The following is a 71,769-nucleotide window of genomic DNA, read 5'->3' as shown; positions in this document are numbered from 1 at the left end:
GGTGGTACTGTTGTAGCATGCCAGCCTTACGTCATCCGTTAAATTCCGATGTTAACGTGGACGGAGTCACGTTATCGTTCTTTCCCCTTCCGTGCTACCACATGTCTTTTTGCCAGGATGCGGTTTAGTAAGTTGGTAACCTCTTTCCGTGTACACACCAAACAGAGGGGCCGGGATGATGGTTCCATGGCCCTGGATTAAAGCCAGTCATCCGGTCAGGGGGCATGGGTGTTTCTGGTTGGGACCGAGAGGGGGGGCACCCCCTTAGAGCGCGCGTATAGAAATTTGATCCCATGCTACGCGAGGTTGTAGCCTCCCCGTCTCAAGGTTTTTCTTGAACGTTGCCGAGGGTGATCCCTGGCTTCGGAATGTTGAATGGGTGTGTACTGGTTAGATGTGTTTCTTCCAAAACACCGTAAACAGAACTAGTCCCCGTGACTACTGAAATCCGTTGGCTGTGGTTAAAGTACAAACTCTGCAGAGTCAAATCCTTCCAAGCCATCGTATCCATGATCAAGTAGAGTGATTTGTATATCCATATCTATCCTCGTGGAAATTTATCCCCGGTGAACAAGCTCAAGTGGCAAACCCAGTTTAATTGTTATTCCTGTAGATATACTAACCCTGTTATTTATCTCTTGACGGATTATTCTCTTGACATGATTTAAATTCATGAGCTACTAAGTTATGTATATAAGCCCTTTATGTGATGTCGCTCAGACGTCCGACTGAGGCATGTTGGTTATTTGCTTTTGATATAAGCCCTTTCTGCGATGTCGCTCAGACGTCCGACTGTGGCACGCACTATATTTTTTTTATTATAAGCCCTTTATGTGGTGTCGCCCAGACGCCCGACTGCGGCACTGTTATTCTTGCATTTTCCTCTCGAGGATTCATTCAGACCCTCGTTTGGCTCCGGCATTATTATTCTTGCAGTTTCCTCTCGAGGAGTCATTCAGACCCTCGTTTGGCACCCAGTATTTATTTTGGGATTTCGGGAGGACTACCGCCCGACTTCTCTTTTATTCCCCATGCATTATTGTCTCTATGTCTGAACGCACTTGTTAATCTGTTCATATGCTTCATGTTTACATTTGTTATATCTTATGTCCGAACTGTCTTGCGAGTACTTTCATAGTACTCACCTGGCTTGTTGATTTGGCCAGATGTTGACGAAGGCGATCTCTTGAATGAAGAGTTTGATAGTGCGTCCGACGCCTAGAGGAGTCCCAGTCAGTCCTGTGCGATCCCGGATATTGGTCACTTGTATTATATACGCTTCCGCCACCCGCAATAAGTCTCCTCGAGCCTCACTCCGACGCTCGAAGAGCTGTAGTTTTCAGGAGTCATATCACCCACCTCACGGTGATATTTCCACCACCGTTGTTATCGTGAGTTAGTAGTTATGCCACCCTTTCCGCCGTTATGTTTTATCGGCGTTCATGTAATAAATTGTTGAGCAGTCCCCGCTCAACCTTGTATTATATTCAGTACTCCTGGTATTTTTCTTCTGTGACCAAGATATTGTCTACCAGTGAGAAGGAATTCTTCTTTACTGGTCCGTAAAAGGGATTGGTCTCTCAATAAATATTTTATTGAAAAACCGGTCGTGACAAGCTTGGTATCAGAGCCAGGCTGACTGTAGGAAGCCACTAGGTGCGATCGCTAATCGGTTATTAGCGTCTTTTGTGCTTTTTCAGCATTTTGCAATTGTAGCTATTTTCTGTTGGTCATCATAAATTTATGACATGACTACTCAGAATTTTTGCCTACTTTTATAGATGGCTGGCAGCAACGGTGAGACTCGAGTGTTCACGAACGTGCCCGAGGGGTTTGTCAAACTCCTCGTCTCCATCACCAAGCTCGCGATCGGGCCAGCGACTCGTCCGGAGTTCACGCTTTATCAGCACAAGCTCAGCGACGACGTGTCTATGCACCAAGCCGTGGTGCAATTCAAGGGAGGACGTTCTGCAGCTCGCCACTTCCGTTTTGTGGGAAGGGCCATGCCTACAGAGAGGCATGCCATGCAGATGGCTGCCCGTGAGGCGATAGCTCGTCTTCGGGACATCCTTCCTATGATGAAGACTCGTCGCTACCGCTACCTCCCATGCCATGTGCCATATACCAGTCACTATGCATTCGCCTGCCATCGGGGAGAGCGAGATGAAGCCATCGAGATGGTTGTGGAGTATCTCAAGGCTCTGGAGGAGTCTTTCGACAACCTCGTGGACGATCTTGTGGCAGCCCGCATGGACTTAGTCCGGGGCGGTCCTGCCTGCAGGAAGGAGCTTCTCCACACGGCACCGCCTCTGACATTCGTCTCGTCTTCAGCCTCTTATGCACCGGCCGTTTTGGCCACTGCTCGCCATCTGCCTACCACTGAGGAGTTCGACCGAGTCATCGCTCCTACTCCAGTCAGAGCTGCACCGCCTGCCACACCCGCACTACCACCTGTCGCCCCCGCACCATCACCGCAGCGCGGTGTTACGCGCCAGGAGCCAGCTAGAGAGGAGGTGGAGGTCGATTCTCCTGCACCGTTGAGTCTTGCCCTCGGCAAAGGGAAGGACATCGTCACCATCTCCGACTGAGAGCGCCGAGTAGGTGCGCGTTATGTCTGCTTGTATGATGTGTTTTATCTGTACGCTAGTTTGTATTAGTGTGTTCGCTGCTTTACGAAGGAGTGTGCTAGTCTAAATAACATGTCAGGATTGTGTACGCACATCCTGAGTGCTGTATCGTGTATTTGCCTTTCGCGTGTAAGATATATGCTAAGCGGTCCTTCCCCGTGCAAAATCATTTGTGTTTTCTTGAAAAATCTTGAGGTCTTTTAAATTTTTGCCTTTGCAAGATTTTCCCTGTGCCACACAGTTCTTCTCATGGGTTTTGCAAAATAATACCCCAGACTGGAAAATGTCTCGTCCGTGGACTCGCTCCATGCCCAATCAGCCAGAAGAAGTTTTTGGGACACAGACTAGCAACAACTTCACTCAGGGACAATCCAGTCAACAAGACAGCGAAGCAGCTTTGTCTCAAGTATGTCGTCTCTTCGAACAAAGCCAGCAACAGCACCAAGAGATGATGAATCACGTCATCAATATGGGAAACCACCATGAACCCTATCAACCACATTCCAAGTTATCTGAGTTACAGAAGACTCGCCCTTCAACTTTTGCTCACACTGATAGGCCACTGGAAGCCGATGACTGGCTTCGTGATATCGAGAGGAAGCTGATTATTGCTCAGTGCTCAGATAATGAGAAGGTGCTTTATGCACCACACTACCTTACTGGAGCAGCTGCAGCATGGTGGGAGAACTTCTTACACATGCATCCCAGTGAACACAACATCACCTGGGAGGAATTCAAGGAAGGCTTCCGTGGGGCACACATCCCCGGGAGCATCATAAAAATCAAGAAGAAAGAATTTGACGATCTCAAGCAAAGAGGCATGTCAGTGACAGAATACAACGGTCAGTTTACCCAGCTATCTCGTTATGCCTACGACGAGCACATGACGGAGAACAAGAAGATGGAAAAATTCCTGGACGGCCTGGCACCGGCACTAAAATGCCAACTGGTTGTACACACTTTCCCGGATTTTAAAACTCTGGTTGACAAGGCCATTTCCTTGGAGAATGAGCGCCGTAGTCTGGAAGATCTCCGTAAGAGAAAGAGGGACAGGACGACTCTTGCTCGCAACAACCGAAGCAAGACTGAGGTTCCAAGGACAGAAGCAAGGATATCCACGACAACAGATCCAAGGCCCGTCAGACAGTTTCATGCCAGGGACAAGGAGTTCACGTACCGTCCAGGGGTCATCTGCTATGCTTGTGGTGAAGAAGGGCACTATGCTAAACAATGCCCAAAGCCGAGGAACTCGGCCCCCAAGCCAAACAATGGTGGGAATAATCCAGCCCCCAAGGGCAACAATTTCAATCCCAACAACAACCACAGGAAGGGTCACCTGAACCATGTGACCAGGGAAGAAGCGCAGAATGCCCCAGACATCGTGCTCGGTACGTTTCCTGTCAACACAGTACCTGCCACGGTTTTGTTTGATTCTGGAGCTTCCCATTCGTTCATTTCGAAGAATTTTGTTTTGCAACATGGTTTTCCGATACTCCCCTTGGAAAAATCTATGATCATCAAGTCCCCCGGAAATAAGCAAATCGCTCAGAGTTACTGCCAAGGAGTAATCATTGAGTTCGAAGGACTACAGTTCCAAGCAAATCTCATCGTGTTGGAAAATAAAGGACTGGATGTCATTTTAGGGATGGACTGGTTAACCACCAACAAAGGATTCATTGACTGTTTCAATCGGACCGTGATTCTCACTCACCATCATGGCAAGACAATAAAGGTTACAGCTCAAGAAAGGCCACGGTCACGGCAACCAAAACTGAACAAAGTGGACCTTTCAGAACTGAGAAAAGTTCCAGTGGTATGCGAGTTTCCTGACGTATTTCCTGAAGAACTGCCAGGCATGCCACCAGACCGAGAGATAGAATTCAGCATCGAACTAGCACCTGGCACCGCTCCCATCTATAAGAAGCCTTATAGGATGGCACCCTCAGAATTGGTGGAGTTGAAGAAGCGGATAAAGGAATTATTGGACAAAGGATTTATTCGAGCCAGCTCCTCACCATGGGGATCGCCAGTGTTGTTCGCCAAGAAAAAGGATGGGACACTGAGACTGTGTATAGACTATCGAGCTCTCAATATGGTCACCATCAAAAACAAATATCCGATGCCACGGATAAATGATTTGTGTGACCAGCTCGCACAAGCCAAGGTGTTCTCAAAAATTGATTTGAGATCGGGATATCATCAATTGAAAGTACGGACAGAAGATATCCCTAAAACAGCATTCACCTCCAGATACGGATTATATGAATTCACAGTGATGCCTTTTGGTCTAACAAACGCCCCCGCATATTTCGTCCACCTCATGAACAAAGTGTTCATGAAATTCATGGACAAATTTGTTGTGGTGTTCATCGATGATATTCTGGTATATTCAAGGACACCAGAAGAGCATGCTGAGCATCTCAGAATTGTTTTGGGAGAATTAAGGAAACATCAGTTGTACGCCAAATTTAGCAAGTGTGAATTTTGGCTAAGGCAAGTTGGTTTCCTTGGCCACATATTAAACCAAGAAGGCGTGGCCGTAGACCCAGAAAAAGTCAAAGCCATACTTGACTGGAAGCCACCCGCCAACGTGACAGATGTGCGGAGTTTCCTGGGGATGGCCGGATATTACAGAAGATTTATTGAAGGATTCTCCACTGTGGCAAAACCAATAACTCAGTTGCTCAAGAAAGACAAGAAATTTGTATGGACAGAAGCATGCGAGAGAAGCTTCCAAGAACTTAAGAAGAAGCTAACAACCGCACCAATATTAACCGTGCCAGACATACACAAGAGTTTTGAAGTATATTGTGACGCGTCCCGAAAAGGCCTCGGATGTGTACTAATGCAGGATGGCAAAGTTGTCGCGTATGCCTCCAGGCAGCTGCGAAAACATGAGGAAAATTACCCAACACACGACTTGGAGCTAGCAGCAGTCATACATGCACTCATGGAGTGGAGGCACTTTCTGTTGGGAAATCGCTGTGAAATATATACGGACCATAAGAGCCTCAAATATATTTTCACACAGCCAGAGCTAAATTTACGCCAACGACGCTGGTTGGAATTGGTCAAGGACTATGATGTCGGCATTCACTACCATCCAGGGAAAGCAAATGTAGTGGCTGATGCCCTTAGTCGAAACCCCAGCCCGGACAACGACGGTCCGCAAAACTTGAGGCCTGAGTTTCAGCAAGAGTTCGCTAGGCTCAACATGGTGTTAGTCTCTAAGGGCACCGTATCAAATCTGGAGATACAACCCACCCTAGTGGAACAAATTAAGAAGGCTCAACAGGGACATCCCAGCATCAAAGGTATAAAGAAGAAAATGAACCTTGGTAAGGCTTCAGAGTTCGTCACAGACAGTGAAGGAATATTATGGTACGGAGACAGACTTTGCGTACCTAACATTGAGGAACTCAAGCAGCAAATCCTAACCGAAAGCCACACCGCTCCGTACTCGATCCATCCTGGAGGAACCAAAATGTACAAAGACATTCAGGAAAGATTTTGGTGGCACGGTATGAAAAGGGATATAGCCGCATTTATTGCTTGTTGCGATTCATGTCAGCGCATCAAGGCCGAGCATCAAAAGCCAGCAGGGCTACTCCAGCCAAACAGGATACCGGAGTGGAAATGGGATGAAATAGGAATGGACTTCATCGTCGGACTACCCCGATCACAACGCGGAAATGACGCCATATGGGTCATCACAGACCGACTAACCAAGGTTGCTCATTTCATTCCCGTAAAGACTACCTACTCCACACAAAGACTGGCCAAACTTTATCTCTCCCGTATAGTTTGTTTGCATGGAGTCCCAAAGACTATAATATCCGACCGAGGCACACAATTTGTCTCCAAATTTTGGGATCACCTGCAACAAGCTCTGGGCACGCAGCTAGCTTTCAGTACAGCGTACCACCCTCAGACTGATGGACAAACGGAACGTGTGAACCAAATCCTAGAGGATATGCTAAGAGCCTATGTGCTCACCTATGGATCCAGTTGGGAAGAGAGTTTGCCGTATGCCGAGTTTGCTTACAACAACAGTTACCAAGCCAGCTTGCAAATGGCACCCTTTGAAGCATTGTACGGACGGAGATGCCGTACCCCACTGAATTGGTCAGAAACAGGGGACAGCCGTATCTTCGGCCCAGACATGCTTAAAGAGGCCGAGGAGAAAGTTAAACAGATCAGGGACAGACTCAAGACAGCACAGAGCCGACAAAAGAGCTACTATGATCAGAAGCATCGTGAGGTCAGCTTTGAACCCGGTGATTCCGTATACCTACGAGTGTCTCCTATGAGGGGCCTGCAACAATTCAAAATTAAGGGGAAGCTAGCCCCGAGATTTATCTGACCATTTTGTGTAGAGGCACGAAGAGGCACAGTGGCCTACAAACTAGACTTACCCAAGGAGCTGTCAGACGTCCATGACGTGTTTCATGTCTCACAATTGAGAAAATGTGTAAGTAACCCGGAGAAGCATGTATCTCATGAAAGCATCGATATACAAACAGACCTCACCTACAAAGAGAGGCCAGTAAAGATACTGGAAGAGTCTGAACGGAGGACCCGTCAGAAAACGACCAAATTTTTCAGAGTTCAGTGGAGCAACCACACTGAGGATGAAGCCACATGGGAAAGGGAAGATTTTCTTCAGGCAGAATATCCATATCTATTCGAGGATCAGCTGAAATCTCGAGGACGAGATTTTTCCTAAGGGGGTAGGTGTTGTGACACCCAAAATTTCATTTGGTTTTTTTCAAATTTTTTACTTGACTTGAGGGAGGTGATTTAAATTTTTTCTTCAATAGAACCCTCCCTTTCAAAACATTTTTTTTATGGCAAGAGTTTTATTTGGATTCACCCAAGACTTGTTTTTGGTCTTGGAGGTTCTTGCTTTTTATTTGGACTCACACCAAAATACTTTTCAACTTGGGAAAAATGCCTTTTGGAAATTTCTTTGAAAATGCCCTATAGCTTTTGGAATGATCTTTACCACTTTCAACAATTCTATCTTACCATGGCCTTAGTGCAAATCCACTCCCTTAAACCTCTCCTCATCTTTGGATCATGATTTGTATCAAATCCAGCAAGTTGAACCTCCCCATATGATTATTTTTCCATTTAAATCTTATCAAAACAATTTCTGTTTTCTATTCTAGCCCTTGGAGATTTACAAAGGAGCTACCATTTCTGTCTTGATTTTTGCCCCCAAACCTTTTTCCCTTCCTAGTCCTTTGAACCCTCAACCAAGATCCATCAAGATCCACTGGTCTTCAGTTCAAAATTTTCAAACTATCCTTGCTGCAAGTTTGGAACAGATTTGCCAAATTTGATGAAATTCATTCAAATCCTTCTCCAAAAATTCTGGGAAAAATCAGGCAGCCTCTGGGTGCATTGAGAGGTCACCTCACCAAGTCCCAGGTCCAGAAATTTTTTTCTTGACACCAAATCATTTCGTCGAACACCTACTGGACACTGTTGCTGTCATTGTTCAGTTAAGTTCAGAGAACAGTTTCAGTGCACTGTCGTTTTCTTCAGTGTTCGTTGTCCATCTCGCCAGTGTCGCTGTGTCGCCTTGCTCCCCGTCCCCTCCCCCTTGTTCCTGCACCGCACGAGCGCCTGGATGCTTGCGGGCGTCGGCGACGTGCTGGAGGAGGTGCGCCGCCCCGTGACCGACGCCAGCGGCGGCTTTGCGGCCGCCAGCGAGAGGCGCGGCGTAGACGGCGCCACCCAGCGCCGCCCAACCAACCGGAGACCGCCGCGTGGTCTTCCACTCCCCAGAACGCGCTGCCACTCTCGTCGTGAACCGCTGGGCGCGGAGCGCGCTCTCTGCCGCCGTTGTGCCCGTGCGGCCACCCCACCGTGGACCGACGCCATTACGCCAAGACCGACCAAGATTAGCAGGGGAACAGCACCAGTACACCTCACTGATGCCACCTGGCCATCTAAACCCCTCGCCAAGCCACTGCCTCGCCGTAATTGCTCGCCGGAGATTCTCCGTTCACGGCCACCCCCTCGAGCCACCTATAAATAGAGGCCCCGAGCTCCACCTAGTACCCACACCACCTCTACACTCCACCAAGACCCTGCCTAGCCACTGGAAGAGCCCCGAGCAAATCTCCTTCCTCGACTCCAGCCGCCGTGACCCACCACGGGATCCAGCTCGATTCGCTCCCGTGCGTGCACCCCTGCCTCCCATCTCTTGCCAGTAGCTCTCTAGTACATCCCTCCTTCTGACCCGCGCCTCAATTCGACATTTGCAGCACCCCACCGGAGTTCCCCATCATCGCCCGAGCCACCGTCCGCCGGAGAAAGTGTCGCCGTCGACGTGGTGCTCCCCGACGCCCAAGTCCACCACCCACCGACGCGGAAGGACACGCTGAAGCTCTTGGTACACTCCGATCTCCCTGACTCGCCGTGGTTCGACGCCGGCGACCTCCGCAGCCTTCGGGCGCCGGCGAGGTTTTCAAACCTGACATGTGGGACCCCCTGTCAGCCTCTCTTCTGTTTCCCCTCTCGAACCGTTTTCTATTGGCGCCTTCGGGCGGAGTACGTTTTCTCTGTGGGCTTGCGCATTTCTATTCGAAGCGTTTTCTGTTTTCTCAGTTAAGTCCCTGGAACTTTTCTGTTTCATTACAAATGAGTCCCTGGACAGAAACCCTTTATAACTTTTTAATAAAAAGTGATTTTTGAGTGATTCTTTTTCTGACAATCTTATAATTTTGTCTAGTTTTTTATGGGATTTATTTGGAAATTTTTTGGAACAATTTTTATGCACGTGTTGGTTTTCACGTTAGCGCCCGTTTTCGTTATGCCGTAGGTTCCGGAAGAGGTGACGGAGCCGCGAACTTCGCCGAGCTAGACTCCGACTTCTCCGAACCAGGCAAGCATGTTTGAACCTTTGATATGATGGATGTTTTGCATGTTTGCGTGAAGGGTTGTGCATGGCATACGAGTCTCGATGGGTATCTCGTTGCGCGTGAGGCAACTACCCGTGTGTTCCAAAGTTATCGTGATCTCTGATGAGAGATGGCCTAGTCATGTGGTGACATGAGGGCAGTAAGGTGGTACTGTTGTAGCATGCCAGCCTTACGTCATCCGTTAAATTCCGACGTTAACGTGGACGGAGTCACGTTATCGTTCTTTCCCCTTCCGTGCTACCACATGTCTTTTTGCCAGGATGCGGTTTAGTAAGTTGGTAACCTCTTTCCGTGTACACACCAAACAGAGGGGCCGGGATGATGGTTCCATGGCCCTGGATTAAAGCCAGTCATCCGGTCAGGGGGCATGGGTGTTTCCGGTTGGGACCGAGAGGGGGGCACCCCCTTAGAGCGCGCGTATAGAAATTTGATCCCATGCTACGCGAGGTTGTAGCCTCCCCGTCTCAAGGTTTTTCTCGAACGTTGCCGAGGGTGATCCCTGGCTTCGGAATGTTGAATGGGTGTGTACTGGTTAGATGTGTTTCTTCCAAAACACCGTAAACGGAACTAGTCCCCGTGACTACTGAAATCCGTTGGCTGTGGTTATAGTACAAACTCTGCAGAGTCAAATCCTTCCAAGCCATCGTATCCATGATCAAGTAGAGTGATTTGTATATCCATATCTATCCTCGTGGAAATTTATCCCCGGTGAACAAGCTCAAGTGGCAAACCCAGTTTAATTGTTATTCCTGTAGATATACTAACCCTGTTATTTATCTCTTGACGGATTATTCTCTTGACATGATTTAAATTCATGAGCTACTAAGTTATGTATATAAGCCCTTTATGTGATGTCGCTCAGACGTCCGACTGAGGCATGTTGGTTATTTGCTTTTGATATAAGCCCTTTCTGCGATGTCGCTCAGACGTCCGACTGTGGCACGCACTATCTTTTATTTTTTTTTATTATAAGCCCTTTATGTGGTGTCGCCCAGACGCCCGACTGCGGCACTGTTATTCTTGCATTTTCCTCTCGAGGAGTCATTCAGACCCTCGTTTGGCTCCGGCATTATTATTCTTGCAGTTTCCTCTCGAGGAGTCATTCAGACCCTCGTTTGGCACCCAGTATTTATTTTGGGATTTCGGGAGGACTACCGCCCGACTTCTCTTTTATTCCCCATGCATTATTGTCTCTATGTCTGAACGCACTTGTTAATCTGTTCATATGCTTCATGTTTACATTTGTTATATCTTATGTCCGAACTGTCTTGCGAGTACTTTCATAGTACTCACCTGGCTTGTTGATTTGGCCAGATGTTGACGAAGGCGATCTCTTGAATGAAGAGTTTGATAGTGCGTCCGACGCCTAGAGGAGTCCCAGTCAGTCCTGTGCGATCCCGGATATTGGTCACTTGTATTATATACGCTTCCGCCACCCGCAATAAGTCTCCTCGAGCCTCACTCCGACGCTCGAAGAGCTGTAGTTTTCAGGAGTCATATCACCCACCTCACGGTGATATTTCCACCACCGTTGTTATCGTGAGTTAGTAGTTATGCCACCCTTTCCGCCATTATGTTTTATCGGCGTTCATGTAATAAATTATTGAGCAGTCCCCGCTCAACCTTGTATTATATTCAGTACTCCTGGTATTTTTCTTCTGTGACCAAGATATTGTCTACCAGTGAGAAGGAATTCTTCTTTACTGGTCCGTAAAAGGGATTGGTCTCTCAATAAATATTTTATTGAAAAACCGGTCGTGACACTTCTAGTGTATTTGTGTTAAGCTAGTGTGAACTCATGCACCCTTCATACACTCTACCAAACATCCAAAAGTGGGTCGAGAAGGGAATTTTTGCTCTCATGCACCCTTCATACACCCTACCAAACACACCCTTATGCACTTTACTCTGTGATAGCCATAGTGTTTCATGATATATATCTTGCTATCACTTAGTTGTTTATCTTGCTTAACATGAGTTGTTGATGTACATAGGTGAGCCTAATCGATTTAGGTTTTGTGGTTGACAAATTAAACGCTAGTTTTATTCCGCATTTGTTCAAGCCTAAACCATGATTATTTTAAAGCGCATATTCACCCCCTCCTTAGGCGACATACAAGATCTTTCACATGACTCCAATCTTCTCACGCATCTCTTGAAACTTCAGTCTTCCCAACGACTTCATCAGTATATCTGCGAGTTGAGCTTTAGTGCTGACACGGTCCACCTCCACTTTGCCTTCTTCTACACATTCTCTAATGCAATGGTACCTTATATCAATGTGCTTGCTACGATCATGATGAACGGATTTTTTGCACAGAGATATGGTGGATTTGTTATCAACTCTGAGATTTACTTGTTCTGGCTGCTGGTTCGTCAAATCAGCAAGGAGACATCCAAGCCACACTCCTTGGCACGCCGTTGTCCCCGCTGCTATGTATTTGGCTTCACAAGATGAGAGGGCTGCTAGGAAACGTAGTAGAAAAAAACGACCTACGATCGATCCAGGAACACTATGAATATGCATTAGAGGTATAGATCAGACCGTTACCAGCTATGACTTGCAGCGGGAGAATAGTTGAAGTCCCTCTAACCGTTCACGAACGATCCCTCTAACCGAAGACCGAAAGCACGACCTCTCTACAGATTACAAGCGTACATGCTTCACGATCCGGCAGCGCTTCACCGTCCAGAGCTAATCATTGCCGGAGAATTATAGGAGGGAGAAGAGAACCTCACGAGGCTTCTCTATTATGAGAAACTAGAGAACTAGAACTAGATCAAGTCTGGATCAAGTTTAGAATGAGATTAGAACTGTAGAAGGAAAGAGGGGGCGCCCGAGACAATGGGAGAAACTTGTGAAGGTGCGGCAAACAAAATGTCCGCCACTTAGACGTGCATTTTTTATGCTAAGGATATGAAGAAGGAGGAGAGGTAGAAGATGTTCATTGATGTGCGAAAGGAGAAGATGGAGTCTGACCGAGAGAGGTTAACCTTGGAGAAAAACAAAGTGGAAATGAAGAGGCAAGAGAATGTTGCCAAATGGGAGCCTGAGCAAACAGTGACAATGCATGGTCTTGAGCTCGATAAAGAGAGGTTGCGGCTTGTGAGAGAGATGGAGGAATCGAGGCTTATGTTGCACTACATCAACCTCTTGGATGAGAAAGGGAAGAAGTGTTTGCTCCGCATGAAGAAGAGGATTAATGACCGCGAGGACTGATGTCATTGGTTCCTTTGTGTATCGCTTATATATTTATATATATGAACTATTGAATTTTGGTATGTATTGAATTTAGTTGGTACACTATCTTTGTATCCTTGAATGTATGATGACTTTGCATTGTATCATCAACGTGCATGAATTTGCATGGATTTGGATATTGAGATTTTGGGAGTGTGATTGTGGAGATGGTCAAATGAAGACCTGCCCGGTGTTGTCCCCTAGCGCGTCCGGGCGCATCCGCGGACGTGTGTGGGCTCACATTAGCTACTCGTGGTTGTAGATGATCATACTGCCTGCAAAGAATCATTTGGAATTCTTGGGTCCTCCAAACTCATGGACCTACACACACATATAGACCCGTCATAATGCGGCTCCCCTCTATGCACTAGTAAGTTTCAAACAACTTCTTGAAATTTTTATGGTGTGAATACAAGGTTGTTGCTGGAGTTCTACGAAATAATTGTACACAAGTATGCCATATATTTGATATCACATATTTGGGTATCTTTTTCTATAAACTTAGGCAGCGTTTACAAAGTTTGACTTTTAAAATAATCTATAGGCGCTATAATACGAAACATGAAAATTTGCTCGGAATCAACCAGAATTTGACCACTGTTGTCCGCATCCAAAGAATTTAATTTGAATTTATTTCTGTACCGTGCCACACAATTGCGTCTCTTGCAGTCACTCATAAACTTTGGTCTTTAAAGTTCCAACCTCATGTTCACACTATAAAATTTCCGTGACTATTTGAGACTTTTGTAATTTTTTGTTTTAGACTTATAAGGCAGGTGCTCTTTCGATTTCATCAAGAGGGGAAAAGGTAAACTACAAGAGCGACCCAGGCTATACGGAAAACTAGGGCGAAAATCGCAACCACAAAAAGGAAAAAAGAAAACAACCACCAACGACAATACAAGCAGACTACCTCCACCTGACTCGATCTCGCCCCGAAGTGACTGTAAGCAGAATCTTCAGAACTGCTTCGGGAAGGGAAGCAACGCCGGTGGACGCCGCCGTAGCCGGCATCAACCCCAGTCGAGCACAAGTCACACATGCCCGCGCACGACCACTCCACCGAACCCCGGTAATGGTCTAGCCTAGCCAACAACCCCCAACACCGTCCCTGCTTCGACCGGTCACGGCCCAGTGACGGGGACGGACTCTTCAACAATGCATCCAAGGAGGAGAAGGACTCCCACGGGCGCCAACATCACCCCTGTCGAAGAATAAGGCTTTCGCCCAGAGCTTTATGCCACACCACCTCTAGAGACTCCGGGGAGGGAGCGAAGCCACATCGAACCCGCGAGTGTGAGCCTCGACTCCGCTCGTATTCATTGGTGACAGAAACCAGATCAATTGGAGCAGAAGGAGCAACTTTAAGCTTATTGATAGATTAGCTACTTCAAGTAACACAAGACATCATTTCTTATTGTATTTATTTGGTATTGCAGACGTAGATAAATTTCTCTACGGGCACATTATTTACTTGGTACCTATAATATCAGTTACTTTTGAAAAATAAACTATACGGGCACATTGTTATTGAAGGAGGCAGTATATTGTAATGTCGTCCTGTCCTTGGCACGGGTAAAAACAAAGGTCTTCCAGTTTGGGCACTGCGGCGCTCCTGTGCACCAGGTCGGTCACAGGACTCGGCGGCTTGTCCGTAGCAACCGCCAACCGGTCACCCGTGCCACAGCTACACCGGCACGTGACAATAGTAGCAGCATATGCCGCTCACCCGGCGCCGAGACCCACCCACCAACCGCCCCACACGGGAAGACGGGACGACGGCATGCATGCAGCTCGCGCGCAATTTCCCGCGAAGAACCCCGCCGCCCACGCACGATCGCGCGTCCTCCCCGACGACCCCAGCGCATGCATCTACCACGGTAGAAGAAAGAAAGTGCCCTTCCCACTTCCACAGTTCCCCGTCTCGCTCGGCGGGGGAGGCAGCCTGGCGCAGGCGTACGCGTGCGCATGCGGGCCACGGTGCCGCGGGCGCGTAGTGGCGCCCCACGCCCCGCCCGCGCGGGCCGGCCAAGTACGCCGGCGCCCCGCGCCCGCGCGACACGTACGCCCCGCTCCCTTCCCCCTCTCATCTCATCTCCAGCTTCCTCTCCTTCCTAGCTACGGTGAGTAGCTGCTGTTAATTAGGAGTAGTACAGTAGTCAGTGGTAGCTGGTACTCATACTCGGAATCGGAATCTCTCGGCTCGGACGTCGTACGACCACCTATAAGCTCGCTCGCGGGCGCGGCCTCCACCGTTTCATTTCCCACCTAATCCTATCGTTATCTCCTCCCACCCAGCCCCAGCCCCACTCCGGCCCCGTAATACCCAGCGAGCAGAGCATAGCACCCACCACCGGCACAGCCGCGCGCGTGGGTGGAAAAAAGTAGAGAGAGAGAACAGGAGAGAAGGAAGAAAAGAAAAAAAGCCATGGCCGCCACCGCCGCGGCCACCGTGACGGCGACGGCGGCGGCGTCGAGCTGCAGCAAGGGCGAGAGCGTCGGCATTGCGGCGCCCGCCGACTTGTCAGTCTCCAGCTCTCCCTCTCCCTGCCTTCCTTCCTTCCTTCTCTCCTCACGACAAACCATTCGAAGCCGTGCTGCTGCGTATGGAGTTCTTCTGCTCACGCCTTGGCTGCTGTTTGTCGTCGTGCGCAGGACGAAGAAGGCGAAGAAGGGCAGGTCGCCGCCGGCGGAGGAGATGGAGGCCTTCTTCGCTGCGGCGGAGGGCGACGTCGCGCGGCGCTTCGCTGCCAAGTGAGTACCGCGCACATGCATGAGTCAGGCAACAGCTTCCTCCTATCCTCTTGGGGAAAAGCCGCCGTGGATTTATATGGGAGTAGCTAGCTAGCAATGCATGCGTAGCAGTGGGCCTGTAAATTCTGCTCAAGTAACATGAGGCCTCTGCTGCCGAAGATCTCGGTTGTCAGTCAGTTTGGTGTTGCACAGAACACACGCACACTCACAGTAAAAAAAAAACCCGCCAAGCATGTGCTTTGCCCTCCAATTCTCTGTCGCCGGTTTTCTTTTTCTCTTGATTGAAGAGGCCAGCTGCTGGTGCTAGTGTATGAAGGAATTTGAACAAAATCACTACACGTATAGACTGTTTTGAGCACCCCAAAAAAAGTAGTTTTGGGGATCTTGGTCTTTAAAAAAAAAACTGGAACGGACCGGAAGATTTCTCAACAGCAAAGGAAAAAATGGTTCCAACTTAATTTTTGTATCTGTCAAATTAGCTCAAGCAATTATATTTCCAGAAATAAAAAGTGAAGTTGGCAGTGCAGTACTACTCCTGTTCTTTTCTAACGTTTGGATCTTGCGCTTTGGATTGAAGGTACAACTATGACGTCGTCACAGACGCTCCCATGGATGGGCGGTACGAGTGGGTCCGAGTGAGGCCGTAGGAAGGAAGGATATGCCGCCGCAGCCAGTCAAGTGTCAGAAGCCCGCGCAGACAGACCACGTTGTGTCCTTTTTAATCATTCTTTTGTAGTTACCTTGTCATGCTTTATTAGCTGTAATTATTGCTCACCAGATGCCTAATCATGCACTGTATTAGCTCACCATGTAAGTCGCCAGTGTATTGTTCCACCTGTAGCTAGCTTGCCTTTTAACTTGTCGTGATATGTTTTGTTCCATCAAGAAAAAGGAAGTGTCGTTATCTGTGTACATTGTCTCGTAGTAGTAGTAGGTACTCCCTCCGTCCCAAAATTCTTGTCTTAGATTTATCTAGATACAGATGTATCTAACACTAAAACGTGAATAGATACGTCCGTATGTAGACAAATCTAAGACAAGAATTTTGAGACGGAGGGAGTAGTACTTTTGTTCTGGCACTGCATATCTCAACACCTCATAGCATGGTAAGAGCAAATCTACGGCCTACTTTCAAAGAAAAGTCATTCAGAGCCGGACTAGACAAATACGACCCTAGGCGTCTGTAGACGCACAGGACATGTCCGGGACAGTGTGCCCTCAAATGTTCTACTGCACATCACACCCTTCGTATCAAAACCTCAAATCCATGCACATTGATCATACATATGAATCACACATAAATAACGTTTGTTCATAACGAAAAATACATAGTTCAAACATAAAATTTAAAATTTATTTCAAATGCACAATTCAAACATTAAACTCCTTGTTTCTATTGTGTCTCTACATATGCTCCACAAGCGTGTACATGTCGATCTCGAAGATTCCTATGTATCTTCAGAGAATTCACAAATATGCTTCGCATCATGTTTCGGCAGGCGAACTTGTACCCTTGGGCTTCTCAAAATCATGTGTTCATGCTGCCCCTTCACTCTCATCATCCTTGACAATCATATTGTGCAAATTGACACAACATGTCGTCAGCTGCCACAAAGTCTCTGATTCCCACATCATTGCAGCTCCATAAACAATACCCCAATGAGCTTGGAGCACTCCGAATGCCCTCTCCACATTCTTCCTAGGTACTTCTTGCACTATTGTAAAGTGGGCATTGTTTGTTGCCATGGGGATCATATATGGTCTTCACAAACGCAGTCCACTAAGGATATATACCATTGGCAATGTAGTGTCCCTTACGTTGTAGTTGTGCCCCATTGACGGTGTAATTGTACGGTGAGGCACCCCCATCACAAAGTCTCGTGAACAACAGAGATTGTGGAGCACATTGATGTCGTTGTGAGAACCAACCATGCCAAAGAAAGCATGTCAAATCCACAAGTCCCTTGATGCCACTTGTTCTAGTATGATGGTGACCTCTTTAGAGTGGCATCGGTACATCTCGTGCAAACCTTTGGGGCAATTTTTTCATTGGCAATGCATGCACAACATACCTGGAAAACCTCTTGTTGCTCTAGTAGCCATCAACCTTTTTGTATCTTGCATAGTTGGTTCTCTCAGATACTCCGCTCCAAACACCTTCATCACAGCGCAGGAAAATCTCACAATGGCATCAAGGCATGTGCTCTCCCCCATCCGAACCATCTCACCAATGGCATCAGCGACGGTACCTAATGCAAAGATCCTCAGAGAACACGTGCATTTCTGCAATGGAGAGAACGAGAGTTGTCCGCAACAATCCTTCTTGAGATTAAAGTAGGGATCATGTGCCTCCACTCCCTCCCCCACGTGGAAGAAGGGTTTGCGCATACGGAAGCGTCTAAGAAAAACCATTTTAGGGAATGTTGGTCCGGGCTGGAAGTAGTCCTTGTAGAGCAGTCATGCATCAGCGACCCTATCCCAGTTTAGAAATCTCCTTCCTTTGATTGAACCCTTGAAGTTTAGAATGTGCTCCACTTCCCTCCATTTCTGCTGATCATCATCATCATCAACTCAACATCTTTGTCGTCCAAATCCGATGAATCGATGCGCTCTTTTTGAATGAATTCATCAAGCTCCTTGTTTCGATGCTCCTCATCCGACAAACAGATGAATCAATCGTTTTTCCTACAAAGAAAAAAGTATGATAGGAGGAGTGGGAATACCGCGGCGGCAAGAATGGTGGGAAGGAGTTTTGTGGCGATGGTCATGACACTATGGGGTAGGGATGATGGCGGAGCTAGGCATGGATGAGGGAGAAGAGAGGAGAGAAAAAGGCATGTCCGGTTAGGTCGAAGACGATTTGATGAAATTTGGGGTAGGGCAGGTCGGGTCCGAGGTGAACGCGCCCACGTGTCCGAGCCTCCCCATATCCACCGACCCTGTCATGCGTCCGAGCTTAGGGCATTTGAGGAGCCCAGTTATTGATGTTGTTAGTAGAGCTAACTGGTTGTATCTAATTGTCATGTCATCTATAACCAACCTAAAAGCTAACTTATATAATAGTTAGACATAAACATTTACTACTTTATCATTGCTTTGCTACCCGCTTCTCTCACAGTTTTTTAAGCTCATGCTGCAGCGTGCTCCTCTTCTCTCTTTTACAACTCAACACAAATATTATATTTAATTTACATTACCATATTGTACTTGCTCTCCGATGATAAAAAAACATAGCATTTTGTGAACTGTACAAAAGAACATGGGAAACACTTTCCATCAGAGGTCTGATTTATTTCCTTCATCGGACCAATCTTATACCATTGATTCCTTTTCCATCGAACGGTCCAGAACCTCCCTCTCTCCAAGCCATGCACCCATTAATCTAGGACAGCTGCCCACCAACCCGTTAATCATGCACCCATGGTTAGGGAAATCAAAACGGAATCATAATTAATCGCTTGGTTGCTCCATCGCTGTTTTCGCCTTGCTCGGCGATCCCTCCTGCCGCTGTAGCGCGGCCCATCGTGCTGGAGCACAGCATCGATGTCGTCTCCTAAAGGCGACCATGGCGGCCCTAACGGTGAGCATCTCTTCGATCTGGTCATGATTTCGCTCCTCCGTCCCTATCTCGCTGCAGCGCCGCCTATGCTAACCTAGCCATCTGTGTAGGCCTTCAATAACGGCGCACCAAGGTGACCGGGAGCCTCACCAACGCTGCAGAGGAGGTCCATGTTGCCATTGTCTGCCTGGGCGTCCGTTCTTCACAACAGCAAAACGACCATGCATCGCTGCTCCAGCCAACATGCTACATACGTGTTGTGCTTTTGCATTTTCATTCCGTATAGATTGTTTTTTTTACCGTGTCAAGCTTTGCCTCGTCTCCATGCTTCCTAGGTGTATGTAGTCATCTTGTTTTTACTTAATCAATAACCAATTCTTCATTCCCAATTTCACATATATTATGGACAACAAGCCTATGTCCATGCTACCACTATACAATCTGCTTCCATAGGATGTAAAAACAATCTAAGCATTTGTATGTTGGTGACACAAAACATCCATCCCCTTGTTACCAAAAGTATTAGTCTGCTTCAATGTTCGTTGTTATATGCTTCCATTTGAGCTCTTGTATATGGCGGATGTTCTACTTATTGTCAAGCATCTTGCAACACGCTCTTTCCATGCTTCTTACCTATGGAGATTTTAAATTGTAACACACATGCTTCTTGGGGGCTTCCATAGGTAAACAAAATTCAGTGAAATTTGTATGTTGTTGAGACCAAACATGCATCACAATGTTTGCCAAATCTTTGGTTATTTTCATTTTCAATGTTCTATATTTCCAACTAAGAAAAATCATATTTATATAGCATATTTTCTTGCTTCCTGCGAGCTTCCAAATCATACTTCAAACGCTTCTTCGGTTTATGCAGATTGCTTCTGTATTTCCTGCTTCTTATTTTATAACTTTTGTGTTATATCCTCGCTATCACATGTGTCTTCATTCCAGGTAGTTTGTTCACATAGTTCCAACTTGTCATTTAAAAAAACACATTTGAGCACACGTATGTAAACGTTGCCGTTGTGCTACATTCATGCTTCCACTGTGTATCATGAATGTTTTGATAGATCAAATCATTGCTTCATATAAGCCATGATTTCTACCTTTATATTTTGCATATGCCTCTATAGCAATGATTGTTTTTCTCTGTATCAATTCTCTATGCTTGCACTACCTATCATGTGTGTTGTGATAGATCAAGCTATTCCTTCTTGTAAGCTATGCTTCCTATTTTTATGTTTTTATAGTAATGACTCTTTTTTCTTTATCTCAATATTCTACTCCTCCATTGCCTAGCATCTATATAGTGATATATCCAAATGTGTCATATTTATGTGTTTCTGTTATACAAATGTTTTGTGCCACACAATTCCGAGCATGCATAATTGGTTTTCCAATCGCCTTGTAGTGCCCTCGCCCCATGACGTCGACACTGCCGATATGAAGGCAACATAGGTGGTGGAAGCAACAAAGGTCACTGAGATCTCGGTCCTTAATCGCGACGCTGCAGCCCAAGACAATACCCATGCTTCCCAGATATATTAGGCCTCATTTTTGTATCATATTTTGTTGTAATGTAATTAATGTGTTGTATTATATTTTGGTTTCATGGAAGCAGATTCTCTATTCTTTGGAAGCAAATTTTCGTTTATTGTGGAAACAATGTATAGCTATAACAGAAACCAATTTATTTTTGTGGAAGCAAACTTTTTTTTCTGATATAAGCAAAATTAAGTTGCAGTGGTAACAAATATATGAGTCGATGGAAATAAATTGTTGCTTGATTGGAAGCAAAATAAACATTTATATTCACACATTTTCATCAAATCGACACAAATTTGGTTGTACGCACTTGAAGCATATTATTGAGTAGATGGAAGCAAATATGCGTTCGCTCAAAATAGAATATGTGAAACAGAGAAATAAATCATGTGCACAAAATGATGCATTAATCTTGGAAGCAAACTAATTATGGGGAGCTTAATTAGGAAGCAATATATAGAAACGAACTGCCACTGGCCCATCCCGTAAAAAAAGGAACTACCGCCGCGCCATGCACACTAGCAGTTATGACGAAGCAGCCAATTAAGGCTTCAATCCAGCAAATCATGCTGCGGGGTTTCCTAACAGATCGGACGTTGGTGGTAAATTCGATCCAATGGTATATATAGGACTAGTCTGATGAGAAGAGATCATCAGTAGTCTGATGCCTAGCGCTTCCTTTTTGTTTTAAAACATCAGATGTCAGGGTTAAGATGCCACGTGTATCTTTGTGTCCACACAGTCAGGAAATATTCCTAGTTTCCCACAGAAAAATATTTTATTAACCTCTACATGTGCTAGCTATCATGGAGAAACATGCATGCAAGTTGCCAACATTACACCATCGAACAGAACACTTTACTCAAATAGAATATGATCGCCCGGACTAGTTAGTATGTAGCCGATCTCAACTTGATTGCTCTTACATTTATACTTAAATCGTGCTATATATACTGCTACGAACAAACATGCTCATATATAACAGCACCGCGGCGCTGAGGAAATATAGCGGTGATCCGTATGATTTGCCCAGATAGACATGAAAAATAGTTGGAAGAACCTCAAGGCTTGTAACCTACACATTTATCGCAGATCACTCTGCATTTTCTGCAGGTATCATACTCTGAGATCTTGATATTGCAGCTCATATATGTGTAGACTATAGCTTAGCAAGGGTCTGGCTGTATGCTGGATCCATGCAGACAACCACCTGAACAAGTCCCAAATTAAGAAGAAAAAAAATGTAAGGTGAAATACAACTGACAACAAAGGCATTCCTGTTGTTATTGGCAACGGCGGTACCTTGCCAACGCTCCTGCCAGAATGGAGATGTTCTACTGCGTCGGCCACAGAAGCAACACCTACGAATTTCTTGGGGTCAAGGGAAACCTGTTGCATGCCGTGAGCAGCAAACTAAGTTAGAACGAGAGAAAAACAAGAGTAGTGAAAATGGAGGGGCAACACCTAATATTAATAATTCAGTTAGCAGCTGGAAAGTAAGAAGCCTCGGCATTCTGGTTAAAAAGTAGGCAACGTGGAGATTGGAACGCTGCGTATGCACTTTTTTCATTGCTTAACATAATCTTACTGCGAAGCGTTATCAGGCTCTGTTTTGCGTGGCTTGCTGAGGTTTCTGCCCTGTTACCAAATGCAGGTCCTACTTGAATTATTCAATCGAGAGATATCTGTCTGGTTACTGACATTTGCCGGACTGTTGTCACGAACAGAGAACACATACCTTTAACTTCCCAGACGCATGCAGGTCAAAAAGCTTGTCAAGGTGTTTTTGCCACAGGTCGGCATATTGAATCAGGAAAAATCCAGCCTGAAATCGTGAAGGAAATTAAGAGCTCATAGTTTTGAGTACACTACAGAAGAACTATATGTTGGATGCAGATTTCTATATGTATGACTCGATGTCTGCCCCATATAGTTTGTGGCTACACATGTAATTTTGAGCAGGTGGGAGTGGTATAGTCACAGAAAGTTGAATAAGGTTGCTGCATCTGTTGCTGTGCTAACCAGAAAGGAACAAACGAACTCGTGTTATCTTCGGATCAAATGTGTCCAGTGGAAAACAATATTTTTACCAGTGTTGTGGTTCATTCAGCTTTAACTTCAGTAAGATTGCACTTGCCTGATTCCCTCATGACCAAATTATTAAGCAGAAAATATATTGCAGTGCATGCAAACTGAGAAGTTACAGTGTTCTACTGCATACACATACCACAGTTTGGCTCTTTCCAAGAATCTTCTCACACAATCCATAGTAATTCCGTGGCATCCATCCATCCTTTCCTTGATACTGAAAACATCAGTTACTCTTCTCAGTACACTTATATCAATACAGTACAAAAAAACTGCAAGTTCCTATCAAAACTAAGTACAAGGAGAAAAAAGATAATTAACAACAATATATTAGGTATGTATCAACATAATCATAATAGATCAACACGTTCCCAACTGTTGATGCAGATGCATAATCGATTGATTTCAACATTCAGTTTGTTGAGGCACTCCAGCTACTTCACTGATGAGTTTATGCAAACCAGCTACTCAACTGCTCATTTGTTATAAAATCTATGAAATATTCTCTTTGGTGAACAACAACAGCAACAAAGCCTTTTAGTCCCAAACAAGTTTGGGTAGGCAAATATTCTCTTTGGTGAAGCATGGAACAAATTAAACATAACCTATTTCCCCCTCTGAAGTAGGCATTCAGAGTGTTAAATAGGTACTGCAGGTTCAGAGAATGTAAAAAATATACATACCTGAGAGATCATGCCAATTACAATGAGGCGTCCACGGACAGCAAGTGCATTCAAACACAAGTCAAACATTTCAGCGCCTACAGATTCATATACTATATCTGCACCTCTTGGAAACTCCTTTTTCAGAACCTGGAACGAAACACTCATTAGTACCTATTTTTTTAGTCAGGAAACAATTGCTAAAATTATTGAGAAGAATAAATAAAGGATTAGTGTAGTAAATCATAATTATGACCTAAAACGTCGTATATTTGTTTACAGAGGGAGTAAGTTCAAACTAATCATTTCGGAGACACTACTATTATAGTAAACATTCTCCAGAGAGACATTAGATCATACATGTAATTCAAGCATTCCCAACACACATTCTGCATTATAAGTAGAGGTAGGACACCGCCTCGCAATAGGAGGATATGAACTAGACAATATATTTTGAATATACTGTCAAAGTACAAAGATACAAAAAGAAGATGCTACCAATATGAGCACAACACACAACCACACATGACAGCAAAATTGCATCATTTGCATGCAAAGCGGTAGAGGTATGAAAACTAAAACTGGAAGAAGGCATACATCTTTTATCTTTTCATGTTGGTAGTTGATGACTCGATCAACCCCCAATGAAGCCAGAAGTGCAGCTTTATTCCCGCCACCACATGTGGCAATAACCTTGTTGCCAGCTAGTTTCGCGAGCTAGTGAAGTGACGGAGAAAATACCAGAACATACAGACATGGATCAGGGTAACAAAACATATAGCACATAGAGCAAAAAGAATATCACAGATGATGACTTGCCGATGTCCTGAAACATTGTATTCAATGCAAGAAAAGTACATGCAAGGGGCCAAAACATGCTCCAGTGGCAGTGCTAGCTGATCATGAAAGACAAACTATATGTTTTCCGAGTGTGTGAAATAGTTATCTTGTGCAAGTTCTGAAAGGGAAATGTGGATAAAACATTACTATCCTGTTTTAACGCCTAGATAACTATGAAGTAGACGAGCAACTGAGATTGCATCAAACAAAATAAAGCAACAATGGCATAAAATAAAAAATGCCATCAACTGACCTGAACAGCAAACTGTCCTGTCCCACCAGCAGCAGCTGTAACTAAAACAACTTGTCCGGATGTCATTTGACCTGACTAAAGGGTAACAGAAAACAACCCAGACCAGGCCAGACCAGACCAGGAGGGGAGTTATATTCCAGAAGTGAACTTAAGTTCTGGTAATCAAATAAGAGCTAGAAACACAGATGGTGTATGACAAAAGTGGTAACTGCATAGCAAGATAACCTTTTCAAGAGAAATTGAAGCAGTCAGTCCTGATGTTAGCATAGCAACTACTTCAGGGTCTGGTCTTGGCACCAGAAGGAGATGTTTGGCTGGAACCTTTTAGCAGGAAAATTTGAAGACAGAGGTAAGTATATGGAAAAGTAAAAATTCAAAAGGTCAGAAATGATTTCATTCAAAAGAGGGCGCAGATTAGGTGGTAATTTCTTCTGTAACAAAAATACATAGACTGCAGTACCACTGTAAATTCGGCATAGCTCCCAAACGTCATAAGGGCCACAGCAGTGCCAACTTTGATATGTCTCACCGAATCTCCAACAGAAGCAACAATTCCCACAGCCTGCGTATATTGGTTTTTATAGATAAGATACATTAAACTCTCCTGTAAGAATGTAAGAACTAATGCAGCAACACCATATCAAATCATTAGAGGTGCAAGCTGGTTTGATGGAGGCATGTCGCATAGGCATGCCAATGTTCTCGATTTACTCTACACCAGGAGTAACTGTTTCCCACCTAGCCGATCAAGAGTGAGCACGTTATCCTTGCCCTTCGTGGTCAGCCATAGTTTGTGCCATCATGTAGTTGGATGTCACAGCAACAGGCTGACAACTCGGCTGTCTTAGAAAGTTCTTTTCATGCCGGCACAATTAAACTATCAGAGTCATTACAGCACTCAGGGGAAATGACAAGAATGGTGTACTTTTTTTCACAGACATCTTCCTACATTGAAAATGCTTTTAAGTTCAAAATGGACATATGGGACCATCAGTTACCTCGAAACCAGCATCAAATGGAAGATGTGCAGAAGCTTCTTTAGCATTACCACTGAAATAACGGCCAGAAGTGAAGTTTACCTGAAACAAATCATTAACATTTCTGACAGTTCGGAAATAGTAAATCAAAATAGAAGCAATTGAAAACATAAATGAAAGGACTTACGTCACTAGCATTTACACCAGCGTATATTATTTTAACAAGAGCACTATGTGGTTCCATGGGCAATCTCAGCCGCACACGATCAATTCTTGTAGCATTGCGGAAATTATGGCTGAGCATGTGAACCGTTCTACAGAACCATCATGAAAAGACAGACACTATTAGTAGTAGACACAATTTTCAATATCCATACAAACATTCTACCATGGCAAGAACTGACAGGGCTGTGCTTTGATGAAGTTAACCTACCATCTATAAGATAACTTTCAGACCAATGAGGATATTACACACGTAAAAAGAGACATACTACTCTAATCCCCCCCCCCCCCCCCCCCCCCAACACGCACACACACACACACACACAAAACTGGTGGTGGATTAAGAACATTGTGTTTGGAGAGGTAGAAGTGTTGTGCTCTAGTCTGAGCCTTCGTGAAGAAATCCACCAACCGAAGTTCAGAAGGCAAATGTTGAAGTGCAATCAATTAATCCTGCACACAAGACCACATGAAGCGCATTGCCCACCTTTCTTCATTAACTTGCGCTTTTGGGTGAACCGACCAGTACATGCAACTTTACATGACATCAGATCTGGAATTTTTTTTCCCGCACGCACAACTCGTGCTCTCCTCTCATCCAGATTGGTTTCAGTTTCTTTTCTCTTCCCCTGATCAATTTCTTCCAAGCCGGGTCTTGAACTGAAGACTCTTGGCTCTACCATGTGAGAAAATATGCAACTTGTATTTCTATGAGGCCATAAGACAAGTTTATGCACGTAAATGTGTGGTAACTATACAGAACCCCCCTTCTAAAATGGGCATATTACACAGCTAAATGTAAAGTATTATACAACTAACAATTTGGAGCTGTAGGAGGCGATGCATAATAAAGATTTAAGAAATTGGCATGCATATCATGTCCAAGAAATGGACTCGCATATTCTCTACTACAGATGTTAAAGTATGTTAACCGGCCAAGATTTTTTAAAGATGCAAAATGGCCGATAAATTATTCAGTAAAGAGACAGCACATCTTTTTTTTTTTGAGCAAGAACAGTAGGGAGAGACACGCATCTGATAAAATGAAATATCCTGAATTTTTTGGGAGTTCAATTTTTTCTAAAGCAAAAAAGCTAAGGGTGTTGCAACATAATCTTATATTATATTGTATTTATTTTTGGAGTTGCTCAAATCAATATCAAGTCATTTGGAGGAAAATAATTTCCATAATATCCTGAGTCGATTTAGTATTTATTTGAGTTCATCTTGTCTATTTTTTTTCACGGAATTTTTACAAAGTCATTTGTTTTTTTCCTCTACTATTATTTCTAGTGCAGTAAAAAAATATTCTAAAATTTTAATATTATATTGTATTGATTTTCTCTCTCTCATTGGTCTTGGACACGTATGTGCAAAAGCGTCTCTCTATTCTCTTGTTTTTTTCTCTTTCTTCCTTTCCCTTTCTACTCTGGACAGCCAGTGCAGCAATTAGGCCAAGGCCCATTCCAGCAAGGTGCAGCAGCCGCACAGCCGACTCGGCCAGCTGATCGAGCGAAGAGACTTCCACCTCCCGCATGCACTTACATAACAGAAACATCCATGGCTGCCGCCTCATCTACTCCTTGCCCCATCACTTCTAGGCCTCTTTACTCCTTGCCATCAACACAACACAAAAATTATGCCCCGTCCAACCACTAATTCATTCAGACTAATTGTTCCACGCATAATGGTCTTAACCCCACGCAAAAAACTGACGCACCGAATGGCAGCCGTTGGCATTCATCACTTGATCTCCCTCTCCCGGCCATTATTTTCCAAACCACTCGCATCACTATGTTCGTCTGGACCTCCTCTATACAGATTTTTTTTTTCAAAACTGTGATGATTTTTATAGCAAATTCGGAATCTATACGTCCTTATGCAGGAAAATCAAAACTAGCACCCCGTTGGCCTCCAGTTGGCCGAAGAGGGGCTCTTTGGTGTGCGGTTGCCCGAAGTGGGCTCTTCAGCCTCCCGTTGGCCGAAGAGTGCCCCAACTAGGCCGAAAAGGCGCTGTCGGCGGCCTGGCAACCGAAGAGGTGGGCTTCGGCCTACCGGCGACCGAAGAGCGAGTCTTCGGCCTACCAGCGGCTGAAAAGGTCTTCGGCCTACCCACGACCGAAGAGGTCGGGATAAGGCCGACGCAGCCGTCTTCTTCCTCTCGCTGCTGTTTCTTCCTCTCTCTCTCTCTCTCTCTCTCTAGTTCGTCTCTGTTCTCTTCCCACCCCGTGCTGATCTCCTCCGTTTTGCATCCATTTTCAAATCCAAGCCACAGAAACAGTAGATCGTCACAATTCCCGGCGGCCTACAGTCATTTTTTTCCAATGGGATAGGTTTTTGTGCGTACATGTGAGGAGGCATGGTGGGCTGGAGGAGGTGCGGCTTGGGAGGAGGTACGGCTGGGTGGTTTTCGGAGTTGAACCTCCGGTCGTCGTGGGGGCAGCGGTGGTGTTGTCTGGTGGTGCGAGTACTCCGCGAGGTGGCCGGTGCCGCTGAGTTGAAGAGAGGAGCAAGAAGCCGGGGATACACGCGTCGAAGGTATAAGGTATAACCATGTTGTCGCAAATTTTCTCTGAGTTGTACAGTTTATTTAGTGTAGATAAGTCATATTGCGTTCTTGTACTGTTAATTTGTCTATGGTGGCATTTTAGCGGATAGTTAGTGTAGCGGTTAATAATTTTGTCCGTTGAGATTAATGAGAAGATGGCAATGTCTGACAGGTGAAAAATGTCTGAATCGGTAAATTTGACTGTTTACTACAGCCCTGGTAATGATCGATATAATGAGTTGGGGGTTGATCTAAGCGAGTTTTAAAATGGCGTCATGACACTTTCAGACCCGGACAGACTGGACATTAGACATTTGAAGTACTGGTTGACTACTAGTTTTGGACTGGATCCTGAAGTATGTTCCGTCAGTATTCATGCATTGTGGACCAAATCCTGTAAAAATGTCAAGTGGGAGTTGATGCCGATAGATAGGAGCCAGCATTGGTTGACCCTATTAAGTCGTTGCCAAGACCGAAAGAATCCACCCATATGCCCTAGTGCAGCCTGTGCCGAAGGAGGAGAATACCGTACAATTACACGTGGGGTATGAACCCGGCCAGGGCAGTCAAGTGACTAACGAGATTGATTTATCCAGGTCACAGCCTCCGGATGTGGATGCTAGCCAACCCAAGAAAGAGTCAGACTACGTGCCACACAATGTTTGTGGTCAGGATACTGGGCAGAGTAGTCAGTCGATAATATTAGCTGGTTCTAGTTTTGCTGGTGGGGATGAGGAAGGGGAGGAAATGCAGATGGTGATGGAGGAAGAGGACGAGGATGGATTTGCAGAGGATCTGGATTCTGAAAATTCCGAGGATGAAGTGGAGGTACCGATTCCTTCTGCATGGGATCAGGACATATCAACCGGCCTTACGGTCAACGATGGTCATGAGACTCCGTGGCAGTATAATATGAACCAAGTCCAGATAGGGGCTATGTTTGATACAAAGAAAGAATTGAAGTATGCGGTGATAAAGTGGGCTATGTCTACGCAGAGGGTTTTCCGGACACACATATCAAGTCCAACAAACTATACCGTGAAGTGTGTTGAAAAAGGTTGTCCTGGGAAGGTCCACGGGCACGTGCTGAAGTATGACTTCCACTGGGTTGTCACCAATGTCGTATCACATAATTGTGTGAGGAAAAACCTTCTGGTGAATCATCCAAACTTGACTTCAACTCTCATTGCGCAACTCATGTATACTGAGATAGTGGAGAAGAAAGATATGGAAGCAAAACACATCCAGACAGCAGTGAAGGTCAGATGGAATTATAACATTCCTTATGGGAAGGCTTGGAGGGCTAAGCAGAAGGCTATGGAGGAAAGGTTTGGGACGTTCTTCGACTCATATGATAATGTTGTCCGTCTCCTGGACATACTGAAGGAGAGGAATCCCGGCACTTATGTTAACGTACAACACACAAGGTTGCCGAGTATACCTGATTTCAAGGTGTTGGAACGAGTATTCTTCTCTTTCGCTATGTGCATCGAAGCTTTCCGGCATTGTCCTCCTGTAATACGTGAGCCAACTCATTCACCATGGTGTCACTCTTCGTCTGCACTACCTTTTTCCACCTTCCATGCAACCTAAGAAGTTCTTTACGTACCTCCTCGTAGGTCCTTTCAGGCCACCCAGATCTAGGTAATGCGTGAGCCAACTCATTCACTATGGTGTCACTACTGATGAGTTCGTCCCATGGAACTATCCTATTGTCCATCCTGAAATCGGTGGCTAGCCTCAGAAGACATTTGCTCATCCCAGGGTGAAAACTACGATCAAAAGGATAATCGGACATCTCGACTACACTACACTGGACTGCTTACCCACCTTCGTGTGGAGGGGGTTTTATAGGTAGAGAGGAGAAAATGGCGGGAAAGAACGAGTGTGGTATGGAGGGAAAGATTTGGCGGGAACTTATGGCGAGAACATATGGCGGGAACATATGGCGGGAAAGGATTGGCGGGAACATATGGAGGGAAAGAGTTGGCTGTAAAATATTAACGGAAAGGGTTGCACGATTTTTTTTTCAAAGTCTAAGATGGGCAGTGGTTGCACAACATTCATAAGTCATAATTCAAAAAAAAAAACCATTTCGGCCTAACATAAGCAGAAGAGCGCAACCATGCAGCTTCGGCCTACCGTTAACGCGAAAAGTTGGGGCCCAGGGACTCTTCAGCCTACAGTTGACCAAAGAGTCCTCTTCGGCCTACTGCTGACCGAAGAGTGCTTTTCGGCCCAGCTATGGGTCTCTTCGGCCAATGCGTGACCGAAGAGTCATCTTCGGCCAACTGCGGACCGAAAACCCTGTCTTCGGCCTACCAGTGGCCGACGGGGTCATACTTCTCAAAATTATGCATTAGGTCATATAGTTCCCGAATTTGCTATAAAAAACATCATAGTTTTGAAAAAAAAACTCTATAAAAGCCAACGAACATAGTGACGCGAGTGGTTTGAAAAATGATGGCCGGGAGAGGGAGATCAAGTGATGAATGCCAACGGATGGCGTTTCGGTGCGTCAGTTTCTTGCGTGGGATTAAGACCATTATGCGTGGAACAATTAGTCTACATGAATTCGTGGTTGGATGGGGCATAAATTTTGTTTTAATGATAAGGAGTAAAGAGGCCTAGAAGTGATGGGGCAAGGAGTAGATGAGGCGGCAGGCATGGACGTTTTTGTTATGTATGTGCGTGTGGGAGGTGGAGGATGCTTCGCTCGATCAGCTGGCCGGGTGGGCTGTGCGGCTACTGCACCTGGCTGGAATGGGCATTGGGCCTAATTGCTGCGCTGGCTGTCCAAAATAGAAAGGGAAAGGAAGAAAGAGAAAAAAAACAAGAGAATAGAGAGACGCTTTGGCACATACGTGAATGAGATAGACCGACAACAAGCAAGGTAAGGAACGTGTTGGGTCCAAGAACCAATGAGACAGAGAAAATCAATATAATATAATATTGATTTTCATAATAATATATCACCAAAGAGCTAGCTATGGACAGGGGTGCATGGAAGCTTGCTATCCATGTGCCAGAGCCATGAGTTGGTTGCGAGATCTTATGGGTTTCACCTCTAGCCTACCCCAACTTGTTTGGGACTAAAGGCTTTGTTGTTGTTGTTGTTGTTTATTGATTTTCATAATAAACTTTGACTACAATGCAAATAACAGTAGAGGAAAAAAAATCAAATGACTTTGGAAAAAAAACCGTGAAAGAAAGATAGACAAGATGAACTCAAATAAAATACTGCGAATGACTAAATCGACTCAGGATATTATGGAAATTATTTCCTCCTGGCATATGCTAAATTAATTTCAAGCGACTTGGTATTATTGAGCAACTCCAAAAACAAATACAACGCAATGTAAGATTATGTTTCAACATCCTTAGCTTAAAAAAAATTGAACTCCCCAAAAAAGTCAGGATGTTACATAAAATCATACCCATCAATGCATAGCTGCAGTTTTGCAAAAAAGTGCAAACAAAAGTTTGCTCACTGTCTGCTTAAGGGATCAGAGCAGTGACTTTAAGCATTTTAGGTATGGATAAAAGAACAAATAGAGTAATACTGACCCGTTGCTGTTTCTTTGTGAGGATATTTGACAAGTCCTTAGAGAAATATGGATAGAACATAGCAGGATTACTTACATCTTCTCAAAGAATTCAGGTGTCTGGATGCTGGGGAATCTATTCTTTGTTACTGTCATTTTTGACTTTGTGGCATACACCAAATACTTCTTTTCTTCCTCTGATGTTGGCCAGTACACCATGCCTCTTCTTTTAGATATCCAAAGGCAGGCACCAGCCTTGCTCTCATCTTCTATAAGCTCAAATGCACCTAATCCAAACAGAAGACATCGTATCCCTTCAGATAACATGGAGAAAAAAGGCAGAGCATCATAGGCAAAAGATATAGACCTATATATAAGTAGGTCCATAGATATCAAAATAGTTTAGTAGGTCTCTAAGCTTGCACAGTGCTACTTCAGGCAGGAACTTGAGGGCTGCACTTGTAGAAAGGTAGTGAAGGCAGGAGAGCAGTACCTAGTACCGACCTGGCACATAGGGCTAGCATAGCCAAGGGACTGATTATAATAAAAGATAAAACATATGTAATTTAACAACTCAATGCTTTGAGTTAAACCTATTTGGCATTCAATTAAACCTGCACTTTTTTCAGTTCAGGAACACAAGCAATATACTTTACAAGTCTAGGAACACATCAGTTATTTCCGAACGGAGTTAATAGTTTGTAATAATGGATGCACATGTTTCACATGGAAAAACAAACACAACCATCCATGTTCATTTTCATGATTTCATCATCAATTAAAACACCCAGTCTCAACTTATCTAAGGCTAACTGTAACCTTTCACCAGGTATGACCCCATCCTCCTCTGGTCCATCCGTTTCTGGTTCTCGTTTTGCGGTCCTCGATTTGGTTCCTCTTGCACACCTCGGCGATGTAGCCGCAGATTGCGATATTGTATTCCGTGGAGAAAAGGGGTCCCGTCTGGACCAGATCTCCGCCATATGTGCAAAAGAGCGGTTAGATGGGGCCCTTGCTGCGGCCCGTGCTCAAGCTGAGCACGGGGGCTCGGGTGACACGGGTCCTCACATCCTTGGGCATGGAGAGCCTGGGGATGGGTCGGGACCCAGCCATCCGCCCCCTAGGGCTGTACCCCATCCTGGGCCTTCAGTAGGAAGGCCCCTTCGGGGCAGAACGTCTACGCACCTCCACCCCACTGAGCAGGTGTTGGTGGTGCGTGGTGCTAGTGCTGGGCCTCCCTCTCGGGAGGAGCAGTCCGCCGTGCCCGCCACTACGCGGGGACGACGCGGTCGCCCGGCAAAACATTTGCCCCGCCCTGGTCAGGGCGGAAGGACTAGCTCGGCCCCACCCGAGGGGCCTAGTAACTCTGATATGGTGCCCGTATAAAGCTCCTATGTTGGAACATCAGGGGCTTCGGCAACTTGGGCCGGAGGCGACAACTGATCGATTACATTAGGCAGGAGGAGATTGACATAGTAGGTTTACAAGAGACGATTCGGCAGGATTTCACCATTCAGGAACTCCAGGGCCTCTCCCGCCATCCATTCGCGTGCAATGGTTGCCGGCTGCTGGGCTGACGAGGGGTATCCTGCTAGGAGTCCGGGAGGATCTCCTCTCGGTCGAGGATATGGACCGAGGAGAATTCTTCCTTAGCATGGTTGTCACTGACCGACGTGTGAACCTCAGTTGGGAGGTGATCATTGTCTATGGCCCGGCTGATCACGGGCGGTCGGCGGACTTTTTGGCCAAGCTAACAGATAAGGTGGAGCGCTGCACTACTCCGGTTGTGGTAGCCGGTGACTTCAACCTTATTAGGCAGGAGGCTGACAAGAGCTCTCCCAACGTTGACCGGTTGCGCATGCGACTGTTCAACGACCGCATAGCGGATCTGGCCCTACGGGAAATAGCCCGGGTGGGGGCCAGATTCACTTGGACTAATAAACAAGTGGACTCGATTCAAAGTGTTTTGGATAGGGTCCTAGTGTCAGTACAATGGGAGATTATGTCCCCATTGTGCTCACTTAGAGCGGTTACCCGGATTGGTCTGATCACGTCCACCTGCTTTTTTCGTCAGGGGACGGATCGCCTTTGAGGTCGAGGCAGTTCCATTTCGAATCTTCTTGGCTCTTACAACCAGGATTTCTTGAAATGGTACGGGACCGGTGGTCACAAGCGATGGCCAGCCCCCCGTGGGCCTTCTATGCTACTGATATATGGCACCATTGCTCAAAAACCGCCCCCAATTTATGCGGGGATGGGGAGCCAATTTAGGGGCAGACCTCAGGGCGCGAAAAGGGGCCTTGCTTGAGCAGATTAAGGCCTTGGACATGGTGGCCGATACAACCGGTCTGTCGGCTGATGACTGGATAAGGCGATATTCCCTAGAATCCTCGTTGATGGAGATATTCAAGGGGGGAGAATTGTACTGGCAGCGTCGGGGAGGCCAGAAATGGCTTCTTCAAGGCGATGCAAATACCGCCTACTTCCAGGCGATCGCTAATGGGGGCGGCAGGAAGTGTTCTATCCCATGTCTCTGGGAGGGAGAATCTCTCCCGGAACACCCGAATGAGATTAGATCCCACATTTACTCCTACAAGGAGCTCTTCTCGGCGGAACCCCGCGGTGGGGTTTCCCTGTCAGTGAACTTCTGGCCTCTTGCGATCAGGGTTTCTGATACTGAGAATGCGGAATTGACTACCCCATTCTCACCGGAGGAGGTGGGTAGGGCTATCACCTCTATGAACGCGGGATCAGCATCGAGGCCAAATGGCCTGCCGGTGATCTTCTTCCAGAAATGCTGGGATGTCCTAAAGCCTGTGATCATGCATATGTTCCATGAATTCTATATCGGGACGTTCGACATGGCACGAATAAACTATGGTGTCATTACCCTGATCCCCAAGGTAGTAGGGGCTACGGACATTCGCCACTTTAGGCCTATCACGGTTATCAATGTTCTCAAGCGCATCTTCTCAAAAGTATGTGCAACCCGATTAGCCCCTATAGCAAAGCGGCTTGACCACCCCCTTCAAACGACATTTCTGAAAGGTCGACGGATCCATGACGGAATCCTAGCCCTACGCGAAATCGTCCATGAGGTTAGGGCGAGTGGCCATAAGGGTGTCTTCCTCAAGTTGGACTTCCAAAAAGCATATGACCGCTTGGATTGGTCCTTCTTGCGGCTAGTCAGGCAGTGTAGGGGCTTTAATGGTCGTTGGTGCTCGTGGATCATGCAACTAGTCCAATTTGGTAGTACCGCGATCAACATTAATTGCGAGGTGAGACCATTCTTTAAGTCCTCTGCAGGAGTTAAGCAGGGAGACCCGATATCCCCACTCCTCTTCAACCTCGCCGTTGATGCGCTAGCAAGGATTTTGGATAAGGCTAAGAGGGCCGGCCACCTCTCGGGCATAGTTGGACACCTGATCCCTGGCGGTGGGATCACCCATCTCCAGCATGCCGATGACACCATGATTATGGTGGAGGGGACGGCCCTCGACATCGTCAATCTTAAGTTCTTGCTCCTATGTTTTGAGTCTATGTCCGGACTAAAGATCAACTTTGATAAGAGCGAAGTCGCCGTCTTGGGATTCTCGGCGGAAGAGCAATAGAGGATTGCTGACAACCTTAACTGCCGGCTGACCACATTTCCCATCACTTATTTGGGGATGCCGATGGCTAACTCAAAAATTCTGGCAAGTGTTGACCCCCTGGCGGGGCGGGTGGCATCTAGAGCTAAACCCTGGCGGGGACGGTTTACCTCCAAGGGGAGCAAATTGGTCCTCATTGGTGCGAACCTCGCGAGCCTCCCCATGTACATGATGGGGATGTATATCCTACCGGAGGGCGTCCATACCTCCTTCGATAAGGACCTTGCCAGATTCTTTTGGCAGGCCGCCGATGGCCGCCAAAAGTATCACATGGTCAAGTGGGCTGACATCTGCATGCCCAAAGACCAAGGTGGCTTAGGCATTGTGGCCTCCCGGCGCATGAACGTAGCCTTGACGCTGCGGTGGGTGTGGCGGATACTGCGCGGGGAGGGCGAGCTTTGGCTTCAGCTCATTCAGGCAAAATACCTTAGGGGTGAGCCTCTTCTGGCATGCTCTCGGAGGGGAGGATCACAGTTTTGACGAGCCATCGAGAAGATCGAGGAAATCCGCCTAGGGATTTCCTTCTCCATAGGAAATGGAGACGGGATCCAATGATCCAATTCTGGTTGGATCCCTGGTTGGGACCCAAACCGTTGCGTGTGAGGTTCCCTAGTCTATTCTCGATCTGTGCGGATCCGTCCGCACTTGTCTCAGCGATGCTACGCGATGGACGGTGGAACGTTAGGTTCCGCCGCACCTTTGGTCAAGTAGAGAGTGACGACTGGTCTAGTTTGCGGGATGCTCTACCACTGACGCTTCCGGAGAACCCGGACACGGTGTCGTGGAGGCTCACCCCAACGGCAGAATTTTCAGTGAGCTCGGCATATCATGCTCTGTGTTAGGCTCCGGCCACACCTTGGTTAGTTCCAATGTGGAAGGCCCCCGTCCCCCTGAAAATTAAGATATTCGTCTGGCAGCTATTGCAAAACCACCTTCCCTCGGGGACTGAGGTTCTCAAGCGGCACGGCCCGGGAATGGCATGCGCCCCCTTTAAGCAGTACCGGAGACGGAGACACATATCCTCTTCTCCTGTACGGCCGCAAGGGTGATGTGGACGTTCGTCTACGAGGCGCTGGGGCCCGACTGGAGGGCCCTGGACCTTGCGGAGTTTCTCCAATATAGGGCTACCCATCCGCCGCAACATCGCCGCCTTTTTTGGCTCGTTTTTGCGGCGATGGCTTGGACACTTTGGACGACCCGTAATAAGATGATGATTGAAAAGGTCTTCCCAGCAAAGGCATCTAACTCCTTCAAATTCCTTGCTTTTATGCAGCACTGGCACACGTTCTCGAGGCAGCGTGATCGTGCCCACCTCGGCTACATGATGGATGCGCTTCTGGCTACATCGCGTCGGCTCTCAGTATCGTAGTGTCGCCTCGCAACTGCCACTAGGTGGCCTTTTGTTTCCTATTTCTTTTATGTTTTCTTGGGCTTTGCTGTGCTTTGGCCCCAGCCGTCGGTTTGTTGATTGTGATCTGGATGACTGTTGTACGGAACTATGCTTTATCTATAAAGCGGGGCAAAAGCCTATTTCGACATAGAACTGTAACATGTAATCCTAAGACACCAGATGAAGTAGGCAAAAAAATAAAATTGATAATAACTGAACTATGTGAGAAACACAGTACCATTAATAACATCCTCCATCTTCAAAAACCCACCAAGTGCATCTACTAATATGCGGTTTACTTGTTCTCCCATATTTGTTTGGACAAACTGCATACACCAGTCCAATATATTTGTTAGGATAAAATAATAAGCTAGTATGTTTACGACAAATAGTAAGTTATCATGACTTGCAGCATCTAAAATATGCTCCATCTGTCATCAACTAAGAAATGTGGATATCAACTCACTAACATCAGCTAGTTCTTGCAGATGGAACAGTGAATAAAATTGGTCCACACAGTCATGCTGTTTGCTTCAAAAACTGAACTATGTATACCATTCAAATTTAACTCGGCTAAAAAACGAAAAATTGTACAAGGTTCTAATTGTGCATGGGTCACTCTAAAAGAGCCCTGGTCAGGGCCCTAAAATGGCTCTGGCCGACGACCTTAAGAATTCAAATAGTGAGCAGTCACACTGGCTATTCAACCTAAGGTTTCCCGTCCGTACAAATTTATGTAATAGGAAATACAATACAATGCACTGTACAGTACCACTCTCAGTCAAAATATGCTCACAACTGTAGGAGTAGGACAGAAAAATAGGCACAGTCAGAATGTAAGTACAATAGTGCAAGTCAATAAGTGAGTATGTGACAGATAGAATGCTAAGTATTTCTCTTGCCTCGTGCAAATTAGTAATACCTCAGGGCAGATCACATTGACACGAATGCCATGCCGTTTTAATGGAGCAAGTGATCTTGTAAACATAATCACACCACCTGCAGATGAAGTTTGAGATCATATTCTGCATAAAACAGATCATACAATATATAGAAGGAACACATAGTTAATTTGTAGTAAAAAAGTGCAGCTGATTTCAGCACGGAGCACTTTACATAGCCAACATGAACTTATGTGCAAGTTTTGACTGTAAATACATGATATGTCTAACTTACTGCAAAAGCAATTCCAGTCTGCCTACAAAACATATACCTTTTTTAGACCAATTAGCAATCTATGAAAGATAACATATATTAAAGCAGCCAATTTGCACTTGAAAAGCGGAATACTACATTTTAACACAGAAGCAAACGAGTACGTCAACTATCTACAGTCCACGTTATAGTGTAGGCGTCCATGTTTGTACCTGCATATGAAGATGGCTGAAAAGATTATGGACTTCTACATAGTACATATACATAGTTTTCACCAAAAAAGTTTAGCAGATTAACAAGACTCTGCAAAGTGGATAGAGTAGAGCACTGTGGAAGATAAAGTAAAATAGCCCACCCCAATGAAGTTTATTTCTTTTCGGGAGGTTATTTCCAATAAAGATTCTAACGATAACTTTGATCATTACTTGCTCGTTACCTTGGTTCAAGAAAGGAAGGCACAAAACTAAGATACACATACAGCAAAAAAATAAGTTCAGACAAGAGCAAGGTCGATTTTACAAGGATTACCTGATGCCAGAGTTTATAGCATGTTTATTTTAGTACGACACATGACGACTTCTAAGCACCTTGATTACTATTTTTTAGGAGTGTATACCTTCTGTCACTACAATACCAGCCTACATATTTATATTCACTCTATTTACAAAAGAGAGTCACCACACCACATCACAGCTTACAGATTACAAAAAAATCACCATTTTAAGTACATTTCTTAATACACGAAGAGAGATCAACCTTTTGTCCCACTATAGATGGGCTCATAGTGCATAGGGTATAAGCCAGCAACTGAACCGAAATTTAGTATGGCACCGGGCTTCTTCTGTGATCGCATTATTTGAGTCTGCAATGAACAAATTAACCATGAGTAGTGCACATGTGTCAATGGATGGCACCAGCACTCTGTTACTACAAATAGTTTGAGTTACTAAATTAATTAACTTGACAAAATTACTCCAATAGTCAACAAGAGACTTACTGCGATGCGAGTACCATCAATAACAGCAACAAGGTTCACATTTACAGCACGCCTCCATGTCTTAGTTCCATTTGATGTATCATCATAAACTAAAGATTTGTTGACAAATCCAGCACAGTTGATGCAGACATCTAATCCACCATACAAGTGTACATGTTTCCCAAAAGCAGCAGCAAGAGCATCTGCACATAAAATTAGTGTGACCATTGAATGCAAGGGAAATTACACTTCTGTTTAATGGCTAAAACCAGAATGCATGTAATACCATGGCCATGAATGAGTAAATCACACCACAACAAAATGACCTGTTAAAAAGCAATTTGATGCTTCTTCAAGAGCTACGGAACCAATATCTGTCAATCCATTATATTTTAAGATCCTAGATGATTCATTCAGGAGATGCTTGTAACATTATGTCAACGAAGTAATGAAGTATACTGCATCTTACGCCTGACAAATTTATCGAATGAAATTAAATTTATTTTTTGAAAAGGAAATCGAATGAAATTAATTACACTTCAGCAAACTAATGCCATTAATTAATTCAGTTGTGATGTTATGTTTACTGTTCCCTCCAAATTCTAGCAAAATAGGTTGGGCAAAGGCCAGCCTCAACCCATTTCCAGCAACATAACCAAGCTATAAGTTTGGACCAAAAAGTTATGTTACAGCAAGCCAACTAATTGCCGCTACCTGCCTCCACTCTTAAAAAAAACTCTTACCTGCATCAGTGACATCACACTTGACGAATATAGCAGATGGAACTTTAGAATCTCCATGAAACTGGTTCCTTCTCTTTTGAACTAACGACGCAACTTGCTCTCCGTGTTCTTCAGAGAAATCCACGACAGTCACAAATAGACCCTTGTGCGCCAGAGCAATGCAAAGCGCCTTCCCTTGAAGAACAAACAAGGACTGTTAGACCGTGCAATATATCTAGTGAAATCTCTTGTCCTACCACACAAAATCAATTTAATCGTGACTTTTGAGGCGTAATAGGCAAGGGTGTGAAGCCCAATCCGGCCACAGAGAACGGAACGCGACTGGCATTGGCAAAGAGGTGTTTCCTTACCAATGCCGGAGCCGCCGCCGGTGACGAGGGCCGACATGCCGGGCTCCAGCTTCATCGCGGCGGCGCAGCGGAGAGGCCGACGAGGTCCTGTCTGGGAATAGCGACGGAAAAGGCGAGGAAGGCACGGAATGGGGCGAGGGCGGGGGACCGGGGAGGTACTAGAGTAGGGACCCGCCCGGCCGGCGGAGCTGCCGAGACGGGGACAGGCGGCGAGAACGAGGCGCCGCGGCGGCGCAGTCGGCCCCTTGCTCTCGTTAATCTCGCCATGCCTCGCTCCGCTTCTCTTGTCCGTTTGGTCTCTTGTCCTTTTTTTTTGAGAAAAATTTGGTCTCTTGCCCGTTTGGTTTGTTCCGTCCGCGAGACGGTTCGCATATGTATCCGTTTCCTGGTCTGGGCAACCTACTACCTGGGCCCATTTTTCGTAAGGCCTGGGCCGGCAATATCTTTATGCATCTTCTCTCCCCCAAATCCCCGAAATCAAGGAGTACTCGTTATAAAGAACACTTCACTTTCCCAGGTCGCGACAAGTGACGCACATGCAGCACATCACTTGTCGCAACCTGGGAGTTTTCCCTTTTTTCGTAGATCCATTTATTCAAAATGTTTTATCTCTTAAACCGTGCGTCCAAATCTCGAACCGTTTTCATCATTGGATTCCTCGCATCGAGATCTTCAAAACTAGATCCCATGTTGATAGGTTTTGATAAATTTTTTTTTACAAAAAAAACTGAACCTGAAGCACGGGTTTTTTCCCTTTCCGAAAGAGGCACGCCCGTGCCTCTCGTGGAAGCAAAACCGTGACTCTCGTGGAAGGAAAAAAACAGAAAACGCGTTTTTTTCCGTTTCAGAGAGGCACGGCCGTGACTCTCGCGAAAGCACAACCGTGCCTCTCGCGAAAGCAAAACCATGACTCTCGCGAAAGAAAAAAAACAGAAAACACGTATTTTTTCCCTTTCCAAGAGGCACGGCCGTGACACGCGAAAGAAAAAAAATAGAAAACGCGTTTTGTTTTTCCTTTCCGAGAGGCACGGCCGTGACTCTCGCGAAAGCACAACCATGCCTCTCGCGGAAGCAAAACCGTGACTCTCGCGAAAGAAAATAAAACAGAAAACGCGTATTTTTTTCCTTTCTGAGAGGCACGGACGTGACTCTCGCGAAAGCACAACCGTGCCTCTCGCGGAAGCAAAACCATGACTCTCGCGAAAAAAATGCCTTTTTTTCCCTTTCCGAAGGCACGGCCGTGACTCTCGCGAAAGCACAACCGTGCCTCGCGGAAGCAAAACCGTGACTCTCGCGAAAGAAAAAAAACAGAAAACACGTTTTTTTTCGTTTTCGAAAGGCACGGTCGTGACTCTCGCTAAAGCACAACCGTGCCTCTCGCGGAAGAAAAACCTTGACTCTCGCGAAAGGAAAAAAAAAAGAAAAACGCGTTTTTTCGCAAAAAAATTCCCGATTTTTTTTATCGAAAAGCTAAGGAAGTCCGTGGGAAAACCAAAACGTCGAAAAAAACCGTTTAAAAAGCCGAAAACGCGTGCGAAAAAATAAAAAAAAAACAAAATCTGGAGGGAGCGTCCAGAGCGCGACACGTGACGAATGGCTGAGAGCGCGCCAAGTGGCGCTGATCGTTGCGAGGCTCCCGAAAGAGCGCTCGTTAACTAGTTGCTCTCATTCCTAGCCAGCCGGGGCGCAGCCGCCTCCACCGTCGTACCTTCTGTGGAAACGGACCAGCTCCCTCCTCCTCCTCCTTTGCAGTCTCGTCGCGCCACCACTACGCAGAGTGCTCTCAGAAAAAATGCCAAAAGGGGGTGGGGTGGGGGTCAAAATTCATTCCTACTTACTCAAAGAAAAAAAGAAAAGTTAATTAGTGAGAAATAAAAGCGTCGGCCGCCCCACGAGTCATTGGATGTGGCACAATCTAGTGGCTGAACGTCTCTCTCTACTTTGCAACAATGGTCTTGTTGTGGAAACATTTCAACAAAGGTTATGTTGCAGAATATATTTTTTGCAATCCGTTCCTAAATATAAGTCTTTGTAAAGATTCCACTATGAACCGCATACGGATGTATATATATGTATTTTAAGTATAGATTCACTCATTTTACTCCGTATGTGGTCCATAGAGCAATCACTCCAAAGACTTATATTTAGGAACGGAGGGAGTAGGTTGTGTTGCGGGATTTTTTTTTTTTGCAATAGAGTTTTTGTTGTAGATTTTTTTTGCAACAGGGGTTTTATTGCAGTTTTTTTTTGCAACAAAGTTGATGTTACAAAAGCTTGTCTAAGTTGCAGTTGTCGTTCACCGCAATGGTTTGCAACACCGTTGTTGTTGCAAGGGTAAAAAGCACGTGGTAGACAAAGGAAATAACGGAGCGTGTGAGAGCATGCGACGACCCATGGATCAAGGCAATCCAATGGCTGCGTGAGTGGCAGAACACTCCGCACGATCAGCCGGTAGAGCATTAGCGCCCGAAATAAAAGTGCCTCCTGTTGGGAAACCGGGTCATCGTGGGGTGGCGGCGCGCCTCGTGCGTGCAGCGCGGGGTATCCTCCCGTTTCCTCCATTTTACGTTAAGTGGGTACTTATCCCTTGACCACCTACCCTCTGTATAAAACAATGAGGAGCCATTATTGTAACACCTGATCATTGATTAATAAAGCTGGTCTCCTTCATCTCTCTGTGTCATTTTACTTTCGCATACTTTGACTACTTCGTCTACGACGCTCGCTCTCGCTCCGCAACCTCGGACCGGACTCGCCGGCGGAGTTGCGGAACACGTTATCAGCACGCTTCGCTCCATCAACTCTCCGTCAAGCCTGCGTCAAGCCTGCATCACGCAGGCTTTCGTCGATCCCGCGGAGGTATAAGATCCGATCCCCACTCTTTGCAAAAATGGATTCCTCTCGTTACTACGATTCCGTTTTTGCGATTAGATTATTTTTTCGGATACATCTACCTATGGTGTGGATTTCTCTCCCCAATGTCGATGTTTTTGGATCACGAGAGACTTGTTGACTACACTATACGGGAGTCGGTACAGATCGTGATCCAGATGATCACGGTACCGCCGCGTTGTACCCGACGTACACGCGTCGTGACGTTCCGAAGACGCACGATCTTGCCATCCCGAGGCAGATGACGACGTCCCCGTCGCCAAGCGCTCGACTGCCGTCGCCGCGCTCGCGTGGCCGCTGCACGCGCCGCCCTGCTGGCCGCGACCCCGCTGGTTGCCGGCGCCGCCGTGCTGGCCGTCGCCGTGGCAGCACACCGCCCGCCGTGGCCGCGCGCGCTGCGCGCCCGTGGCCGTAGCCGCGCCGCGCTGGCCGTGCTGCTCAGGCGCGCCGCGCCGGGGCCGTGCCGCTCCGGCCGCGCCGCCGCGCCATGGCCGCGTGCCCCGCTGGCCGCGCCGAGGCCGCGCGCCCCGATGGCCGCCGCGTGCTGTGGCCGCAGCCGCGTGCCGTGCCGGCCGCCGTCGCCGTGTGCCGGGGCCGCAGCCGCCGCCGCCGCGCACCGCGGCCCGCCGCCGCGCCGTTGACAGCTGCCCTTTTCCCCCGGTCGTCGCGCCCCGCTGGCCGGCCCGGCTGCCGCCGCCACGGCGTTTCTCGGGCGCTAGGGCAACCCTAGCGTCACCCTCCTGGTGGGCAGTGCAACGCCCCGGGCCGGCCTGCTGGGCCTGGCTGGACCGGCCCCTGATGGGCCTGGCCGTGGGCCTTCGGACATATAAAAAAAAGAGGGTGGCGCCGGCTGCAGCGCGGCGAATTGCGTTTTAGCCCCTGGAGTTTCCTGTTTTTCTGCGTAGTTTATTCCTGCTGTAATATTTCGCATAGAAACCCCTGGAACTGTCTGTTTTCGCTGAAAATGCGTATTTAGGCTTATAAATGCCTCGGGAATTCAATTTTTGGGCTAGTTTTCACATACTAGATGCGCTTAACATGCTATCTTTTGTAACATGATATTATTGTATGATTTTACTGCTGTAGATTAATTGTTTAGCACTCTTAATCATTTAGTAAGTCATATAATAGCATGTTTTAAATATTGGAACGTCATTTTATTGAATAAGTTTATCAACATCGCTTTGTGCAAAAGATTACCTGCTGTAATCTCATGATTTTTGCATAAATCGCAGATGGCCGGAATTGTCCACAAGGAGTTTTCTGAGTTGGCCCAGACAGGGCTGAACTACCTGTCATGGTCCTCGGACTGCGAGATCTTTCTCCAGGGCAAAACCCTCCTGAGGGCGATCGGTAAGGGGGCCCAGCTGGCCGTCACTGATCCCAAGTTCGAGATTGAGAATGCGCAGGCTCTGCACTTTCTCCGTCATCACCTGTCACCTACTCTGAAAGATGAGTATATGGCTGAGCGCAGTGCTTCTGGCCTTTGGACCGCTCTTAAGCAGCGGTTTGAGCGGCTGAAGTACACTGTGAAGCCACGTGCAGAGGCAGAGTGGATCCGTCTGAGGTTTGCGGACTTCAAGACGGTTGGGGAGTACAATTCGGCTCTGCACCGGATTTGTACGACTCTTCGGTTGTGTGGTACTGAGATTACCGACTCCCAGAAGATTGAGAAAACCCTATCCACTTTCCACCCCGACGCGGTCCAGTCCTCACGGAACTACCGCCAGGGGAACTACACGAGGTATTCAGAGTTGATTGACATCCTCCAGGTGGCGGAGGCGCAAGATGAGGTTCTCAAAAAGAACTTTGTCGCGCAACCACTTGGGGGGAGTTCACGCCAGGAGGTGAACGCTCTCAAAGTTCGCAAGCCTCAACAGAAGAAGAGGGGCCGGAAGGGCAAGAAGAAGGGCCCTCACCCCCCCCCCGCCCCGGCTAAGCAGAACAAGCCGGGCAAGGGAGGGCAAAGGCCTCAGGACTGCTTCCGTTGTGGCTCGGTGGAGCATTTCTCCCGCCAGTGCCGCGCACCACAGGAGGTCGTTGATGCATATAAGGCTCGAAAGGCGCGTGAGACGCACCTCGCCTTGGTTCAGGAGGGAGCTCCACCGGCGCCCATGGCGGCACCCGTGATGATTGCTACTCCCCCTGTTGCGCCTATAGAGGCGACCCCCGTGGTGCCCATCGCGGCAGCTTTGGCGGTCTCTACCGAGGCCCACGTCGCCATGGAGGTTGACCACATGGCCGCCTCGGCGGCGCCGCCACTAGACATTGATGCTGCCTCCAAGATAATTTCTGAGGAGGATCAGCTCACTAGTATGGAGATTGCGGCGGAAGTGAATGGCTTCTTCACCGAGTCCACTTAGCATACCTCTTTGGTTATCACGATTCCGTGCTTTGATACAATAAAATTGAATAAATTCGATTTGGTTGTAAGCTCTATGAGAGCATAAACTTATTCTTTACTTTGGCGATTGGATGACATTTATTCATTTATTCCATTATTTATACATGATAGCATGTTATGTTCTGAGATGTGTGCATTTATTTTTAATGTATTTTCTTCCTCATTACATTAATTAGATGTCATAATTTAGAACGCGTGTGGCGCCCGAATGGAGGAAACGTGCCTTGCCGATAGCGCCACCACTCATACCATTTTACGAGAAACTAAGTACTTTGAGTCCATTAAAAAATCTCCGGGAAGTATTATGACAATCGCCGGCTGCGGTTCTCACATAGTTGGCTCCGGACGAGCCACTATTATACTCCCCATGGGAACAACTTTGATCATTAATGATGCGTTGTTGTACCCGGAGTCGACTCGTACTCTATTGAGCTTTAGAGACATCCGCGCTAATGGTTTCCATGTTGAGACCGATGATGAAAACGGCAAGGAATGCCTACTCATCACAAAGCGGGATGCAGGTGGTAAACATGTTATCGAAAGGCTTCCTTCGTTTGACACAGGGCTATACTACACTAAGATAGTAGCACCGCCCGTGTACACTACCCTCAAGACCGTCTTTAGAAGCTCTGAACTCTTCTGCCTCTGGCACGATAGGTTAGGCCACCCCGGACTTAGGATGATGAGAAATATAATTAACAACTCGCATGGCCATAATGTTAACGTGAAGAACTTCCCGAATCCTGATGATTTCGTGTGCTCCGCATGCGCTAAGGGGAAGTTAGTCATTAGGCCATCACCCCTCAAGGTGAGGGATGAAATCCCCGCGTTCTTGGAACGTATCCAAGGGGACATATGCGGTCCAATTCAGCCCCTCACGGGCCGTTTCGGTACTTCATGGTGCTCATTGATGCTTCCTCTAAATGGTCCAATGTTTGCCTACTGTCAACAAGGAACCATGCCTTTGCAAAATTGATCTCACAGATCATACAAATGCGGAATAATTTCCCGGATTATCGTATAAAGTCTATTCGAATGGACAACGCCGGAGAATTTACTTCAAAGGCGTTCGATGATTATTGCATGGCAATGGGAATCAAAGTTGAGCACTCGGTACCACATGTTCATACACAAAATGGACTTGCCGAGGCATTGATTAAAAGAATTAAATTCATTGCCCGACCGCTCCTTCAGGGTTGTAATTTACCAACTACATGTTGGGGCCACGCGGTGTTACACGCGGCTAATCTCATCAACTTTCGACCGTCGGCCTACAACATCCACTCTCCTGTTCAACTTGCGCAAGGGTCGGCACCGAAAATTTCCCACCTTCGTAGGTTCGGTTGCCAGGTATATGTACCAATACCACCCCCTCAGCGATCGGCGATGGGCCCGCTCCATAAGTCGGGGATATACGTTGGTTATGAGACTGTGTCCATAATCAGGTATCTGGACCCCATGACAGGTGACTGTCACACGGCTCGTTTTGCTGATTGCATTTTTGACGAGGATCTTTTCCCGACTTTAGGGGGAGAGAATCAACCCCTTGATGCTAAAAGTCGAGAAATCACGTGGCAAGCCACGGGGATCCACGCTCATGACCCGCGCACTGCTGAAACTGAGAGAGAAGTCCAAAAGATAATAGATTTGCAGTCTTTAGCAAATCAACTACCCGACCACTTTAGTGACTTAAAGACTGTGACAAAATCGCATGTGCACGCGCGCAATGCACCGGAAAGGGTTGAAATACCGAAGAAAAATGATGGTATGCCCGCTCCCATCCAAAGGCCTAAAAGGACGAGAAATCCGGCTTCTCAAATCCCAAGTACTCGGGGACGCCCGACGAAAAAGGATAAGAGAGATTTATCACAGCCTGTCACCAAAGTACCCCAAATTGAAACGGGGAGCCAGTCGAGACCTGGCACAAGTACGGAAAATTCAGTGCACGAAATTCCGGACTTAAACTTTCCCATAGGGGAAACACCCAGCGGAGATGTGAGCGCACACATCGGCGCGGGAAATCTAAAGGACCTTGCTCCCATAATGGGAAATTTGGTAGAGCAAGTGTTTGCGCCTGATGCGCTCCATGACGAAATGGCCATAAATTATATTTATACGGGGGAGTCCCTGAACCAAGCAACGGTGATTGTCGACATCAACTTTGCTACGAAAATTGCCTCAATCATAGATCTTGACCCTGAGCCTAACACGCTCGCTGATTGCAAGAAAAGGTCGGATTGGAAAGATTGGCAGCAGGCAATTACTGCCGAATTATTATCTCTCAACAAAAGGAAGGTGTTCGGACCAGTTTGTCGAACTCCTCCCCACATTCGCCCTGTTGGCCATAGGTGGGTTTTTGTTCGAAAGAGAGATGAAAATAATAAGGTAGTACGGTACAAAGCAAGGCTCGTTGCTCAAGGGTTCACTCAACGACCAGGTGTCGATTTTGAGGAGACTTATTCCCCAGTCATGGATGGAGTTACCTTTAGATACTTGATCTCGATGGCAATAAACATGGGCTTGAAAATGAAACTAATGGATGTTGTCACTGCTTACCTATATGGTAACTTGGATTCGAACATATACATGAAGGTTCCAGAAGGTATCCCTGTTCCGAACCATGATAGAGCAAATAGGGGTCTATACAGTGTTCAACTTCAAAAGGCACTGTACGGACTCAGACAGTCCGGTAGAATGTGGTACAATCGCTTAAGTGATTTCCTTCATGAGAAAGGCTACACGAGCAATAAAGATTGCCCATGTGTTTTTATACGGCGATCCCAAGATGGATTCTGTATAATCTCGGTGTACGTGGACGATTTAAACATAATCGGTACACCTGAGGATATTGAGGAAGCGAGTTCCTACCTGATGTCGGAATTCGAGATGAAGGATTTGGGTAAAACCAAGTTCTGTCTAGGTCTGCAACTTGAACATTCCCCTGATGGGATTCTAGTGCACCAGTCGGCCTACACCCAGAAGGTGTTGGAAAGATTTGGATTTGATAAGGCATATCCTTCTAAGACCCCGATGGTCGGAAGATCTTTACAGCCAGACAAGGACCCGTTCAGGCCAAAGGAAGAGGGGGAGGAAACTCTGGGACCAGAGGTTCCTTACCTGAGTGCAGTTGGAGCACTCATGTACCTCGCAAATTGTACACGGCCAGACATTGCTTTCGCCGTCAGTTTGCTTGCTCGGTACAGTTCTGAACCTACCAAAAGACATTGGAAAGGTGTCAAGGACGTCTTCCGTTACCTGCAAGGGACCAAAGATCTTGGTCTATTTTATAAGAGGAATCAAGACCTATCTATTATAGGCTATGCCGATGCTGGGTACCTGTCGGACCCGCATGATTGCAAATCGCAGACTGGGTATGTTTTCCTTTGTGGTGGAACTGCGTTTTCCTGGAAATCGTCCAAGCAAACACTTGTGTCGACTTCCACGAACCACTCGAAAATCATGGCACTATTCGAAGCGTCAAAAGAGTGTGTATCGCTTCGGCGGATGATCGGCCACATTCAGCAGACATGTGGGCTGAACACCGTACAAACCCCTACCATTATCTATGAAGATAATGCTGCTTGTGTTGCACAAGTCCAGATGGGTTATGTGAAGAGTAACCTCACAAAGCATATTAGTCCCAAGTTCTTCTATGCACATGAGCTGCAACAGTTGAACGAGGTGAGAGTTTTGCATACTAAGTCCTGTGACAATCTTGCTGATAAGTTCACTAAATCATTACCGGCATCAACCTTAGAGAGGTGTGTGCGTGGAATCGGTATGATGAGACTTAGAGAGATGCAAGGTTCAGGGGGAGAAACTTCACAAACTCGTCGATAAAATCTCAATCCTGATGATCGAGTACTCAACTTGATGGTTGAGTGGATTGTACTCTTTTTCCCTTGAGTGAGTTTTCCTGATGTTTCTCACATGAGGTTTTTGACGAGGCAATTCGTGCAATACAACAACGTATACTGTGTGCTCTTTCTCCACATTTTTTCCCACTGGGTTTTTCGGAGTTTTGAGGCATGGATATACGGATAATTACCCAAGGGGGAGTGTTGGGAAACCGGGTCATCGTGGGATGGCGGCGCGCCTCGTGCGTGCAGCGCGGGGTATCCCCTCCCGTTTCCCCCACTTTACGTTAAGTGGGTACTTATCCCTTGACCACCTACCCCCTATATAAAGCAACGAGGAGCCATCATTGTAACACCTGATCATTGATTAATAAAGCTGGTCTCCTCCATCTCTCTGTGTCATTTTACTTTCGCATACTTCGACTACTTCGACTACTTCGTCTACGACGCTCGCTCTCGCTCCGCAACCTCGGACCGGACTCGCCGGCGGAGTTGCGGAACACCTCCTAGGTACTTTTTCTTTTCTTTTCATGAAACACTGAGTTGACGAGGGGAAGGTCTGCCAAACTCAGAATTGTCTCTTGAGCAATTGTCTCCAACAGTAGGATCGGCATGTCAATTGCTGATTACTACCTCCTCCTGGTTTATAAGTCCTCTTAGTATTTTGTGCTAAATTTTGACTAAAGATTTAACTAATAAAATATTAATGCATGTCATCAAAAATTATATCGTTTGATTCGTATTTGAATATGGTTTTTAATTATATTATTTTTTATAACATGCATTAATATTTTGTTAGTTAAATTTAAGGTTAAAATTTGGCACAGAATACAAAGGGGACTAATAAACCAGGACGGAGATAGTACTTGATTAAATCCCATGCTAGGTTGCTTTGGTTTGTGCTTTTGTGGATGATCAACATCCAGGATTTGTCTTAAAGCATACACATGATGATAAATTTACTAGACGTACACAGCAGCCTTATGAGCTAGCTCAAAATATTTGTGCTCTCCCAGTTGTGTTATTTCTGCTACATAATACTTGCTGAATGGTCAAATGATTTCTCTGCAGCTGCATGTCAGAATGCGGGAGCTTCATTGGGCAGAATCAGTTGCAAGTGGGAAGAGGAAAGGTAGTGATAATGGAAGTTTATGGTGGGAGGTGAGGTGTTTTTTTGCACGATTTCAGTGGAGATCGAGAGCATGACGTCTCAGCTGGATCGGAAGTTGAGAGGCAAGCCGAGTCTCAGGTTCAAGATGGAATGCTTGAGCAAGCAAACCTAGGAGCTCAAAGCCTGGAACAAGATTAATAAAGAGGCAAAGTTCACATGCATATATGCTGTGTAGGTGGCCAGGGCGTTTTCAAGTTTCAAGTATTATTCTTTGTAGTTGGTTTTAAATTCATGCTTCAGCCAGTTCATATGTACTCCCTTCGTTCCAAAGTAAGTGTCTCAAGCTTAGTACAATTTTATACTAAAGTTAGTACAAAATTGATACACTTATTTTAGGGCGAAGGGAGTAGTTGGCACTTAAATACTGAATTAATGCTTCAGCCAATTCATCTAAAAGTCCAAAGTCCAAACTGATGAAGAGGATCCAGTTGAAGCAGCTCTCTTGCTTAGCTTTCATCTACTTTTTCTTTTTTGAAGGAATCAAAGAGCAAAAGCCCACTATATGAACGCGTGCAAAATTTTCTTACACCCAACACAAGTTCTGCACAAAACATTTAGTATAACGCACCACTGAACTGAGCAATCTATTCATTTATTTAGGCATGGTATGTGGAATCGTACACTTATTTGGTTTCTATATAACGCTTGGCCGGTTGCAAACTGATCAGACAACCGAGCTACACGGTGACTTTACTATGCAACTACTAAGTTCCTCGCCTCGACACTGAATGTGCACCACCATAACGTACGCACTTGTCATAAATTACATTTCCTGCGTCATGCATTGTGATGACGTCTCTGCGGAGTACAGGCTACAGCTTAGCGAGGGTCTGGCTGTATGCTGGATCGATGCAGACGACGACCTGAAGATGTTCCACAAGGAAATTTGTAAGCTACATCAGCGTAGACGAGAACGGGCTCGTTTGTGGTTACAGAGATGGTGGGGTGGTACCTTGCCGACGCTCTTGCCAGAATGAAGATACTCTACAGCATCCACCGCGGAAGCAACGCCCAGGAATTTCTTAGGGTCGAGCGAGACCTGTCGTATGCGGTGTGACATGTGAAGCCAAGTTGTTAGAACAGAGAAAATACAAGCATGTGCAGATTTGATACGATTTTCTGTAGCAATGAGCTATTGCTGGGTGCGGGGAGAGGTAACATGAAGAACAGCAAGTCAAGTCCCATTCAGTGATGATCTAACGGGAAAGTAAATGGAAAACCCAGAGGATCACGAAGGTTGTTGCTAGTTCCAAGTAGTTCTCAGCTCAGGTGAAATGAAATTGGCGACTATTTGGACTGATGCCAACATTTGGCACGGCTCCGTTGATTTGGCAGAAGCAAAAATGGCAAAACCAGTGACAAAAATCTTGTTAAGTAATCTACCCTTCCTCCCTTTATATGATTTGTGGGGCCAGCATCGGCAACCCACATCTTTGCTTGGTTTTGTAATTCGGCCATTGTTTGACATGTGTACCTACTTTAAACAGGACCACCAATTGGCAGGGTGAATTAGGGTGGCACTCAAAGCCCCAAACACCCGCAGTTTTTCTCAATTAATGTCACGCAAAGTAGAAAACAGCAAACACATAATATGAAGCGTACCTTTAGCTTTCCAGAGGCATACAACTCAAATAGTTTGTCAAGATGATCTTGCCACATGTGAGCATGTTGAACCAGGAAAAATCCAGCCTGAAATTGGAGAGGAAGAAGTTCATAGTTTTCTGCAACGGGATGGAGTTCATAGCTCTAAAGAGTACACTAGGACAGAGTTCTATTGGATCCAAATCTATCTATACGGCTTAACATCTGTCTTGTATAGTTTATGAAGTATGCATGGAAGTACTCCCTCCGTTCCTAAATATTTGTCTTTCTAGAGATTTTAACAAGTGACTACATACAAAGCAAAATGAGTGAATCTATACTCTAAAATATGTCTACATATATCCGTATGTTGTGTCCATTTAAAATGTCTAGAAAGACAAATATTTGGGAACGGAGGGAGTAGTTTGCAGCTTCTGAAAGGTCTGATACGATATTAAAAAAAATGGTATTTCTAGACCTAGATCCAGATAAAGAGATTCCAACCATAGCTAAAGGTTGCTGCTTGTCTATTGCTTTGGTACACAGAATTTCGAGCATATGGACCAAAATACCATGTTTCTTTTAATACTACAGTAAGGACTAGCTGGATGCCGGTGCACTGTCGAGGAGGCCCTTTTAGTCTTGCTGAGAGAACTCTTGTGGTACATACGAACAATGTAACACATAAATTTTCAACACAGACGGCATTATTTCTTTGTATGATATCCAACTGCTAAACTTTACGTGATGATTTGGATCTAGGAGAACCCAAGTTTCGCGATCAACTTATTGAATGAACATTGAGTACAAAGAAAGTATTCCTATATGCCAACTAAGAAAATCAGATACTGTGCTGCACACATACCACAGTTTGACTTTTAGCAAGAATCTTCTCACATAGTCCAGTGTAGTTCTTCGGCTTCCATCCCTCCTCTCCTTGATACTAAAAAAACATCAAGGGTTGTTCAGTACCAGTTGGTATCAGTTCATCCCTAAGATATGTCATCTTAGTAAAAACAGCTACAATGAAAACAGGATTGGCCGACACTAATTCAGATAGGTGGTATGTGCAAACCAAGATAGATCAATGATTTCCCTAGGTGCACTCCATGCCTCCAGTTTAAATACAGATGCATGATGGGAATATATTATGTAATAATGTTAGCAAGGACTCTTCAGAATATTCTCAGGAGGGTGCTTATTCACTCCACCAAATGAAAACACACAAATCATAAAGCTTTTCACAAAAATTTCAATATCCCAGTACATGATAATTCAAACGAAATAATTTTCAGAAGCTGTCAACATTACCTGAGAGATCATACCAATTACAATGAGGCGTCCATGGACTGCGAGCGCATTCAAGCACAAATCAAACATGTCCCCACCTACAGATTCATATATAATATCTACACCTTTTGGAAACTCCTTTTTCAGAACCTGGAATCAAGCATTCAAACAATCAGTGATTACTGAACACACTGAGAAGAACAAATAAGGGATCAGTGAAAATAATAGTCAATTGAAACCTATGATTTTGGCAACATAGTACTGGTTATAGTCATTCTCTGCGGAGACATTACAGCATAAATGTAATTAAAGCATTCCCAACCAACATTGTGCATCATCTGTGGCACGTGAAAGGCTATACAAGTGTAAGAATTAATTTCTTGGAAGATTATATTCTGGTAAGCAAGTAGAGGTAGGATACAAGCGCACAAAAAATTAGATGGTAGACGGGCTAGAGAATATACCCAGCACAATTTGCAAGTCTACCAAGAAAGGTAATGCTATAAAAAAATTAGAGCATTTGAATTTGAAGCGGCGGAAATATGAAAAGCAGAGAGAGAAGAAAGCTTACATCTTTGATCTTCTCATGCTGGTAGTTGATAACTCGATCAACACCTAAGGAAGCTAGAAATGCAGCCTTACTTTCGCCACCACATGTGGCAACAACCTTGTTGCCTGCTAGTTTTGCAAGCTAGTGAAGTAACAGAAGAAATATTCAGAACATAAGGATATGGTTAGGTACTAAATCCAATAACAGTTGCTTAACAAAAATGAAAAATACATAGACAAAAGAGAGAACCTTGCCCATGTCCTAGAAATACCATATGTATTGCATGGCCAAAACATGGCCCCAAATGCTAGTTAACTATGAAAGACGAACTATACATGTCCCAACTGCATGAAATTGTTATCTTGTGCAAGTTTCAAACGGCAATGTCAAACATTATATTTATACGCTTAGGTAAACTGTGGAAATGGATGAACAATTGAGCATAACATCAAACAAAAATAATCATATAAGTAGTATCAAAATAGCATCAGCCCACCTGAACCGCGAACTGTCCTGTTCCACCAGCAGCTGCTGTAACTAAAACAACTTGCCCAGATGTCATTTGACCTGCCTAAAGGCAGCAGAAATCAACTTAGATCAGAACAGGAAGGAATATATATTCAAAATTCAAAAGGTTAGTTGACTAAATATAAGGTCAAAGTCGCAAGGTATGCGACCAAAAAAGTGTATCAAAATAACCTTTTCAAGAGAAATTGAAGCGGTCAATCCTGATGTTAGCATAGCAACAACCTCCGGGTCTGGTCTTGGCACCGGAAGAAGATGTTTGGCTGGAACCTTTCATCAGAAAGATGTAAAGACTAATATTATAACTGGCAGACGAGGTGATAGTATTCTGAGGTACAAACTCAAAAGACTGGAGATGTTTTCACTCCAAGGAGGACAAGGTTAGTCGGCAATTTGTTGTGTAGCAAAAAGATATGGGCGTAGACCGCAATACCATCGTAAATTCAGCATAGCTTCCAAAAGTCATAAGGGCCACAGGACTGCCAACTTTGACATGGCTCACTGCATCTCCAACAGAAGCAACAATTCCCACAGCCTGCAGATATTAAAATTCTCATGAGAAATTCTAATCGCCCAACAAAGATGTCAAGAGAAAACTTTCCGTATTTTCAGGCAGCAACATAGTTAAGTATCACAACACCTGTGTAGCAACAGCATATTAAAATAAGCGCAACAATTTTTTCGATGCAAGTACGTGACATACCAGTTTGTTTTTGTTTAAGTACCAACCATAATTTAAATCGTGATTCAGTTTCACAACACAAGAAGTTATGGAAGTAAAGCTGATTAAGATTTCCCCTTTTGCATCATGTGCAATCATAGCCCCCAAAGATTAAGATTTGCATGACTGATTTATGAGCCAGTACTTGGGTCTCGACAGGATATCTTGCTCGATTGGTTGGACTAAACAAGTGTTGGTGAATTCACTCCTCTCCTCCTCGTACTTGTGTTAGGCTCCGTTTAGCATCACGGTGGAATATCATAACCTGGTTTGGCTAACCAGCGTTTGCCTATTTTACCGTTTCTTACTTTGTTTAACCAACTTATTATTAATTCCATGGCTAGTTTTCCGCAGCAGAATATAAAATAGGTTCAGCACAGCACAGTTCAACAACCGCAAACTGAGCCTTAAGTGTGTAGCTTATCTGCTTATGAATGAAGATATGATTTGCTTCTGAGTTCTGATTCCAGCAAGTAGTTGTTTATATTTACCTCCGAGAATCTGATAGCAAGATGTCATGCTTCTGATTCAGTACGAGCCATGTATTTTTTTTTTCTCCCTCCCTCCACATTTTGTAGCATAGTAAACTAGAAGTATGGTATGTATAGCAAGCGAACGAGTAGTCAACTAGTCGCAACTAGTCTATGAGCTGCTACCCAGCAACTAGACTTGACTTGAGTCTTGACTTGTAAACCCCATCGAATGATGTGTGCGAGTTTATCCTACAATTATCTGTACAAATTGCACTATCAATGGAATCATTATGTTGTACTCCCTCTGTAAATAAACTAATAAAAGATCGTTTAGGTCACGAAAGTAGTGATCTAAACTATCTTATATTAGTTTACAGAGGGAGTAGAATTCTTAATACATATGCAAAAAAAGCATTATTGCCAGACATTGCTTAGAAGATTTAACTTGTATGGATCGCAGTTGGTTTGACAAGAATATTGCCGATCGTTTCAGTATGTCAAGGATTACGGGTGTATCCACAATTTATTTAGAGTTACGTAATAGCCTATTTCTTGTACCATGTCTCTATCTGGTGAAATTCTGAGTCAAAATGTCAAAATATGGAAGCATATGCTGCGTTGTCAGAAATTCCGAATGATGGTGTAAGTTGTTACACAAAATAACATCTTAAGAACGTTATCCAACATTGAGGACGGCACTAACATAGACATGTAATAATATGGATCACCTCAAAACCAGCATCGAATGGAAGGCGTGCAGCAGTTTCTTTAGCACTACCACTGAAATACCGTCCGGAGCTGAAGTTTACCTGCATGACATCATTAAAAGCTTCCAGCAGTTAATCAACAGGGAGTCAAAGAAAAGCAATTAGACACTAAAATCCAAGGACTTACATCACTAGCATTTACACCAGCGTATATTATTTTAACTAGCGCACTTTGTGGTTCAATGGGCAATCTCAATCGCACACGATCAATTCTTGTAGCATTGCGGAAATTATGGCTGAGTGTGTGAACAACTCTACAAAATCATAGAGACAATCATTAGTGTTGAGATCTCATATAGTGTGAAAGACGATAACTGACAAAGTATTGCTATTAGGGAATTTTGTAGTGTAGAAACTTAATTGACAAGCAATACAGTGTCGAGATCACATATAGTGTTAATGGTTTTTGGATACTTTTGCTGTTATACCTCTGAGGTCTCATCTATGTTGCTGATAAACAACATATATTTCAGAAACAGACATTCATAACATCTATAAGAAACAGAATAATATTTTGTGAATATCAATCCATTGTTACGCATAACAGAGTATGTAATTATTCAAAAGAAAACTTTGCAATATGTGATTACTGCACAATTCTGATGGTTAGATTTGGTCATTTAATCAAAAGGGAAGTTTTCAGTTTAACTTTCTACGAGTTCCTGAAACTGAATGAGTGGAATTATTCACACAAGTTCTTGTGGGATGTAAAAACTGCATAGGAAGCATCTTGACCAAAGATAACCTGAAAGGTAGGGGGTGGAAACGAGATCAACTTGTCATTTTTGTGGGCAGGAGGAAAGCATCAACCACTTGTTTCTGGTGTGCCCTTCGGCTAGGTTTAATTTGGAATATAATCTGGTGTGCATTTGATTTGCCTTGTGTTCCTAGAACTGTGCCTAAATTGAGCAGGACTGGTTGAGTAGGTGGCAAGTGACATTTGCAGAAGAGCCGATGGTAGAGGCCTGCCAACGAGTACAGGCTTGAAGGTTCTCCGTTGCTGCAATGGGGAGAGAGATGCAATGACAGGAATGTTTTGAGATGTTCCGCAAGAGCACGCATGGAAGATGAACTTCAGCAAGCTTTTGCTGGAGAGCATCTACTATTTCTCAGTCTTATGTGAGAACTTATGTAGTGAGCACCTGTGCTATCTCGAGGTGTGGCTCAGTGGGTTTGAATTGTCAGTTTGCTGTAAGTCATTCGCTCTCTTTAACATTTTCCGTTTAGAACTGTAACAAACTTCTACCTTTTGGGGGAAAACCCTCTTTTATCGGAGAAATTGGAGATATCATTTCAAAATCAAAATTGAGGGTATTTTTGAGTGTCGTCTTTCAAGAAAGCTTGAACCCTCCAATATGACAAATGGAAGTAACAAAATTAGCTATTTGGTCAAGTATTCTACCAGGCTACTAGCAAGAAAAGAACACTAGAACAGAAATCAGAATATCAGAGATTTTCTTTCAATCCGCAAACCTTGCAACAAAGTAAAATAGTACTCCCTCCGTCTAAAGGACTTCTCTAGAGAGTGCAGACACATAGTTAGAAAATACTGCAAGCTATGAAAATCATGTATCTAAAAGTTATTCACTTCCTGTTTAAGGGATTGATTCAGTGACTTTAAGCATTTTAGGATAGAATCGTACGAGAAAAAAAATGTACTACTGGGGATTAGAGAGTTGTGTTGTTGTTTACTTGAGAATATTCCAAGTGCTTACAAATATAAATATAACATAGCAGGACTACTTACATCTTCTCATAAAACTCAGGTGTTTGGATGCTAGGAAATACATTCTTTGTTACTGTTCTTTTTGACTTGGTATAATTCAACAGATATTTTCTTTGTTCCTCTGCTGATGGCCAATATTCCATCCCTCTCCGCTTAGTTATCCAAAGGCAAGCACCAGCTTTGCTCTCATCTTTTATAAGTTCAAATGCACCTAACCAAAATAGAAGGGGTTCGTTTCAGATAACAATTAAGAGAAAGAGAGAAAACATCATACGAAAGACATAATGCATACCTAGATATGACAGTAAATACCTAAACTTCTAGGTTGCTAAACATGTAGAAATGGTGGGCCGAACCATACTCACCTAGCAGGGATGTTTGACATGGACAAATTGATGCGCTCCAGCAAAGCGATAGCAATATATGCAAATTTACAGTTAAGCTCTTTAGCCTTTTAATGTTTGCAAATCAGCAAACCCCATACCCCATATTTTTGAGATATCATCACTGACATTCCATTCCCACATTCAGTTGGTCATGTTGTCATCAATTGATAAGTGAATAGAACAGACATGAAACATATGTTTAGGACTCACTGGTTCTACAAACAAATAGACCTTCTGGCAGGTGGTATTCCAAACAAAACCAGGTTCTGGTGATTTTCTACTGTCATTTCAACCATCTCTGCAAACCACACAAAGTTTTGGCCAGCCCTCACTCATACAAATTGAAGGGCAGAAATTTGAAGTTCTTAAGCTTGAAGAGTCAAGTGAGCATGTATTTTATCAATTTATAATAATATACCCATAAATGTACAAATGCCTATGTTAATTTTCATCATTTAGAACATCCCACCTCAAATAAAGATTCGAACAATTCATCGAAGACCAAATAGTAGCATGTGATAACTGTGACGCATACAATATGGAAAAATGCTGAAAGTACATGACATATTTAACTACAGCTTTAAAAGGTGAGATGTAGTATACCATTAACAACTTCCTCCATCTTCAAAAATCCACCAGTTGCATGTACTATTTTTTGATTTATTTGCTCAGCCATATTAGTCTGAACAAACTGCATACCACAAATAACACTAATGAAAGATCATCATGGCCTTTGTCCCTTCCAGCTGTTACTAATGAGATAAAATAATATGCTAATCTGTCTGGAATAGTTAGTTGGATTCTAAATTATACTCCAACCCCTGCAAATTAAATCAAATAGTGGACATCCTCAAATTTTCTAAGATGGAATTATCGATAAAGTTTGGCATTTGGCCCACTTAGTTGGTTTTGCCATTTAGCTCAACTACATGTCTATACCAATCTATCTCAGGTAAAGAAAGGAGGACTGCGTAAGAGTAAGATTTCCTGTGTGAATGGTTGGTGCTGAAAGATATTTACCCCTGGTACTTGACATCGCAATAGCTGCACTATCTGGTTAATCTGGTGACTTTTCAAGTTGATAGGAATTTACGTACTGGATAAAACATTGTGCTCTACTGTACGTCTGTACCATTGTCAAGTTAATATCTTGACAGACTATAAAACCCATCAGCAGATTCCCACAAGATTAGAATGGAAAAAATGCACAGCACTAGCTGAACTAATATGGCAAGCAAACTCAGTATGTGGTAGAAAAATAAATAAACAGACAAATAATATATACTCCCTCTGTAAACTAATATAAGACGTTTTAGATCATTAGTTTACAGAGGGAGTACATAATAGTATAATAATTGCCACCCATCATGCAATTCGTTAATACCTCGGGGCAGAGCACGTTGACACGAACACCATGGCGTTTCAATGGAGCAAGTGATCTAGTAAACATAACAACACCACCTGCCGAAAATGAAGCTTGAGATCACAAAATGCACACATGCTTCAAATATATCATCATATGACATAAAGGACTAGAAGTTAATACTAAAACGTGTAGGCAACAGCATGTAACATTCTATATGACCGAAATATGAACTTTTGTACAGGTTATGGTAGCATGTATCTTGAACCATGTAGAAAAACAATCAGCATGAATATAAATTTCAATAAAACCAACATTCATAATTGGAATTCATATGTACTTTGGCCTTGCATCGGCACTGTGATCTGCTGCCAGAGAAGAAAAAGTAGAAGTATACAGGATGGTGTATGAACCTTTTGTCCCAGTATATATGGGATCGGCGAACATGGGATAAAGGCCCGCAGCTGAACCAATATTGATTATGACACCAGGCTTCTTCCGGGATCGCATTATTTGACTCTGGTGAATATATCCAACAGTAAGTTTTGTGCATATGGCATTTGGATGAAGTAGAAACAAGTAACATGTATAACAATTGATATTATCTTCCGAATTATTCCAAGATAAAAAAATCAAAAATCCTCTTCCGGCTCCAAAGGAAACCATAAGGACAGGCCACGTTATGACAAAATCAGTACCACTTAATTTCCTTGAGTAATGGTTAATGGAAACAAATAAAGGGAAACCCAATACTTTCTTCCCTTAAACAACTGAATCAACAGACAATTAAAGCCTATGCAGAACTTCTGGGTTATATTATTTAGTATGTCTAAGTAATAAGAAAGCTTAGACAGCACGAGATAGGATATTTGGCTTCCGGGCTCCATGGAGCCCGGACTTTTCTAAAATTCAAAAGCTGACATTTTAAAGTTAAAAAAACTGAAAATAAATACACAGGTACTTGGAGATGTATACTGCATGTGTATAAAATTTTATTATGAAATGCGTTTTTAAGTGAGCTGTGTAAAAAAAATCATGTACTTTTATAGTGAATGGTACATATGCTACAAACACATGATTTTGTTACTTTTTTGTAGCTCGCATGAAAATGTATTTCACCATGAAATTTTACAGAAAAGTAGTATACATCCATAGGTACGTGTGTATTTTTCTCAGATTTTTTTAAAATCTAGAAATAAGTTTTTTTTTTCAAAGCCAAGCTCCATGGAGCTCAGGAGCCAAACACAATTTCCATAGACAGCACTCAGTGTTACTACAAGATTAGCAGATTGAGTTACTGAACAAATAAATTTAACAATGTTATTGCAATAGTCAACACTTACTGCAATGCGAGTACCATCAATAACAGCGACAAAGTTCACATTTATGGCATGCCTCCATGTCCTAGTTCCGTCAGATATATCATCATAAACTAATGTTTTGTTGGCAATTCCAGCACAATTGATGCAGATATCTAGTCCACCATATGTGTCTACATGTTTCGCAAAAGCAGCAGCTAGATCACCTGCATATCAAATCACTGTAACTTCAAATCACGGAAAACCTGAAGAGCAGCGAAATCATGCTGTTATTTAACATTTGAAACCATACGACAAGTAATCCGCATGACAAAACAAATCAGAACACACCAGAAGAATTTTTGTAATGCCTGACGTGCAAAAATAAAAATAAACAAAGCCCTGTTAAAAGAGATTTGATGCTTCTTTAAAGTGAACGGAAATAAATACCATATTGATGCATTAGGTATTAAACCTAGATAGTAGAAATACAGCAGAGATGGTTGGTATTTGTTAGCTTTGTTTGGCAGTATTTTCAGCTTGTGCTTAGAAGGCAAAAGATTGAGATTAGATGTAACACCAGACATGCATGATCTCTACAAAGGTATGGTCTTCATATCACATTTAGAACGTAATGCTTGACAAGTATACTGTATGACTGAAGTGACGCTTGTCTTACCATACTTTGATTTGATGCACTTATTTTTCTAAAAGTATTGCATCAACAAACAGTTAAAAAGTAGGTCCTCATGCAAATTAACTGCTCTTTGCTTGCTTCCCCTAAAACAACTCTTACCTTCAATAGAAACATCACACTTGACGAATATGGCAGACGGTACTCCAACATCTCCATGAAACTTTTTGTTTTCCTTTTGAACTAGCGAAGTGACTTCTCTTCCATTTTGTTCAGAGAAATCGACCACAGTCACAAATAGACCCTTTTGTGCAAAAGCGATGCAGAGCGCTTTCCCTTCAGAAAATCAAAAAGGAGTTAGCGGTCGATATGTTAATGCAATGCAATCTACTAAAATGATTGCCCTGCACAGAATCAAGTTGATGAGGAAAGGCGAGCAATATAAACAATTCAAAGGTCAGCACGTCATTTTGAGTTTTTGACATAGTAACTGACAGGTACCAAATACCGATACCATACAGGTGCAGGTATAAATTGCCTGTTACCATGGTAGTATATCTCATAAATCTTGAGACATTTCTTGCTGTGTACGGGGCCACGGGCACAACAACCGTACACAATTTAGTTCTGTCGGTGTGGCGTTCATAGTTCAAGTACACGTTAGTAAATCAATCCATTATTGCAGGAAGAAGTACAACTGCATGCGTCCCCGTTCGTTCATTTGTACAAGCACAATGATGTTGCAACTGTTATCCAATGCTTTCCAGGCAGTAACCCATCAGCTCATCACCACCAGATCAAGTACCACCCGGCGTAATTAGCCCACCCCTACCCAGTTCCCGCATCGAGCTCTCACCAACAGGTTACACTAAGCAAATCCGCTCCAGCTCACAGGTCAACCCGCAATCAAGCATCCCCCAGCCAGTAGCAACCGCGCTTGGCCACGCAGAACAGCGGTAAGGGCGCATCAGATCAGAGCCAGAATTTCGGCGAAGACGCACGCCCACGCGCGGACGCGGGGAAGGAAGAGGTAGGGCGTTCCCTTACCGATGCCGGAGGCGCCGCCGGTGACGAGGGCCGACATGCCGGGCTTCAGCTCCATCTCGCCGGCGCGGTGGGGGGAGACCGACCAGCTTCAGGCGAGCGAGCGAGAGAAGCACGGAGGGAGACGGGGCGGTACGGGGGAGAGGGGAGTGGGTATGGGCAGCACGGCCGGCCTGCGGAGCTGCCGAGGCGGGAGCTGTCTGCTGGGGGAGACGAAGTCGTCCCGTCCTTCTTCCTCCGTTTGATCTGTTTGGGATTTGGGAGGAGAGAGTGATCCGATTGGGGAAGTGACGGCAAGCTCCGTGACCGGCGAGGACGCGAATGGGGTGATCCAACGGCGCCACAGGCGAGTTGGGCGTGGCCGGTGATTATTTTTTATTTTATTTTCGGGAACACCAGTATGGTGTTGGAACACCAGTATTTTATTTTATTTTATTTTTTATTTTAAAAAGATCATCCGGGCCGCGAGTCGTAAGATTTGCCGCATCAAGCGGTCGAGCGCGTCCCAACATTGCAACACAGGTCTTGTTGCGGAATTTTTTGCAACAGTTGTTTTGTTGCATTTTTTTGCAACTGAGTTTCTGAGTTTCTGTTGCAATTTTTGTTTTTGCAACCGAGGTCTTGTTGCAGAAAATTTTTGTAAAAGAAGTTTTGTTGCAAAACGTAGACCTGTCGTAGACCATTGCAACACTATATATGTTTCAGAAACATAGCTCCTATTGCAAAAGCGCGTTTGACAAGGATGATATGCGGGCTTTCAGTTGGACACGTGTCACGCAGCGAAGGTGGCGGACGCGACCGCTGTGATGGTAAGAGTTTCCCTTTGTTTTAATTGCTTGCCATGCCTCCATGTCAATCTACTGTATGTTGGTGTTTTTTTCTCTTTTGAAATGTACTGTATATTGGTGTTTTTTCATTTGAAATGTACTGTAACTTGGTGTTGGTGAGGGAAATACTGTTCCAGAAAAAGCAAGGAGGTATGGGGCAGGGATCTTCAATTCTTTAACTTAGCCATGTTAGACAATAGTATTAGAGGCTACTAGGCGAACAAAATTGTCTTTGTTGTCTTAAAAGCATCTACAGGCGGCCATTGCAAATCCGCTACAGCCGGCAAATCCGGTCCTTCAAACGCCCGCGAACACGACCCGGCGTGTTCACGGACAGTGACCAGTCACATTTTAAATTAGCGGCATCTGAGTTTCTCATATTTTAACCTCTAGATCCATAAAAAGCATGCAAAAGAAATCTTACGTACTACATACTATGTACTACCCTAACTAATCTTCATCGTCGTAGATTTCCACGGCGTCGGTACCGGGCGCCGGGTGGACGGGCGTGTAGGAGGGCTCCGACTCATCCTCCTCCTGCTCGACCTCATCCGTGTAGGCGAGCATCTCCGCCTCCTCCGCTGCCTACTGCTCCTCCATCTCCTGTCGACGACGGCGTCTGGCCTCCGTAGTCGACTCCGAGTGGAGGGAATCAAGGATGGCCTGCTGCTCCGCCTGCAGATCCGTGTCGCCAGCGTACCCCAAATCCCCCTCCCCGACTCATCCTCCTCCTCCTCCTCAACCTCCTCCTCCTCCTCCTCCAACTCCTTCTTCGGATCCACTGCATCTGGAGGGAGCCCCGTGGCGATACGGGCTTTGCGCCTTGCCCGAATCTGCTCAAGGAGCTCCAGCCGACGCTCCGGCGTTAGAAATGGGTAGCTCCTCACCCGGTGGCGTGGCGGCATGGCGACTAGGCGAACGGGGAGTGGAAAGTGGCAGCGGCGGAAGACAGGCGGAGGAAAATATGGATGGTAGGGTTTCGGTGCCGGCGGTCGACTTAAATAGCCGGGCTAGGCACTACACGGCCCGCCGGAGCGGCACCACGCGGTGACATCGGACCACCGGGTTCCCGAGCAATTCCGCGTGGGACCCCGCCGTCAGCCCAACGTGGCGGGCGCGCCCGGGCGCCCCATATTTGGGCTGGATATGAGGGGTGCCAGTCAGCCCGAGCGTTTGAGGCCCGTTTGAGGCGCCTGTCTAGGTCAGATTTTCATGACCGATCAGTGACCAGACGGGCCGCCCGGGCGTTTGAGGCCCGTTTGGGGCGCCCGATTGTAGATGCTCTAAGAGCAAAAAAAATGATTGTAACCTTTTGAATTGTGAGTTGAAGAAGCTTAGGCTAATCAGAAGTAAGGGGGTCTCTCTCTCTCACAAGGCGACTAGCGCGAAGCCTTCTTTCTCTCAATCTCCGCTAGCGATCCCTTGGATTCGCATCTCCTCTGCCAGCCGCTCAGTGGTCGGTGGTGGGGAAAGGAATCATGGTATCTGAGCTCTGACTACTCCACATTAGTGTTGGGAAACGTAGCATGCAATTTCAAAAAAAATCCTACGCTCACGCAAGATCTATCTAGGAGATGCATAGCAACGAGGGGGAGGGTGTGTCTACGTACCCTCGTAGACTGTAAGAGGAAGCGTTTGACAACGCGGTTGATGTAGTCGAACTTCTTCTAGCTCCGACCGACCAAGTACCGAATGTACGGCACCTCCGAGTTCTGCACACGTTCAACTCGGTGACGTCCCTCGTCTTCTTGATCCAGTAAGGCGTCAAGGTAGTAGATGAGTTCCATCAGCACGACGGCGTGGTGACGGTGATGGTGAAGTGATTCGCGCAGGGTTTCGCCTAAGCACTACGAAGATATGACCGTGGGAGTAAACGGTGGAGGGGGGTGCCGCACACGGCTATGCAATAGTCTGGGTGTGCTAGCCCCCCCCCCCACATATATATAGGTGAGAGGGGGAGGGGGGCAGCCAGGGCGCGCCCTATTGTTGGCCGTCGCCCCCTAGGGGCCCCGCCTTGCCCTACGCCCCCTTTTCATGTATGCATGAAGGGGAAGGAAAGAGGGGGGTGAGGGAAGGAAGTGGGAATCCTAATCCACACTTTCCTTTCCCTTCCCCCCTTTCCTTCTCCTCCTCCTGTGGCCTTATAGGGCGCACCAGCCCCTTGTGGGCTGGTGTGTTCCTTCACAAGGCCCATATGGCCCATAGGATTGTTGGGGGTACCCGAAACACCTTTCGATGACCCGATAAGTACCCGATACCCTCCGGAACACTTCCGGTGTCTGGATACCATCGTCCTATATATCAATCTTGACCTCTCGACCATTTCGAGACTCCTCGTCATGTCTGTGATCTCATCCGGGACTCCGAACAAAATTCGGCACCAAATCATATAACTCATATAATATTATATCATCATTGAACGTTAAGCATGCGGACCCTACGGGTTCGAGAACTATGTAGACATGACCGAGAAACCTCTCGGTCAATAACCAATAGCGGAACATGGATGCTCATATTGGCTCCTACATATTCTACGAAGATCTTTATCGGTCGAACTGTTATGACAACATACGTTATTCCCTTTGTCCATCGGTATGTTACTTGCCCGAGATTCGATCGTCGGTATCTTCATACCTAGTTCAATCTCGTTACCGGCAAGTCTCTTTACTCGTTCCGTAATACATCATCCTGCAACTAACTCATTAGTCACTTTGCTTGCAAGGCTACTTATGATGTGCATTACCGAGAGGGCCCAGAGATACCTCTCCGATACTCGGAGTGACAAATCCTAATCTCGATCTATGCCAACCCAACAAACACCTTCAGAGATACCTGTAGAGCATCTTTATGATCACCCAGTTATGTTGTGACGTTTGATAGCACACAAGGCATTCCTCCGGTATTCGGGAGTTGCATAATCTCATTGTCGAAGGAATATGTATTTGACATGAAGAAAGCAATAGCAATAAAACTGAACGATCAATATGCTAAGCTAACGGATGGGTCTTGTCCATCACATAATTCTCTTAATGATGTGATCCCGTTATCAAATGACAACTCATGTCCATGGTTAGGAAACCTTAACCATCTTTGATCAATGAGTTAGTCAAGTAGAGGCTCACTAGGGACTCAATGTTTGTCTATGTATTCACACATGTATTTAGGTTTCCGATCAATACAATTCTAGCATGAATAATAAACATTTATCATGAATAAGGAAATATAAAATAATAACTTTATTATTGCCTCTAGGGCATATTTCCTTCAGTCTCCCACTTGCACTAGAGTCAATAATCTTGTTCACATCACCATGTGATTAACATGAATAGTTTACATCACCATGTGATTAACAGCCATAGTTCACATCACCATGTGACCAACACCCAAAGGGTTTACTAGAGTCAGTAATCTAGTTCACATCGCCATGTGATTAACACCCAAAGAGTACTAAGGTGTGATCATGTTTTGCTTGTGAGAGAGGTTTAGTAAACGGGTCTGCCACATTCAGATCCGTATGTATTTTGCAAATTTCTATGTCTACAATGCTGTGCACGGAGCTACTCTAGCTAATTGCTCCTACTTTCAATATGTATCCAGACTGAGACTTAGTGTCGTCTGAATCGGTGTCAAAGCTTGCATCGATGTAAGTCTTTACGACGAACTCTTTATCACCTGCATAACCGAGAAATATTTCCTTAGTCCTCTTAGGTAACTAAGGATAATTTTGACCATTGTCCAATGATCTACTCCTAGATCACTATTGTACCTCCTCGACAAACTCATGGCAAGGTACACAATAGGTCTGGTATACAGCATGGCATACTTTATAGAACCTATGGCTGAGGCATAGGGAATGACTTTCATTCTCTCTCTCTATGTTCTGCCGTGGTCGGGTATTGAGTCTTACTCAACTTCATACCTTACAACTCAAGCAAGAACTCCTTCTTTTACTGATCCATTTTGAACTCCTTCAAAATCTTATCAAGGTATGTACTCATCGAAAGTCTTATCAAGCGTTTTGATCTATCTCTATAGATATTGATGCCTAATATATAAGCAGCTTCACCGAGGTCTTTCATTGAATTTTTTTATTCAAGTATCCTTTTATGCTATCCAGAAATTCTACATCATTTCCAATCAACAATATGTCATCCACATATAATATCAGAAATGCTACAGAGCTCCCACTCACTTTCTTGTAAATAGGCTTCACCATAAGTCTGTATAAAACCATATGCTTTGATCACCTTATCAAAGCGTATATTCAAACTCCGAGATGCTTGCACCAGTCCATAGATGGATCGCTGGAGTTTGCACACTTTGTTAGCGCCTTTAGGATCGGCAAAACCTTTTGGTTGCATCATATACAACTCTTCTTTAAGAAATCCATTAAGGAATGCAGTTTTGACATCCATTTGCCAGATTTCATAAAATGCAGCAATTGCTAACATGATTCGGACAGACTTAACCATCGCTACGAGTGAGAAAATCTCATCGTAGTCAACACCTTGAACTTGTCGAAAACCTTTTGCGACAAGTCGAGCTTTATAGATAGTAGCACTACCATCAGTGTCTGTCTTCCTCTTGAAGATCCATTTATTCTCAATGGCTTGTCGATCATTGGGCAAGTCCACACTTCGTTCTCATACATGGATCCTATCTCAGATTTCATGGCCTCAAGCCATTTGTCGGAATCTGGGCTCATCATAGCTTCCTCATAGTTCGTAGGTTCGCCAGGTCTAATAACATGACTTCCAGGACAGGATTACCGTACCACTCTGGTGCGGAACGTGCTCTGTTCGACCTACGAGGTTCAGTAGTAACTTGATCTGGAGTTTCATGATCATTATCATTATCTTCCTCTCTAGTTGGTGTAGGCATCACGGGAACGGATTTCACTGGTGTGCTACTTTCCAATTCGAGAGAAGGTACAATTACCTCATCAAGTTCTACTTTCCTCCCACTCACTTCTTTCGAGAGAAACTCCTTCTCTAGAAAGGTTCCATTCTCGGCAACAAAGATCTTGCCTTCGGATCTGTGGTAGAAGGTGTACCCAATTGTTTCCTTAGGGTATCCTATGAAGATGCACTTCTCCAATTTGGTTTCGAGCTTATCAGGCTGAAGCCTTTTGACATAAGTGTCGCAACCCCAAACTTTAAGAAACGACAGCTTAGGTTTCTTGTCAAACCACAGTTCATACGGTGTCGTCTCAACGAATTTAGACGGTGCCCTATTTAACGTGAATGCAGCTATCTCTAATGCATAACCCCAAAATGATAGTGGTAAATCATTAAGAGACATCATAGATCGCACCATATCTAATAAAGTACGGATACGACGTTCGGACACACCATTACGTTGTGGTGTTCTAGGTGGCGGGAGTTGTGAAACTATTCCACATTGTTTTAAATGAAGGCCAAACTCGTAACTCAAATATTCACCTCCGCGATCAGACGTAGAAACTTTTTTTCTTGTTACGATGATTCTCCACTTCACTCTGAATTCCTTGAACTTTTCAAATGTTTCAGACTTGTGTTTCATTAAGTAGATATACCCATATCTGCTCAAATCATCTATGAAGGTCAGAAAATAATGATACCCGCCGCGTGCCTCTACACTCTTCGGACCGCATACATCGGTATGTATTGTTTCCAATAAGTCATTGGCTCGCTCCATTGTTCCGGAGAACGGAGTTTTAGTCATCTTGCCCATGAGACATGGTTCACAAGTATCAAATGATTCATAATCAAGTGATTCCAAAAATCCATCTGTATGCAGTTTCTTCATGCGCTTTACACCAATATGACCTAAACGGCAGTGCCACAAATATGTTGCACTATCATTATCAACTTTGCATCTTTTGGCATCAATATTATGAATATGTGTATCACTACGATCGAGATTCAATATACCATTTACATTGGGTGTATGACCATAGAAGGTTTTATTCATGTAAACAGAACAACAATTATTCTCTGACTTAAATGAATAACCATATCACAATGAACATGATCCAATCATATTCATGCTCAACGCAAACACCAAATAACATTTATTTAGGTCCAACACTAATCCCGAAAGTAGAGGGAGTGTGTGATGGTGATCTTATCAACCTTGGAATAACTTCCAACACACATCGTCACCTCGCCTTTAACTAGTCTCTGTTCATTTTGCAACTCCTGTTTTGAATTACTAATCTTAGCAACTGAACCGGTATCAAATGCCCTAGGGTCACTATGAACACTAGTAAAGTACACATTAATAACATGTATATCAAATATACATTTGTTCATTTTGCCATCCTTCTTATCCGCCAAGTATTTGGGGTAGTTCCGCTCCCAATGACCATTCCCTTTGCAGTAGAAGCACTCAGTTTCAGGCTTAGGTCTAGCTTTGGGCTTCTTCACGGGAGTTTCAACTTGCTTGTCAAGCGACCGCGAAAGTCACCGAATGGGTTCGGTCCGTCTTTTCCTGATCTTTGTTTGTCCCCCCAAAAAAGGCGTGAGAGGACGTTGCAGATGTCCGGCTTTCTTTTCCTTTGCCTTTTTTCTTGAAACTAGTGGTCTTATTAACCATCAACACTTGATGCTCTTTCTTGATTTCTACCTTCGCCGATTTCAGCATAGCGAAGAGCTCGGGAATCTTTTTTGTTATCCCTTTCACATTATAGTTCATCACGAAGTTCTAGTAGCTTGGTGATAGTGACTAGAGAACTCCGTTAATCACTATCTTATCTGGAAGATTAACTCCCACTTGATTGTAGTACCTAGACATTCTGAGCACATGCTCACTGTTTGAGCTATTCTCCTCCATCTTGTAGGAAAAGTACTTGTCAGAGGTCTCATACCTCTCGACACGGACATGAGTCTGAAATGCCAATTTCAGCTCTTGGAACATCTCATATGCTCCGTGGCGTTCAAAACGTTTTTTAAGTCCCGGTTATAAGTGTTGGGGAACGTAGTAATTTCAAAAAAATTCCTACGCACACGCAAGATCATGGTGATGCATAGCAACGAGGGGAAGAGTGTTGTCTACGTACCCTCGTAGACCGTAAGCAGAAGCGTTATGACAACGCGGTTGATGTAGTCATACGTCTTCACGATCCGACCGATCCAAATACCGAACACACGGCACCTCCGAGTTCAGCACACGTTCAGCTCGGTGACGTCCCATGAACTCACGATCTAGCAGAGCTTCGAGGGAGAGTTCCGTCAGCACGACGGCATGATGATGGTGATGATGATGCTACCGACGCAGGGCTTCGCCTAAGCACCGCTATGATATGACAGAGGTGGATTATGGTGGAGGGGGGCACCGCACATGGCTAAAAGATCAACTGATCAACTTGTGTGTACATGGGGTGCCCCCCTCCCCCGTATATAAAGGAGTGGAGGAGGGGGAGAGCCGGCCCTCTACTATGGTGCGCCCTGGGGAGTCCTACTCCCACCGGGAGTAGGATTCCCCCTTCCAAGTAGTAGGACTAGGAGAGAAGGAAGGGGAAGAGAGAAGAGAAGGAAGGAGGGGGCGCCGCCCCTCCCCCTAGTCCAATTCGGACTAGGCCTTGGGGGGCGCGCGGCCTGCCCTAGGCAGCCCCTCTCTCTCTGCCCTAAAGCCCAGTAAAGCCCATTTACTCCCCGGCGAATTCCCGTAACTCTCCGGTACTCCAACAAATACCCGAACCACTCAGAACCTTTGCGATGTCCGAATGTAGCCTTCCGATATATCGATCTTTACGTCTCGAACATTTCGATACTCCTCGTCATGTCCCCGATCTCATCCGGGACTCCGAACAAACTTCGGTCATCAAACCACATAACTCATAATACAAATCGTCATAGAACGTTAAGCGTGCGGACCCTACGGGTTCGAGAACTACGTAGACATGACCGAGACTCATCTCCGGTCAATAACCAATAGCGGAACCTAGATGCTCATATTGGTTCCTACATATTCTACGAAGATCTTTATCGGTCAAACCGCATAACAACATACGTTGTTCCCTTTGTCATCGGTATGTTACTTGCCCGAGATTCGATCGTCGGTATCTCAATACCTAGTTCAATCTCGTTACCAGCAAGTCTCTTTACTCGTTCCGTAATGCATCATCCCGCAACTAACTTATTAGTCACAATGCTTGCAAGGCTTATAGTGATGTGCATTACCGAGAGGGCCCAGAGATACCTCTCCGATACATGGAGTGACA

General features: G+C 45.0%; 3 protein-coding genes across 3 annotated transcripts; 1 reads left to right on the top strand and 2 right to left on the bottom strand.

Moving 5' to 3' along the window:
* The first annotated feature begins 15,035 nt into the window (after window positions 1–15,035).
* On the top strand, window positions 15,036–16,466 carry LOC109779530 (cyclin-dependent kinase inhibitor 6). Its single transcript, XM_020338150.2, has 3 exons — window positions 15,036–15,323; window positions 15,456–15,554; window positions 16,132–16,466. Exons 1-3 carry the CDS (start codon window positions 15,229–15,231, stop codon window positions 16,199–16,201), a joined length of 264 nt encoding a protein of 87 aa, XP_020193739.1. The 5' UTR covers window positions 15,036–15,228; the 3' UTR covers window positions 16,202–16,466.
* Window positions 16,467–21,494: 5,028 nt separating this feature from the next.
* LOC109779542 (uncharacterized) lies at window positions 21,495–40,405 on the bottom strand. Its single transcript, XM_020338162.4, has 18 exons — window positions 40,058–40,405; window positions 39,708–39,881; window positions 38,986–39,167; window positions 38,745–38,850; window positions 37,756–37,832; window positions 37,072–37,159; window positions 31,891–32,080; window positions 25,666–25,792; window positions 25,500–25,580; window positions 24,962–25,063; window positions 24,727–24,822; window positions 24,502–24,576; window positions 24,006–24,125; window positions 23,430–23,558; window positions 22,886–22,963; window positions 22,397–22,483; window positions 21,961–22,047; window positions 21,495–21,868 (listed from the first exon to the last, which is right to left on the bottom strand). The coding sequence occupies exons 1-18, from the start codon at window positions 40,110–40,112 to the stop codon at window positions 21,818–21,820; spliced, it is 1,905 nt and encodes a 634-aa protein (XP_020193751.1). The 5' UTR covers window positions 40,113–40,405; the 3' UTR covers window positions 21,495–21,817.
* A 10,547-nt stretch (window positions 40,406–50,952) lies between these two features.
* On the bottom strand, window positions 50,953–63,087 carry LOC109779543 (uncharacterized). Its single transcript, XM_020338163.4, has 18 exons — window positions 62,743–63,087; window positions 61,858–62,031; window positions 61,107–61,288; window positions 60,177–60,282; window positions 59,785–59,861; window positions 59,004–59,091; window positions 58,036–58,225; window positions 56,416–56,542; window positions 56,250–56,330; window positions 54,761–54,862; window positions 54,502–54,597; window positions 54,299–54,373; window positions 53,824–53,943; window positions 53,274–53,402; window positions 52,828–52,905; window positions 51,984–52,070; window positions 51,334–51,420; window positions 50,953–51,244 (listed from the first exon to the last, which is right to left on the bottom strand). The coding sequence occupies exons 1-18, from the start codon at window positions 62,795–62,797 to the stop codon at window positions 51,194–51,196; spliced, it is 1,905 nt and encodes a 634-aa protein (XP_020193752.1). The 5' UTR covers window positions 62,798–63,087; the 3' UTR covers window positions 50,953–51,193.
* Between the last annotated feature and the right edge of the window lie 8,682 nt (window positions 63,088–71,769).

Source organism: Aegilops tauschii, chromosome 5 (assembly GCF_002575655.3).
Source record: "Aegilops tauschii subsp. strangulata cultivar AL8/78 chromosome 5, Aet v6.0, whole genome shotgun sequence".
NCBI classification, from domain to species: domain Eukaryota; kingdom Viridiplantae; phylum Streptophyta; class Magnoliopsida; order Poales; family Poaceae; genus Aegilops; species Aegilops tauschii.
The sequence above is the reverse complement of the archived record's forward strand: the minus strand, read 5'-3'. Positions and strand labels throughout refer to the sequence as shown.

What these genes read in the sequence shown, in the direction of transcription:
- LOC109779530 (XM_020338150.2), top strand. Translation starts at nt 15,229, where the DNA reads ATGGCCGCCACCGCCGCGGCCACCGTGACGGCGACGGCGGCGGCGTCG. An exon ending in ATTGCGGCGCCCGCCGACTT is followed by an intron (nt 15,324 to 15,455) that starts GTCAGTCTCCAG and finishes CGTCGTGCGCAG; the next exon opens with GACGAAGAAGGCGAAGAAGG. An exon ending in GCGCGGCGCTTCGCTGCCAA is followed by an intron (nt 15,555 to 16,131) that starts GTGAGTACCGCG and finishes TTTGGATTGAAG; the next exon opens with GTACAACTATGACGTCGTCA.
- LOC109779542 (XM_020338162.4), bottom strand. Translation starts at nt 40,112, where the DNA reads ATGAAGCTGGAGCCCGGCATGTCGGCCCTCGTCACCGGCGGCGGCTCC. An exon ending in CTGGTGTAAATGCTAGTGAC is followed by an intron (nt 25,581 to 25,665) that starts GTAAGTCCTTTC and finishes GATTTGTTTCAG; the next exon opens with GTAAACTTCACTTCTGGCCG. An exon ending in AACATGAAAAGATAAAAGAT is followed by an intron (nt 23,559 to 24,005) that starts GTATGCCTTCTT and finishes GTTTCGTTCCAG; the next exon opens with GTTCTGAAAAAGGAGTTTCC.
- LOC109779543 (XM_020338163.4), bottom strand. Translation starts at nt 62,797, where the DNA reads ATGGAGCTGAAGCCCGGCATGTCGGCCCTCGTCACCGGCGGCGCCTCC. An exon ending in GTGTGATGTTTCTATTGAAG is followed by an intron (nt 61,289 to 61,857) that starts GTAAGAGTTGTT and finishes TTTGATATGCAG; the next exon opens with GTGATCTAGCTGCTGCTTTT. An exon ending in AGCATGAGAAGATCAAAGAT is followed by an intron (nt 53,403 to 53,823) that starts GTAAGCTTTCTT and finishes GCTTGATTCCAG; the next exon opens with GTTCTGAAAAAGGAGTTTCC.